Source organism: Topomyia yanbarensis, chromosome 3 (genome assembly GCF_030247195.1).
Source record: "Topomyia yanbarensis strain Yona2022 chromosome 3, ASM3024719v1, whole genome shotgun sequence".
Lineage (NCBI taxonomy): Eukaryota > Metazoa > Arthropoda > Insecta > Diptera > Culicidae > Topomyia > Topomyia yanbarensis.
The window spans coordinates 203,198,160-203,270,248 of NC_080672.1; the positions used below are offsets into that span (position 1 = coordinate 203,198,160).

At 37.9% G+C, this 72,089-nt stretch overlaps 3 protein-coding genes and 1 pseudogene across 3 annotated transcripts; 1 reads left to right on the top strand and 3 right to left on the bottom strand.

The window, feature by feature from the left end:
* The first annotated feature begins 20,801 nt into the window (after positions 1-20,801).
* Positions 20,802-27,233, top strand: LOC131687565 (uncharacterized; annotated as a pseudogene).
* A 167-nt stretch (positions 27,234-27,400) lies between these two features.
* Positions 27,401-28,333, bottom strand: LOC131687566 (uncharacterized). Its single transcript, XM_058971655.1, has one exon. It carries the CDS (start codon positions 28,259-28,261, stop codon positions 27,401-27,403), a length of 861 nt encoding a protein of 286 aa, XP_058827638.1. The 5' UTR covers positions 28,262-28,333.
* Positions 28,334-30,697: 2,364 nt separating this feature from the next.
* Positions 30,698-33,124, bottom strand: LOC131687567 (uncharacterized). Its single transcript, XM_058971656.1, has one exon. The coding sequence runs from the start codon at positions 33,122-33,124 to the stop codon at positions 30,698-30,700; it is 2,427 nt and encodes an 808-aa protein (XP_058827639.1).
* Positions 33,125-34,713: 1,589 nt separating this feature from the next.
* LOC131687568 (uncharacterized) lies at positions 34,714-35,487 on the bottom strand. Its single transcript, XM_058971657.1, has one exon. The coding sequence runs from the start codon at positions 35,485-35,487 to the stop codon at positions 34,714-34,716; it is 774 nt and encodes a 257-aa protein (XP_058827640.1).
* Positions 35,488-72,089: the final 36,602 nt, after the last annotated feature.

A 72,089-nucleotide genomic window follows, 5' to 3' on the forward strand; every position in this document is an offset into this window, starting at 1 on the left:
CCCCCTCCCCCATCGTAGCATTTCGTCACAAAACTCTAAATACACCCCCCCCCCCTGATAATTACGTAGCTTGACGGTAACCCTACCCCTCCGCTTGTCCCCGTAAAAAAATAAAAAATAATAAACAAACGATGTCAGTTAGATGAAACTCGTAAAATTATCGTGACATCAGGTCAACCCCTATTCCCTTTAAAAAGCATGACATGACCCCCTACTCCCCTGTCGTCACACATCATCACAAATTACAAAACTCCCCCCTCCCCCATATAATGCTACGTCATTTATGGATGGTCCCTAATAGCAAGTTATATTCAATATATTTGTGAAAATGTCTATTACATTCTTTTTACACTTTGCACATATTTACAAGGGCACGAGTGCCACGAACCTGATGAGCCACATGTTGACGTCCTTGGAACAAAAAATATAATATTTAAGTGGATAAATCAGCATGAATTAAATGTTGTCTTCGTATAACATATTTTGGAATGCAGTGGGAGGGGAAAGGGATTATACCTGTAAAAGAGGATGTGAGAGAGGCCTAGTTGGTGAAAATGAATTCAGTCATCACCGAATCCGATGTGACTTTATTTCGGTTTAAATTCCTATGAAACCGTAGTAACTCCGGTATCAAAAGTCAGATCTCAATGAAATTCAATAGCAGTCAATGGGTGTATTGTATTTATCATTTGAAATCAAGTTTGTAAAAATCAGTTAAGAATTTGCTGAGAAATAGGTGTGATATTATCATACGAACTTTGATAGTTAACCGAGAGTATCAAGAACCGTCTTAGGTGGCCAATATTTTTTTTTGTTTTGATTGTAAAGGTTTTAATCTTAGGGTCATTTGCCACTTTGTCGGGTTGGAGAAATCTCTTTAGGGAAATTTCTAACCCTATGTGCGGGGTTGGGAATTGAACCCAGGTGAGCTGGGTACAAGGCAATCGATTTAATTCCGTTTCAATATGTATTGCATCATTTGGACATCTTCATGTTGCAAGTTTATATAGGAATTTTCTATGTGGCTGCAGTCTTCAGCCCATAATTCCGGAACCGGAAGTAGGATCAACAAAAAATACAATAGCAGCTTGTGGGAGCGTTAGCACCGTTCATTTGAAACTAAGTTTGTGCAAATCGGTTCAGCCATCTCTGAGAAAATTGAGCGGCTTTATTTGATACACACATGCACCCAAAGACATTTTGCGGTCTCGACGATTTGAATCGAATAGTATGTGACACTTGGCTCTCTGGGACTCAAATGGCAGGTCGATTTTTGAAATGATTTCCTAATATGTATATAAGAAAGCCAAAAATCATTTATATTTCCAAACCAAACTAATTTCATATCTGTATTGCAGAGTAGATTTGTTTCGTAATGACGTATTTGATAGGTCGATTGATTTGAGATATCAACTAATGAAAGTAGTACGGTTCGTGAAATCTTTGTTCTGGTTGTAGCTTCGCCAAACGGTCGAGTGCTCATCATTTTAGTTTAGCTGTGTAAATATTGTTTCAAGAACATGGTAAGCGTGTTTGGTTATATTCAAGATGATGCTGTTCGAATAATACTTCTAACATTGATAGTAATAATTCAGCAAAAATTATTAGCTGACGATATATATTTTCGAAATCTGAACGGATCTGATTTTTTCAGATTTGGACGAATCTGAAAGCTGACAAGTCCATGCAAGTAATAAATAATGTTATAACTAGTGTATTAGGAAAAGATTGAAGAGTTAAAATAACTCATTTGCTCCTTTTATAAACTGGCTGTCTAGAAATGGACGAAAGCAAACAGAACAAAATCGAATAAGATTTTTAATTATTCGAGTTGTTTGAAACACCCAAAGAACATCAATTTGAAAGAACAATGTGAACAATGGACTAGTTCGCTATGGACGTGTGTGACAAAGATCTATTTTGCGGAAAGTGCAGTCGCAATGAGACGAGAAGGTATTTATGGAACATTGTTGTCATGTTGTTGTACCATTGCATTGTACGATTGATAGATTATAGTGAAGACCCGCTTTTATCAGCCCACGATTTTGTCAGCCTCAAATGAAAATTGATAGTTTGATGAGCTCTAGCAGACGAACCAAGTCGAATTCGAGTAAATTTGTTCTTGAGCATATTTTTCTTATCCAAGAGATCCTTAATATGAAAAAAAATCGAAATTTTAATTTTATTTTAAATTTTGCGCTGTCTGACCCTATTAAGCAAAATTGATACTAAATAATCGGAAAGGGTTATAAAGCTATATCTAGGGACTAAAGAAGAAAATTTTAAGAGCTTCGGTTTGTTAAAAAGAAAGAAAAATATTTGTCCCGATTTTGTCAATATCCCCGTTTTAACAGCCTAAAACTCACCAAAGGGCTGTTAAAAACGGATCTTCACTGTATTAGAATTGTCTAAAGTTGATGCAAGTTATTATGAAAATTCTGCTAGTTAACTTGAGTGCTTATGCTACAGAATTTTCGAAGTTAAAGGCTGATGAAGTACTATCGACACTAAGCTAACAAGGCATCAATACTTATAAATTTGCGCATAAGTAGCAGAAAGGCGTCTGGAGTACTAGGGCTCTAAATTTTCATAACTTTCCCTACCCAGTAATCTCTAGCTAATTAAATGTCGTTAAAATATAAAAAAGTGTTATACCTAAATCGAAAATACAGCTAAGAAATCAACCGAATTGAGGCTAGCCTAAACACACAATTAATAAAATCGTCGATTAAAACCAACAACGATACCGAGTTGATAGCTGAAAATCATAGTAAGAATAGTAAGAATGTCGATAGATTCTCTCATCTAATATAAAATTTGTAGTAAAAAAAGTTACAGTGCACTAAAGTACGGTGAAATCTAATCCGCAAGAACCGAATTGACGATAATGCAATCGGATAGTATATTAATATTCTCATTCGTATTCATTATCAACTATTGACAAAACTTATATCATAAAATGTGTGACGAAATCAATTTATTACTATAAGATGAATTGATCTGATCTTTTCGATATCAAATTTGAGCTGAGCGACTCCAAATTCACTTATAATATATGGCTATGGGACGAAATTCTCTAAAAATTTATATGGCGGACACGGTGTTCCTAAACCGTTATTGACAAAAAAGTGACCATAAATTTGTCATACGGCATTAGAAAGATACAGTATCCAAGCATCCTCTCAGTGAATTTCAAAATGATCCATCGAGAGATTCGGGAGAAATTGCGATTTGAAGTTTTATGACACGTTTCATAAGGGATCATCCATAAATGACGTAGCATTTTTTGAATGATTTTCAACACCCCCCTCCCCCATCGTAGCATTTCGTCACAAAACTCTAAATACCCCCCCCCCCCCCTGATAATTACGTAGCTTGACGGTAACCCTACCCCTCCGCTTGTCCCAGTAAAAAAATAAAAAATAATAAACAAACGATGTCAGTTAGATGAAACTCGTAAAATTGTCGTGACATCAGGTCAACCCCTATTCCCTTTAAAAAGCATGACATGACCCCCTACTCCCCTGTCGTCACACATCATCACAAATTACAAAACTCCCCCCTCCCCCATATAATGCTACGTCATTTATGGTTGGTCCCTTAGACAACTGTGAAATCCAGACCAATATATCAGTTACATATCAGGACCCCATTCCGACAATTTACTAAAAATCCTCATGATGTTTAAAACAACAGGTTATCAATGTACGGATCAGATAATTGTTATTGTAATATTGAATTAAATCAGTCAGCATCAATAAATTTTCAACTTCAATCAGATTTTTTTTGGATGTGGTGGGGGGGGGGGGGGGTTGTATGGCATTAAACCCCAAAACCTTCTCTAGGCTACGCCGTTGCTTGGAATTATTTATTTCGCTTTTCTTTTTCCGATATGTTTCAGATCAATCCGATGTTTAAAAGTTAGAAAAATTGCAGTCAGAAGGTTCGCACAAATGAACATTTTTACACTGATAAGTTATCAAGTTCCTTCCAGACAACTTGGAAGTGTTCGGTAATTATTTCTAGCGGTTGTAGATAGAAAAATGAAATACAAAATTTGTTTTATCGAAATAATGTTTGGCTTATTTCAATGGATTATTACTATATTGAACAATAAATAAGCGACAAAGAGTAATCCACAAACAACAAGCCATAACTTTTAAAGTATTCAAAATAGATACTTGAAGCCTTCAGTAAAGTTATTCGCAAAAGTAAGATCTACAAATTTGCTGAAGGCATCATTTCGATATAATCACTTCCAAGAAAATTTGTGAAAATATCTTACTCATAGGGTGATTAATCAGCAAAAGCACAATACCAAAAGAAAGGGCATATTGCCTCCATTAAATTCTCCGAAGACACTATTGACCTCAATTAAGCCGTTTTGGTGTTAATAATAGATTACATGTTTTTGGTCATATTTCTGGCAATGGGAAATGATAAAAACGTGTTTAATCCTTCTAACAGTGTGATGAGACATTTCTTATAACTCTTATCACTCTTCGGATATTATATCGTTTGAGAACATTTAGAACTTGATGCTTCGCGATGTTTTTGATAACACATACTCTATGGGATAGTAGCAGGACTCAGAGAATCGCTCAAATCAACATAGGACAACATCAGTGTTAGAAATCTCAAACCAAATCAATGGGAAAGCGAAAAATGGCCCATAAAATAGACATATCAACGAATTATTGTTAATGCTCTGTTAATAAAATATCTAAATTGTGGTGGGAAAACTGAATTTTCCTAAAGGGGTTATATATTGTACTGAGCCAGAAAAAATCGATTTTTTTTTAATCGATTTCATGTTTATACTTTACTCAAATTTCCAACGCGACTGAGAACTAGGAAATCAACGCTTTTTCTTGAAAAGGGCGATACTAGCAGTGATACCATTCAAAGAAAATCAACAGTGAATATTTGCAGACTTGGTTTTATTTCCTATTTAAGAACTATTGTGTTGTTTTACATTCTAGATTGCATGATTCAGTGATCGAAACCCAAAACTTCATAAAGTATTTGAAATTATTAAATTAAAATTAGTTTTTGCTATTGAAATTGACAAAATGATAGTATCGCCCCTTTGGCGATTGTTTACTTTTTCGGTCTCACCTATCAGCATTGAAGTATCGCGGGCGAAACTTTAAATAAACAAACAAAATTACAGTTTCGCCCGTTGTATTTTTTGCTGTAGTTTAAGAAAGCAATATCGTAGAATCCAAATTTTTAGGTTAATTTGTTGCGTTTCAAAGCCCTCATTCGCATGTATGAAAAAAGCCCTATGTTTACATTTGTAAGTATCGCCCTTTTCACAAAAAAAGCGTTGGAATGAAATCGCAGCTCCTGATATCACGCTATCTCTGAAGTGCATGCACGCATAGTTTCAAATTTTACTTCGACATCGACTTTTTCTAAAGGTAATATCCTTGATTTGAATTATTATCGCTAATCCTAATGCCAAAGAACAAATAAAAACCTCACGAAAACGAACCGTTTGGGAAAATCATCATCATTACTGGAATTTACATTTTCACGAGACTTTTCGATAACCTTCCGTCACTTGCGTTAATGCACTGGGTGCACAGTGCTCTGAATATCTAGCGAAATCGTCTTAGGGCACCAGCGGGTCTAATTCAGAGCTATCTGCGCAGCGAATTAAATCTGTAAAGAATACTAGCTTACTTCACCGCAAGCCATGAAAAATAGACTACGTTGTGAAGCGATGGTCACTATTTATTAAAAAATCACGGTTAAATAAAAAATTAAACTATTAAAAAATTTCAAATAGTTTATAATTTTCACAAACTTATTAGGAAAAATTGTTTAATAAGCTTTCGTAATATTGTGTAGAAAAAAAGCTGAAAATTTCAGTATTTTCTCTATCTGCAACATATAAGTATACCAATTAATTGGTATACTAATTGGAATAGGTTCGCCAAATTTTGGAAGAAGTCTATAAAATAACCCCTTGAAAGCTACCCAAAAATTGTTGTAGTTCGATGCAATAAAAAATCCCCAAAAATGAAATGTACCTATTAATTTGAAACACAGTGAATAATACATAGAATAAAGACCCATTTTTATCAGTCTTATGGCGTATTTTAGGCTGACAAAATGGGGACATTGACTAAATCGCGCAATTTTTTTTCTTTATAATAAACTGAAGCTGTTAAAACATTCTTCCCGTTTCTTGATGTAGTCTGATAACTATTTCTGATTATGATGAACTTTTTATTTTTGCATATTTCCATCTTCATGATAAGGAAAACATGCTCAAGAAAGGATTTACTCGAATTCAGTCTTGTTCGTCTGCTAGAGCCCATCAAACATATGTTCACATTTGGCTGATAAAATCGGGGTTTCAATGTATTATAATAGATACTCAGCATTCGAAAAAGTTTCTTGTGAACAAGTGTAGAACGACTTTGTTTCTACTTACTTGAAATCAGCGGCGTAGCCAGAAATTCGGTTTGGTGAAAATCGATCATACTGTCCAAACGGCATAATTCCGAAACCTAATTTTTGAAGTTTTAAAATTATGCAGAATTAATTTTTCAGAAAATAGTAACAGAGCTCGTGTCTTTAGCGAATTTGTTGAGACTTTATTGTAGTCATGAATATTGACCTGAGAAAATTCACCATAAATACTTCTTGGACGATATACTGTCAAAATTATTTTATCAAATGATACGCTGTTTAACTCATCGAAGATACTAAACCTCCGAAATTGGCGGTTTCAAAATGATGCTATCTTGACCTTAAATTACTATTTTTGAACATATGACCTATACATATAATTGGTCATACAACAAAAATCAAATGCTCATCAAAATCTATCAGGACCTGCTAGAATCGAATGGAAATCGTTATTTTTCATAAATTTCTCTCTACATTCGGAAAGTGTTATCCTCGTTATTAATCATATTACGTTTTCGTCTCAACTCGACGCATTCCCAAAATAAAAACCTGTTTTAATTCACCTAGTGGTGCAATTGTGCTTTTCTCATTTGTCCAGACTACGATTCCATGGCTGGTTATGTTCAATACAATGGTGGAAATGAATATTACATGTTCAGTACGATTTGCACATACACACAATGGATCGACAGCCACGATCTTGAGATACTATGTGATACTGAAACATCACTTGAAACCAGCGGCGGATCATGGAGAAAGATCCGGGAGGTCCGGGTCCTGCCGAAAATTTTCAACTTGTTAAGAAATTTTAAACTAGTTTTAATTTTAAAGTAGCAACCCCTCACTGCATACCTCCCTCGGGCCGGTATGATTGACGATTTTTAGAGTGATTGCATAACCTTTCTATATGATAAAGGCAAAAATGTACCAAAGTCCAAAGAAGTCAATTTTTGTCAAACATCCCAATGTTTCATGCATTTTAAAGTCATTTGGCATCAAAAATACAAATTTGATTTTGAAAATTTTTCATTTCAGTTTATATGGGAATTTGCAGTGTGATTGCACTCTTCAACTCGTAACTCCGGAACCGGAAGTCCAATCACTAAAAAATTCAATAGCAGCCGATGGGAAGGTTGTACCTTTCATTTGAAACTAACTTTGTGCAAATCGGTTCAGCCATCTCTGAGAAAGAGAGGTCACATTTTTTCCACATACACACATACATACACACACAGACATTTTCCGATCTCGACGAACTCAGTCGATTGGCATATGACACACGGATCTCCGGGTCGGGATTAGATTGACGAATTTTAGAGTGAATGAGAAAGGCAAAAACATTTTTAGCAAATGTTGAAAGTTATGCATTTTTTGGTGAGCAGTTCTATGTTTCATAGACATTAAATCAATTTTAACTTCGCCTCCTGTTAAATAAAGACCTTTATTACAGCACATCTCTACAAAATCGAGCTCAATTTGAAAAGAAATCTGAGGATTAACTCTGAAATTTTCTATTGGAATGTTTTCAGGCAGGAATTTGATATTGATGCTATTAGACAACTGTGAAATCAAGACCAATAGATCAGCTACATATCAGGACCCCATTCCGACAATTTATCAAAAGTACTCATGATGTTTACAACAACAGGTTATCAATCTACGGATCAGATAATTGTTATTGTAATATTGAATTAAATCAGTCTGCATCAATAAATTTTCAACTTCAATCCAATTTTTTTTTTGGGTGTGGGGGGAGGGGGGGGGGGGGGGGTTGTATGGTGTTAAACCCCAAAACCTGCTCTTGGCTACGCCATTGCTTGGAGTTATTTATTTCGCTTTTCATTTTCCGATATGTTTCAGATCGATCTGATGGTCATAAGTTAAAGAAATTGCAGTCAGAAGATTCGCACAAATGAACATTTTTGCACTGATAAGTTATCAAGTTCCTTCCAGACAACTTGGAAGTGTTCGGTGATTATTTCTAGCGGTTGTAGATAGAAAAATGAAATACAAAATTGGATTTATCGAAATAATGTTTGGCATTTTTCAATGGATTATTACTATATTGAACAATAAATAGGCGACAAAGAGTAATCCACAAACAACAAGCCATAACTTTTAAAGTATTCAAAATAGATATTTGAAGTCTTCAGTAAAGTTATTCGCAAAAGTAAGATCTACAAATTTGCTGAAGGCATCATTTCGATATAATCACTTTCAAGAAAATTTGTGAAAATATCTCACTCATAGGGGGATTAATCAGCAAAAGCACAATACCAAAAGAAAGGGCATATTACCTCCATTGAATTCTCCGAAGATACAATTGACCTAAAATAAGCCGTTTTGGCGTTAATAATAGATTACATGTTTTTGGTCATATGTCTGGCAATGGGAAATGATAAAAATCTTTCGTCCTCATTTAATGTTAAATATCTCTTTTGATAATAGTCCGATTTCAACAATCTATAGCTTGTTCGAAAGGTATTCGTTAAAGCTGTCTTAAAACATATAATTTGTTGATCTGTATTGTTAATTTCGGCAGATAATTCAAAAAAAATTGCAAAAACGCCATTTTTACGCATTCAAAAATTCATATCTTGGAAACCAAACATCAGAATCAAAAACAAATTAATAGCGTTCATACTGTTTTTTAGTTCTTTCATTTAAAATTGGTTTGGATAAGATCGGTTCAGCCATTGCTGAGAAACACGAATGAGAATTTGTCCGTTACATACACACACATACACACAGACACACACACAGACATTGTCCCAAATCGTCGAGCTGAGTCGATTGGTATATAAGACTCGGCCCTCCGGGCCTCGGAAAAAATCTTGAAAGTTTGAGCGAATTCTATACATTTCTTTTATAAGAAATGTAAAACGTTTCGTCCGCATTTAATGTTAAATATCTCTTTTGATAATAGTCCGATTTCAACAATCTATAGCTTGTTCGAAAGGTATTCGTTAAAGCTATTCAAAACATATAAAGTGTTAATCTATGTTGTCAATTTCGGCAGATAATTTAAAAAACTGCGAAAAGCGCCATTTTTACACATTCAAACATTCATATCTTGGAAACTAAACTTCAGAATCAAAAACAAATAAATAGCGTTCTTACTGTTTGATAGGTCTTTCATTTAAAATTGGTTTGGATAAGATCGGTTCAGCCATTGCTGAGAAACACGAATTAGAATTTGTCCATTACAAACACACACAGACATTGTCCCAAATCGTCGAGCTGAGTCGATTGGTATATAAGACTCGGCCCTCCGGGCCTCGGAAAAAATATTGAAAGTTTGAGCGAATTCTATACATTTCTTTTATAGGAAGTGTAAATATAAAAATATAAAAAAGATAAAATAGATAATGGTTCAAAACAAATAAAAAAAAAAATAAAACACTTATCAGATATGTTTTTGCTTTTTTTCTGAGTTGGATCTCTACAGCAAACGTGAGCAGCTTGTCCTGTCCTGTTGAGGATATGGATCCAAAAATTCCTCACTTTTTTTCAGATGTTTTCTTTTCTTCCTTTACTGGGAGTTTCGTTCCCTTCTTCTTTTACTGTCAGCTTCCTTTCTTCCTTTACTGCGAGCTTCCTTTACTTTCTTCCTTTACTGTTTTACTTCCTTTACTGTGAGCTTCGTTCACCACTTGGATATTCTGTCCTATTGGGTAACCGTACCGTTGATTCGCCTTTCTTCGATACTCTTCTCTCTTGAATGGCTGAGTTCAAATCCTGGAGTTCAGTAATCCAATCGTGGAAAGATAACTCTTCACACAGACTTGACACGGTCTCCGCAACTTTTCCCACTGAAAATATGGGAAAATTTTTATTGCGCTGCAGTTTTTTAAAAAATGTCACTTCCTTTTCCAAGGTTACTGCGATTAATGACACCTAGTGGTGCAATTGGTCGGTGTTAAGTCAGACCGGACTAAGTGACAAAATATTGATTTCGAGAAAAACGGGTTTAAAGTCTGAATCGCAGCATCCTCTACGTTATAATTGGAAATTATTTTTTGCAATAATTTTTGTTTATGGTTACGTACTTCAAATTTGGCAAAAGTCGAATGTAGCTGAAGAAATTCTTTATCCGGTGCTATCGTTATCTCATTTTTTGATGTTTTGCGACTTAGCCCGGTCTGACTTACAATTGTGCCTTTCTCATTTCTCCAAACTATGGCTCGGTGGATGATTATGTTCAATATAATTATGGAAATGCTTATTACATTCTTAATACACAATGGCTCACAAGCCACGAACTTGTCGAGCTACGTGTCGACGGTGAAATACTTGAAGCCTAAAAATATCATACTTAATTAATCTAATCAGCATTAGTTTAATGTTATCTTCTTGCTAATTTTGTCAGTGTTTTAAATGACATTGCAAAAACAATTTTTTTTTAATTCTCTTGTATTTTGACGAATGTCAAAGTAAGCTCAGATGGCAAATTTCACATCATTTGGACAATTTTAGACTCACGCCTACATCGCTCGAAATTTTTGAAATTAGTTCTATGGGAAAATAAGGAGGAAAAATATATTAAATGCTATGACTTTTAAAGTAGCAATCAGAAAATTACAATATATACCTGTTTTTAAAGGAAATGACCTTAGTATTTGAATAGATATATTTCTATTTCTAGAAAAATACGGAAAAGCGGGGTACTTGGCCCCAAAATCCCCAATTTTTAATAATTTTTCTGCTTCGTGGTGCAAATCATACATATTTTGCAGTTTTTCTAATGCGAAAAAATCTCAGAAATCGAACGGAACCCTTTTGACCTTTGTCCGAATACGAGCAGTTATAGGGCCTTTTATCATGCATATTAAATTTTAACATCTTCTCGTGCCTCTATTATTCTTCACTTAATTTTAATGAACTGTACCTTGATAAAATTCGGAAAATCCTTAGGGACAAAATAAAAATAGATTCGTTACCGGTAAAATTCAGAAACATCAAATTATCTGACATATATTTTATAATAAAATCACACATATTAACTCCATTTAACAAGAAAATTCTTATTCAATTTACTACTTTTAGTGCAAAGTACGCTAAGGGATCACATGAAAAAAGTTTCATTCATGGAAAAATAGGGAAAGTTGAGGTATTAGGACATTTGAAGAAAAAATGAGATTTGTGGAGTTAATGTATAAAAAATTATGTTTCTGAAGTTCAACGTAAACGAATCTATATTTGCTTTATTCCTAAAAATTTTCCACATCCAACAAGTTACATTTTATGAAAATTGATTGAAGAATAATAGAGATATATGCACGAGAAACTAATATGAATGACAAAAGGCAAATCATCACTGAGTAGAAAAATTACTAAAAATAGGGGATTTTGGGTCAAAATGACCCAGTTAAAAAATTATAAATAAATAATTGTTAATATTAGTTTTAGGTATAAGTCGTACAGAATTAAATTACCTTTAAGAGATAATAATGATTTTTGATTTCAGTTTACTACAAAAGCCCGCAGGCTCATAGTTTTTGGACGATGTTTCGCACACAGAGGTAGACGAAAATCTTTATTTTAATTTCAACTAGATATTGATTTTTACGAAGTCTTGATGACAAAAGAATTGCATAAAAAATTAAAATAATTCCTTATTTTTATCCAAAAGAATAAGACGACCCTCCTAAGAAAAATGTTTTAACTACTTTATCCAATAAAAAAAGAGAAAAAAAAACATATCCAAGCTTGAAAAAAAATCTATTTGTTCAAAATTTTATATTAAATATTATTATTATAATATTTATTTTATTAAATAAACAATACTGTTAGGTCATAATATACTTCATCCGTAAGCTTAGAAAAAAGTGCACATTTCTTGTCTTAAACTACTTTTTGTATCTTCTTTAGTTATTGCAGTACTGGCGATTGAAGTACGTAAATATTATGCTACTAAGTTATTAAATCATATTCATGCAAAGGTGATAAAATTTTCTTCTGATTAGTATCCTTATATCTCTTGGTAATGCAAATTAAGTAACCTTTTAAAATAGAAAAGATAAAAGTTAGTGTTTTCGTAAATTTGCTTAATAAAGTCATCTTTACCATTCGTATTATTTGCATAAAACTTTGAATATAAATATTTAGAGGAAAACTCGACAAAATACAGGCTTTTGCCGAATTCAAATGTTTATCTATACAGGGTGTTTGGTTCATGAGTAAGAATCTCTCGAGGGGTGATTTACTGTCATATTTGGAGTAAATAATCGTTCTACACATACCATCAAATCTCAACCGTTACAGAGTTATTGAACTTTTTGTGTAAAAAACTTGTTTATCTTAAAACACCTCTAACTCAAAAAGTATACCTCGTATTCCAAATCTTTTGGTGCCATTGGAAAGGTGAGAAAATTTTCTATTGAATAATGTTCTCATATCTTTCAGATAATTAGTTTTAATTACCGTTTAGTTGTAAAGTAGTTAAAAGTTAGTGTTTTTGATGAGGTTTTTGTTAATTTACTCAAAATAATGAATTATGACTATAGCAATATCTATTATCCAAAAGTTGGGTTTGAGGACGATTCATAATTTGTTCTTCAACATAATATTCCTATCTCTTCTCGTTTCCTTGTAATTTGACTTCTAAACTTTTCCTGTAATTGACTTGAAAGTTCTTAAACGACTCTAATTTAAAAAATATGCTTTATATTGCCATTATCAGGGCTTCATTGGAAAGCTGAGAAAATTTCCATTCGATGTATGTACAGATATCTTTTAGTTAAGTGTACTACATGGCTTTTTTACTAGTAAAATAACTCAAAATTTGCGTTTTTGGGTGATTTTTGTAATTATTCTAATTATTAATCAAATAAATTTATCGTCACTATTGTTCATTTGGTGCCCCTTAATATTCTCTATAACTTGTTATTTGACACTTTATCCCTATCGCTTTTCATTTCGCTGCAATTTAATAGTTAACACAGCATGGCCTTATCACAAATGCAGTGGGTTCGAAATCGTTGTTTTTGCATATGAAACGAGAAGATAAAAATGATTTTGCTTCGAAACTAAAAGAGATAATTGAATGGAGTCAAAGGGAAGAATTGTAGAACTTGTTGAGATGCATTAATTCCATGATAATAATGGTGAAGTTTATTATTTACTATTTCAAGAAAATAACGAAAATACTAATAATAACACTAACTTTAAACTAATTAACTTCTAAAAGAATACTAAATTCACTTAACTGAAAGGTATTAATACATTTTTCTCTGCAAAATTTTCCTGGCTTTCGAATAAAAATAAGAAAAGGTACAATAAGTGCCATACTTTTTCAATAAGAGCTAGTATTTATGAATATGAGATAAAAATATCCAAGTTTAATAACCCAAACACATGAAAACAAGACAAGATAAGTGTATCATGTCAAAGAACAAATTATACAACTTTTCAAGACTAACAATTTGAATTATTAAAATAGTGATGTTAACTATTAAGATTTTCGCGAAGTGAACGAAAAATCGATCAAAATTGTTAAATTTTAAGTAAATTACTGTGAAAAGATTACTTAACCTGATTAGCAGAAACATTTGAGGACATTTTTCAGTGGAAAATTTTCTCACCTATCCAATGGATCTAAAATATTTGAAATACAAAGCATATTTTTTGAGTTAGAGCTAGAGCTAGCAACTAAGTTTTTAACACAAAAGTTCAATAACTTAGTAACGGTTGAGATTTGATGGTATGTGTAGAACGATTTTTGCTCCAAATATGACAGTAAATCACCCCTTGAGAGATTCTTACTCATGAACCAAACACCCTGTATAAGTATATATCTTCTAAAGTATAAGTATTCTTCGAATTGTACAATAAAATAAAATGGTCTTTCCAAGCAGATTAAAATCCCAATATTTACTATACAGTTTTTGTTGGCTACTTTCGGCAAATTTAAGACTAAGATAAACGATGGCAATGAAATTGAAAGACAGATAGGTATTCTAGAGTGAATCAGTTTTAAACTTAGAACGGAAAACTAGGACTAAGCATGCTCATATGGACATGAGCGAAAGGAAAGGGGAAGAATCTTTTGCCTTTCGCTTGTAGGAGGTCGGCGTTCCACCCAAGCCTACCGCATGGTCGTTGATAGGACATAATTAATCATCCTGACGTCGGCGGTAGATTTGGGTGGAAAGCCCAACTCCTACCAGCAGAAGGCAAAAAATCCTTCTCTTTTCCTTTCGATGTGAGCTTGCTTAGTCCTAGTTTTCCGTTCTAGGTTTATAATTGATTCGCTCTAAAATACTTATCCGTCTTTCAATTTCATTGCTTTAGTTTCTATAAGTCTTAAATTTGCCGAAAATAACTAACAAATTCGATATAGTAGAGCTTTGCGGTAATTAAAACATAGTAACATCCCAACATTTAACTTCTTCGAATTTTTTTCGTTAGTTTTTCGCGTGCCTTAGAGAAAATAATCAAGTCCTGATTTTTTGAACTTTAAAAAATTAAACATTTTCCAAAATCCAATTTTTTTTATTTTCAAGAGTTCCAACGATCGTAATAAAAAACTAAACAAATTAATATGTGGGTTTTAAATTAAACTATCAAATAATAAGAATTACTTATAGGAAACGAAATTGGAAGTTAATACAATTAAATAACAAATCTAATCAAACGTACTGCAAACATAATTTACATTACAAATACCCTCCATTGAGTTATTCTTGCCAAGGTTCACCATACGTCATCTACACCAAAACCATAGGCAGCACTATAAAGTCGTCGTTGACACATTGTGGATCATACTGTTAAACACTTGTCTTCCGCTGTTATTTCTACACATCAACTCTACCAACTTACCCACGACATCTGGCACTTACCGTTAGCTCAAATTGATCTGCATTTATAATAATATTGTGAAATATATATTCGTATGAAAAGAAAGAGAAGAGGTTTTATGCCTATTGGAGAAACAAAGTAGATCAACTCCAAAGGGCTTTTCCCTACTCAAAAAAGCCTTATGTGTTTTATTTCGTCCGATTTTTATTGTTTCAGAAGTCATGCAGTAGCATAACACAGATAAGATATAATCAGCAAAGTTCACAGGTAAGATATAAGGTAATTGTTCCGAATCGCGGCTTTTTCGAAAAGAGGGTTAATTTATTTTGGAAATGGTTCTAAATGGCCTATTTTATAACAAGCAATGAACAAAATTCGGGGGGAAAGTTTTAAAGTAGTTTAAACTGGAAAAATAAGTTGTTCCCACTTACCTTTCTAACAATGGAATTGCTCATGAGAAAGTAACGTTAAGGGTGAAGGTAGTGTGATGCGGCTTTGCCGCATAGTCGAGTCCAAGGATTCGAAGCGGCGCAAAGCCGCTGAGAAACCGACGGACGAGGTGGTTTTGATCTTGCTATCGAAGGGTGCAATCAAACCTGTAATCCACTCGTTTGCCCGGTATACTCAAACATAGGGGCTATCCGTAGTTTAAGGCCGACTGAGCGGTAGCGAAGATAAACGATGGCAATGAAATTGAAAGACAGATAGGTATTCTAGAGTGAATCAGTTTTAAACTTAGAACGGAAAACTAGGACTAAGCATGCTCATATGGACATGAGCGAAAGGAAAGGGGAAGAATCTTTTGCCTTTCGCTTGTAGGAGGTCGGCGTTCCACCCAAGCCTACCGCATGGTCGTTGATAGGACATAATTAATCATCCTGACGTCGGCGGTAGATTTGGGTGGAAAGCCCAACTCCTACCAGCAGAAGGCAAAAAATCCTTCTCTTTTCCTTTCGATGTGAGCTTGCTTAGTCCTAGTTTTCCGTTCTAGGTTTATAATTGATTCGCTCTAAAATACTTATCCGTCTTTCAATTTCATTGCTTTAGTTTCTATAAGTCTTAAATTTGCCGAAAATAACTAACAAATTCGATATAGTAGAGCTTTGCGGTAATTAAAACATAGTAACATCCCAACATTTAACTTCTTCGAATTTTTTTCGTTAGTTTTTCGCGTGCCTTAGAGAAAATAATCAAGTCCTGATTTTTTGAACTTTAAAAAATTAAACATTTTCCAAAATCCAATTTTTTTTATTTTCAAGAGTTCCAACGATCGTAATAAAAAACTAAACAAATTAATATGTGGGTTTTAAATTAAACTATCAAATAATAAGAATTACTTATAGGAAACGAAATTGGAAGTTAATACAATTAAATAACAAATCTAATCAAACGTACTGCAAACATAATTTACATTACAAATACCCTCCATTGAGTTATTCTTGCCAAGGTTCACCATACGTCATCTACACCAAAACCATAGGCAGCACTATAAAGTCGTCGTTGACACATTGTGGATCATACTGTTAAACACTTGTCTTCCGCTGTTATTTCTACACATCAACTCTACCAACTTACCCACGACATCTGGCACTTACCGTTAGCTCAAATTGATCTGCATTTATAATAATATTGTGAAATATATATTCGTATGAAAAGAAAGAGAAGAGGTTTTATGCCTATTGGAGAAACAAAGTAGATCAACTCCAAAGGGCTTTTCCCTACTCAAAAAAGCCTTATGTGTTTTATTTCGTCCGATTTTTATTGTTTCAGAAGTCATGCAGTAGCATAACACAGATAAGATATAATCAGCAAAGTTCACAGGTAAGATATAAGGTAATTGTTCCGAATCGCGGCTTTTTCGAAAAGAGGGTTAATTTATTTTGGAAATGGTTCTAAATGGCCTATTTTATAACAAGCAATGAACAAAATTCGGGGGGAAAGTTTTAAAGTAGTTTAAACTGGAAAAATAAGTTGTTCCCACTTACCTTTCTAACAATGGAATTGCTCATGAGAAAGTAACGTTAAGGGTGAAGGTAGTGTGATGCGGCTTTGCCGCATAGTCGAGTCCAAGGATTCGAAGCGGCGCAAAGCCGCTGAGAAACCGACGGACGAGGTGGTTTTGATCTTGCTATCGAAGGGTGCAATCAAACCTGTAATCCACTCGTTTGCCCGGTATACTCAAACATAGGGGCTATCCGTAGTTTAAGGCCGACTGAGCGGTAGCGAAGTCGAACAGCATGACAAAAAGCGATGTGGCGTAGCCACATTAGGCATTAACAATGTTTTATTTAGTAACAATAGGATACCATTTATTTACAAAAATTAAATGTTGTTAAAGCCGAATGTGGCTGCGCCACATCGCTTTATTCAAGTGCTGTCCGACTTCGCTGCCGCTCAGTCGGACTTAAACTACGGATAGCCCCTATGTTTGAGTATACCGGGCAAACGAGTGGATTACAGGTTTGATTGCACCCTTCGATAGCAAGATCAAAACCACCTCGTCCGTCGGTTTCTCAGTGGCTTTGCGCCGCTTCGAATCCTTGGACTCGACTATGCGGCAAAGCCGCATCACACTACCTTCACCCTTAATGTCACTTTCTCATGAGCAATGCCATTGTTAGTAAGGTAAGTGGAACAACTTATTTTTCCAGTTTAAACTACTTTAAAGCTTTCCCCCCGAATTTTTTTATTGTTTGTTATAAAATAGGCCATTTAGAACCATTTTCAAAAGAAATTAACCCTCTTTTCGAAAAAGCCGCGATTCGGAACAATTACCAGATATAATCAGGAACATTCTGAATATGCAAAGTTCTTCTCACATATCTTAGGAACACCCTCTAAAAATACTACGATGGTATATTTTGATATGTTGAAAATATTTTCACAAATGTAATGTCCAATAATGCAGCCCTCCAAAAAATTTTGAATATGCAATGTTCTTCCCACATGTTCTAGGAATAATCAGTAAAAATTCTACGAAGGTATATTTTAATATTTTAAAAATATTTTCAAAAACGCAATGCGTAATCATGCAGGCCTACCAGAAAATTCTGAATATGCAAAATTCTTTCCACATGTCTTAGGAATACTTAGTAAAAATTCTACGATGGTATATTTCAATATTTTTAAAATATTTTCAAAAATGTAATGCGTAATCATGCAGACCTACCAGAAAATTCTGAATATGCAAAGCTCTTCCCACATATCCTAGGAACACCATCTAAAAATACTATGATGGCATATTTTAATATTTCAAAATTAATTTAAAAAAACGTAATGCGTAATCATGCACAAGGCTGGAAGAAGTCATTTCAAATGACATTTTTTTTTGCGAAAGTTCATGAAAAAACCAACGCGAACGGCACGCTCCAAGTTTTCCTAAAGCTGTTATGCATGTAAACGGACGAGAGAAAAGCAAATTCGTTCGAGCTGCTGAGCGTGCCTGTTACATGTTCGTGAAAGTTCGGTTATTTGGCTTGCTACCGTAGTTGGGTTTCGTTCGCTAGCAGTTGCGAATGTATGTGAGTGGTCCGTGTGTTTAACTTTCATCATCCGTTGCGTTGGAACTGTTGCAAATAAATTTCATAGCAGCGGTTCAAAATGAATGTAGTGAACGACATTCATGGCTTATATTTGCAAGATTGGAATGTGTGGCATTTCTTTTTTCGCTTGCTATAGGAAAGGATTGCAAGCAAAATATTAGCGGTCACATAGTATCGTTGAAAGGAAAGTTGTTGGCCATTGAAAATCTATAGTTTTGTATATTTACAATGCGTCAAAATGGAAATATTTTCAACTTTTTAGTAATGAGTTTTATATTGAAGGGGAAATTGTTGGCCGTTGAAAATCAATAGTTTTGTACATTTACAATGCGCAGGGGGGGGGGGTCCGCTGATGCCTCAAAATGGAAATGTTTTCAACTTTATGGTAATGAGTTTTATATTGAAGGGGAAATTGTTGGCCGTTGAAAATCAATAGTTTTGACATTTACAATACGCAGGGGGTCCGCTGATGCGTCAGAATGGAAATGTTTTCAACTTTTTGGTAATAAGTTTTAGCTTGAAGGGGAAATTGTTGGCCGTTGAAAATCAATAGTTTTGTACATTCACAATGCGCGGGGGTCCGCCGATGCGTGAAAATGGAAATGTTTTCAGCTTTTTGGTAATGAGTTTTATATTGAAGGAGAAGTTGTTGGCCATTCAAAATCAATAGTTTTGGACATTTACGATACACAGGGGGTCCGCCGATGCGCCAAAATTGATTGTTTTCAACCATTTGTTAATGAGTTTTATATTGAAGGAGAAGTTGTTGGCCGTTGAAAATCAATACTTTTGTACATTTACTATGCGCAGGGGGGGGGGTTCCGCCGATGCGTCAAAATGGAAATGTTTTTAAGTTTTAAGTAATGAGTTTTATATTGAAGGGGAAATTGTTGACCGTTGAAAATCAATAGTCTTGACATTTACAATGCGCAGGGGGTCCACCGATGCGTCAAAATGGAAATGTTTTCGTCTTTTTAGTAATGAGTTTTATATACCCTTCAGCGTCGTAGAGAAACTGCAAGAGCCTTATTCATCTCTGATCTTCTGTCAGGACGCATCGATTCCCCAGATTTACTAGAGCGAGTCAACATCCAAGCAAGGTCCAGAACGTTACGCGGAAACGTTCTTCTGAGAGTGTCGTTTCGACAAACTATTCAAACAGCTAATGCCGCTATCACGGGACTACAACGCCTCTTCAATCGTGTGTCGCACGTGTTCGACTTTCATTTGTCTCGGATATCTTTAAGAAAGCGATTCCTGCAGTTTTTAAATGTAATTAGTTTAAGTTTCCATCATTGGGGCCGAGTGCGGCCTGTTGATGCGTGCGATGAAATAAATAAAAAATAAAAAAATAAAAAAATGAGATATTGAAGGGGAATTCGTTGGCTGTTGAAAATCAATAGTTTTCTTTATTTACAATGCGCAGGGGAGTCCGCCGATGCGTGAAAATGGAAATGTTTTCAGCTTTTTGGTAATGAGTTTTATATTGAAAGAGAAATTGTTGGCCGTTGAAAATCAGTAGTTTTGTACATTTCCAATTCGCAGGGTAGTCCGCCGATGCGTCAAAATGGAAATGTTTTCAAGTTTTTAGTATTTTGCATCCTATCATAATGGCTCAAGATACCAGCAAATTGGATGACATATAGCAGATAGCGGACAATTGCGCAAAATTGTTTTGAAGTCACTTCACTAACACAGTATAAAATACTTGGGTGAACAGATTACAGATTGACTCTGATTCACTGAGTTATCCACTTCATCATACTGTATCATTGTTGAGTGACTCCACTGAAAATCTTTTTTTTTTGGAGCCCGTGATTTCCATTGCAGTTTACATTCAATTCACTAAGTTTTCGTTCGTTTCAGAAGTTTTATTGGCCAGAATGGATTCGCCGAGAATCCCAGAAGATGGTTTGGAAGAATACCTCGCAGAGGATGATGGGTTAATAAATTATGCGAACTATAATATTGAATCCCTCGATGGAATTTGTGATCTGTTGGATTTTGATCGTGAATCATCAACATCCAACTCTGCTGCTCAATCGCCAAAAAGGGTAAGTGAGAGTGTTGATCAAAGTTTACAAAACTGTTTATTTTGTAGGTGAAACGAAACCGAAATTTCCTCGCTGATATGCAGGATGTTTCCGCAAACATCAACGGTAAACAGTATAAGTTCCGTGCTGACATTTTTCTGAAGAATTTCAAAAACCAGAAATCCTACGAGTAGTGTGGAGCTATCAACGTTGATGGAGATTCAGTGGGTGACATTGTTTCGAAGATTTGGGACTGTTGCTCCAAGTTTTCCCATCGTGCTGAATGCCTTGTTTTGGAGAGTGTGACAGATTCTTGGTTTTCCAGGATAAATCGAGTAAATGAAATATTTCGCCATCAAAAGTTGACAGCAGCAATCTAGTCAATTGGTTATCACGAGAAATATTAGTTATCGTGTATAAATACTCTGAAAGCATAACAACACTGGAACGATGGCATCTTGTCGAAAATCAGCTCATCCGCCCTCTTGAGAAAGACCGATCAGGAGCCGAATCTATTGCATCAATCAATCAACTTTGCTTTTGTGAAAGTGAATATGGTAACTTGTGTGTACATAGTGCAGGAAGCAATCGCTTAAATTTGTGAGAAATACTTTGCTTTTCGTTGAAAACTTTGTGGGCGCTAATCGCTAATCGGAATATCATTCAGATAGGTATAGTGTGTAGTCATACAGACTATTATTGTTCTGTGATTTTCGGATTTCATTTCGCTGCATCGGCTGGCTTTGTACGTTTCCCAGCAGCGAGGTGACGCAGTGTTATATTTTTTTTGTTTTGTCCCGCTTCTCCAGCTGTTGTTTAATTTGCCTATAATGAGTGGCCTGTGTGCAAAGTGTACGGGCACGGTGAGTCTCGCCGAAGGTCTTGTACTATGCCTTTTTTGCGGCGATAAATACCATCAAAAATGTTCCGGGTTAACAAAGGCCATGGTAAATTGGGTGGCTGATAATGCAAGTCTTTGCTACAAATGTGCAAAATGTTTATCAACCCAGTCTTCTGGTGTGCGGGATGTCAGTTCGATAATCATTGAGTTGGATAAGAAAATGGAACAATTCGCTTCCATTTCTGAATCTCTCACTGATGCCCGAAAAAACATCGATGCACAGATAAACATCGCAGTAGGAAACGAAATAGAAAAACTGATCAGGTCTTTCAACAACTCTCTCGAGAGTAAATTGGCTGGCTTGGAAAACAGTGTTGCCAAAAAGTTGGAAGATTTTAAAAGTTGTTTTAATGAAAATGTTAAGCGTGAAATTGAATTAGTTGGAATGAACAGAAAGAGGAATTTTAGTAATACGAAGGTTCATTCTGAATCGGACGGGAATCCCAGTAGAAAACGAAAAATTTTGACGAATAAAGAAGATGAACCGATGTTAATTGAAATAGACGATGATGGAAATAATGACGAGGTTTTTGATAAAAATAGTAGAATTACTTATGCGAATGTTTTGTCGGGAGCTACAGGGACGAATAAAATTAGAACTAGAAGTCAAACGAAACGTAAGGCTCGCCCGGTCATTGTGATTAAACCAGTCGAGCCGTTGCAATCGAGTGACGACACGAGGAATGAATTAAAAAATAAATTAGATCCAAAGGTGCACAAAATTAGCAACTTTAAAAACGGTAAAGATGGCTCGATTATTGTGGAGTGTGCAACTCGGGATAATATTGAGTCGGTGAAAGAAAACATTGTAAGCAATCTGGGTGAAAAGTATAATGCTGTTATACCGATACCCGGTAAACCGAAGATAAAAATAATGGGGATGAGTGATCGATACTCTGAAGAAGTCTTCATTGACTTATTGAAGAGTCAGAATGAGGGTATTCCGTTTGAATATGTTAAAGTTGTTGCCAATTTCCAAAATCCACGCTTCAAATATAACAAAGTTGAAGTTGATAAGGACACTTATAGCAGCCTGATGTCAGCCCGTGCGGTAAACATTGGTTGGGATAGGTGTTCTGTTTTTGAGGCCTTTAACGTGCTGCGCTGCTTCAACTGTGGAGAATATGGTCATAAGAGCACGGGATGCGTGAATAAAGAAACATGCTCCAGATGTAATGGAGCACATAGAACATCTGAATGCTCGTCAACGGATTTTAAATGCGTTAATTGTATTAAAAAGAATAATGAACGTAAAATGAATTTGGACGTAAATCATGCGGCATTTAGTAAGCAGTGTTCAGTATATCGGAGACTGCTAGAATTGAAAAAAAGCAACGTTTGGTCAAGTGAATAGCAACTAACAAACGAGAGGTTGTCTGAAACATTGTATTTAAATATAGCTGGGTTATCTACAAACTTTGTCGCAATGCGACATCTTGTACAAAACAAACGTCCATTGTTGGTTTTAATATCAGAAACACATATTGTTGATGCTGATGCATTTGATCAGTATAGCATTCCGGGTTATAAAGTTGCTTTTTGCCTATCTCATTCCAGACATACCGGTGGAGTTGCTATTTACGCCAAAGAATCGATTAAATTCAACGTTCGGTTAAACGAAGCAGTTGATAATAATTGGTTCTTGGGTATATCAGTTGAAAGAGGCATGCAGATGGGAAATTTTGCAGTAGTATACCATTCTCCTAGTTCAAGCGATCGACGGTTTTTAGCAATTTTAGAAAACTGGTGGGAGAATTTCGTTGACTTAAGTAAACTTAATGTAATTTCGGGCGATTTCAATATTGATTGGCTCAATGATCAAAATTCGAATCAGTTGAAGCAGTTGGCAGAGTTTTTCAATGTCAAGCAAACGGTTAGTGAGTTTACAAGAATTTCCAGACACAGTAGAACATTGATAGATCACGTGTATTCCAATTTTGATGGGGTTCATTCGTATGTAGAGGCCGATTGTAAAATTTCAGACCATGAGACAATTTCAATTTTACTGGAGAATGAACCTAGCCGTGAAGAGGATAAAGTTAAAATCAAGTGCTGGAAAAGATATTCGAAACAAGCTATGTCTCAACTGGTTTCGAGAAGCATGTATTTTACGGAATTGAATGGAAATTTGGATAACAAGGCAGCTGTTCTAACTAACGTGTTAAAAGAGTGTACAAATAGTTTAGTTTCTCAAAAGTTTGTTAATTCAAATAACTCGAACAGCTGGTACTCTTTAGATCTTTTGCGCCTTAAACGTAAAAGGGATAAAAAGTACAAGAAATTTTGCAGAACTAATAGTGAACGTCTTTGGAATGGGTACACACACGCGCGAAATATTTATTCACGGGCCTTGAAGAAGACCAAATGTGAATATATTCAAAGGAAGATCGATCAACATCAAAACAACAGCAAAGAGTTATGGAAAATCCTAAAGAATTTAATTAAACCTAAACGTAGTTCCTCGCAGTCCATAACTTTTAACGGGATAGAAGAACAATCTGAAGAAATAATAGCTGAAAAATTGAACAGTTATTTCGTTAACAGTGTCCAACTGATCAATCAAAGTATTGAGCTGGTCAGTGAACCTGCGGAAATAACACAGCCGATTAATACTAACTGTAGATTTGACGGATTTCACCCAATCACTTTTGAACAATTGAAAGATATTTGTTTTTCTTTGGGAAAATCGGCTGGTATCGATAATGTCAATGCAAAAGTGATACAGGATTGCTTTCATGTCATCGGACACGATCTGCTGGATCTTGTAAATGAATCGCTACAAACTGGGCACGTGCCGACAGTTTGGAAGGAGTCACTTGTGATTCCTATTCCCAAAGTTACTGGGACGGATAAAGCCGAAGAGTACCGCCCCATTAACATGTTGCACACATTGGAGAAAATTTTAGAACTTGTTGTTAAGGGCCAGCTGATGAGTTATTTGAATAATAATAATTTGCTAATTCCGGAGCAATCGGGATACCGAGAGGGACACTCTTGCGAAACCGCTTTGAATCTAGTGTTAGCAAAATGGAAAGAGAAAATCGAGGTTAAAGAGACTATATTTGCTGTATTTTTGGATCTGAAACGCGCTTTTGAGACAATTTCGAGACCTTTACTTTTGAAAATTTTAGAGCGATTTGGTATCGGAGGGATAGCACATAAGTGGTTTGAAAACTATCTATGTGATAGAACTCAGAAAACTAGTTTTAACGATTTTGTATCTAGTCCTCTCGACAATCCTCTTGGAGTGCCGCAAGGTAGTGTCTTGGGTCCTATTTTATTTATTATGTATATAAATGACATTAGGCGAGTTTTACGATTCTGTGACTTAAATTTGTTTGCTGACGACACTGTTCTGTTCATTGCAGCTAAGGATATAGATGAAGCCGTGGCGCATTTGAACGAAGATTTGCATTCCCTTGCTCGTTGGTTAAAATTTAAACAATTAAAGTTAAATGTTGCTAAAACTAAATATATGATTATCTCTTCGGCTAATACTAGGCCTGACGTTAACGTTGAAATAAATGGTGAGACTATTGATCGCGTTAGTGAATTAAAATATCTTGGAATAATCATTGATGATAAGTTAACCTTTAAGTCTCACATCGACAATGTCATCAAAAAGATTGCTAAAAAGTATGGTATATTGTGTCGTCTGAAAAATGATTTAACAATTAGTAGTAAAATTTTATTATATAAATCTATTGTTTCACCACATATTGACTTCTGCCCGTCCATTTTGTTTCTTGCCAATCAAACACAAATATTGAGGTTACAGCGATTGCAAAATAGAATCATGCGATTAATTTTAAAATGTAACAGATACACTTCCTCTAGTTTCATGCTAAGCGCATTACAATGGCTCTCTGTGAAGCAAAGAATTTATTACTTAACAATGGTGTTCATTTTTAAAATTATTAATGGAATGCTACCTCGATATTTGTGTGATCGAATTGAAAGAGGAAGTGATGTGCATAGGTACAACACTAGAAACGCGTCTGATGCAAGAACACCTAACTTTTTATTTAGTAGATCACAGAACTCCTTGTTGTACAAAGGAATAAGTTTTTTCAATTCGATGCCTAGACATATTAAACGTGCGGCAACATTAGCGGAGTTCAAAACACTATGTATTTCACACGTAAAATCTGCTTTGTAGACAGATTTTTTGAATTTTTATATTTTGGAGTTATTTGAATAACTATGTAATACCACGAAGATTGTATTTTTTTTTCTCTTCTATTTGCATTTAGTCACACTAAGTTATTATATTCGCTATGATGATGATGGATTTTTGTTAATTGTTTATTATAGTTTTTAAAAATAATGAGATGTCTACAGAAGTCTGAGCCACGCGCGCGATAAACAGATAGAGACTAACTTGAAATCGAACATGGTGACCAGTACTAAGAGCTCATCGGGTTGAATTGAAGCTTTTAGACTTTTGTTGTGATCAGGGTCTGATTTGAAGATGGAGTTGCTTTGCTGGCTTTGCTCGACAATAGAGTTAATCTCGGTTATTGCTGCCATAGCGGCAATAACGGAGTTGGTTCGTTGAGTGGGGGGCTTGGTGATTTCTTCTGATAAAACAAGATATCGGGTTCAATTCCTGATCAATCCAGGGTATTCCCGGAAAGGAATATCCCTGGATTGCCTTGGGTTAGTGGTACGCAACTTTCAATAAAGGGGCCTGATGTGGATGATATAACTCGATTAGACTCTGCACTGCCACTAGGCTCGTCACTTCTCACCTTAGCAGGTGGTAGTACCGATGTCTTGGTCAGGCGGGAGGAGTCTTACAGAGAATTATCAGAAATGGAAGCTATTGGGTTCAATTCCCGATTCTATCAAGTATCTTCCCGGAATGGAAATTTTCTTGATGGACCCTGGTTGTTGATGGAATATTGGAAATATATCTGGTTACGTTCTTTTGAAGGAAAGGCTATGTCTGTAAATTGAACCAGTCCGTTTTTTTTGTTAACTGGTCTTGTCATGATTTAAAATATTAATTATCTTCTAGATAACTCGTTCAGCTCACACCTTTGTGGGGGTATGAGGTGGGACCATCATCATCATCATCATCAACTTAAAGAGGAGCTCAAAAATGGATGGTACCTTTCTGGGGACGATGTAAATTGGGGATGCTGGGCGAGTTGGATTTCGAGCAAACCTTTTGATCAACGCGACGATTTGAAAAATCAAGCACCACCAGAGCACCTTATAAATCTCTTTAGCAGTGTCCCCGTCCATAGTGATACACTTTTGGAAAAGGCAAGGCTTGATCTTCAGGTAGCTGACACAGTAAACGGTGCATATCGTAACATTCTTCGAGAGCTGAAAAATGACCACCAACAACTTGCTAGCGTGGCAAAAATAATGGGGGAACGGATTTCGATGCTGGAGACAAAGCAGAAGGAGTATGACGAGATACTGCGAGCTATGAAGAGCACTGTAGCAGTGAGAGAAACTAAATTCTCAGTTGAATTAGCTCGTTGTGTCACCGATTGCTTAGATGTGGACCACGAAGAGTTTTAGCTGCGGATACAGTTTTGAGCGGAATATCCAATGAGCTTCTAAATTGAGCCGAAATGCTAAGTTTGTTTTTATTTAATAACTGATAAAATACATTGAATTGAAGTGTATCAGAAATCATTGAATATAGAAATACACCATAGTTTTATTTTTAATTTTGTGATCATTACTCATACCTTGAATCCAAATTGTTTCATATCTTGACAAAGACCCCGGCTTGGATCAAATTGTCCTCCATGCAAATATCCACACTTAGCAAAGATTTTAGAGCAATCATAGTATTTAAAATGCTGAAGAGCTGCTGCAATCACAGCAGTTAGGTTATATCGATTGTTTTCAACGTAAACACGTTTCAAATATTTTTCAAATATTTTAAAAAACTTTTCCCTGGTGAACGTTCCTTCTGTCGAATATGTTTCCAGCACTCCATCATATCCTAAGAAACTTAGCATTGAACATAGCGGTCTACGAACGAATTCACCTCTGTATATCAACTTATCTCCAACCGGTGCATAACCTTTATTGCGGAGCATTCCGCGGTTGTCAAATGACACTTCGTCTAGAAATAATAGACAATGAATATCCCATGACACGATAGCCATGTCTGACACAAATCTGTAAATGTCCATCATTCGCAATTGAATTGCTCGCCGTTCTAGCACTTTCCAGGACATACCTTCAGCATGTAAGATCCTGCTTATAGACGAAGTGCTGATGGTTTGGTAAAATTTTCGCTCATATTCAGATTTAGCTTCATCCAAGTAAATGATTGGGCAACTTTCATACAGGTTCACTAGCCATCTCCGCTGCTCTGGTTTGAATCGTAGATAAACTATTGCCCTTTCCTTGCGGCTGAAAAACGCATGTTCCTCATATTTTCTAATCCAATTTGAAATCGTCGTCCGGTGTTTGGAATAGATTTTAGAAAGGATATCTTTTCGAACTCCAAGATAATAATAATCATACAGACAGTGATAAACAGTATTCGCTGATGCATGCTGATGCCGAACTTTTCGCAGGATGTCTACCATACCTTCTCAAAGTTTAAAATATTCACTCTAGTCGAAGATGCTTTTGATTATTAAAAATTGATTTTAGGTACTAAGCAGAGCAACAAATTCATAAATATAATCTCTTATTTATTCGTTAGTACAATAAACAAATAATTTATGTAAACAAAACCCAAAGAAATCAAAAATAAATATTGACGTTTCATTCTCTTCGCAGTCTCCCGCGATCTCTGGTTGCGCGTTTCCACTGTCACTAGATGAGAATTAATAATAAGCGCGACAATAATGAGTTTTATATTGAAGGGGAAACTGTTGACCGTTGAAAATTAATAGTTTTGACATTTACATTGCGAGGGGGGGGGGGTCCGCTGATGCGTCAAAATGGGAATGTTTTCAACTTTTGGTAATGAGTTTTAGATTGAAGGGGAAATTGTTGGCCGTTGAAAATCAATAGTTTTGACATTTACAATGCGCAGGGGGGTCAGCCGATTCGTGAAAATGGAAATGTTTTCAACTTTTTAGTAATGAGTTTTATATTGAAGGGGAATTCGTTGGCCGTTGAAAATGAATAGAAGTTGTTGGCCGTTAAAAATCAATAGTTTTGGATATTTACAATGCACACGGGCAACCGCCAATGTGACATAATGGAAAAAAATTTATGCGGTAGTAGCGTAATCCGGTTACAGAATGATGGTATTGCAAGAAAAAATTTTCGTTATTTTTCTCCTTTAATCAGGAAAATAAATTGTTTCATTAATAATTTTGTGACACACAAGAAACAATTAAACGAACAAAAATATTTTTTTTTCATAATCCACCATTACATTTTGGCATATTTCCATAGTGGAAATCTCAAAAGGAATTGTTTTCGATCATTTTTACCGCTATCTTGCAGTATTTTAGTCGCATAATAGCGAAAACTCAGTTTGTTTACATTAGCGATTTAGGCCAGTGTTGCCACAATTAAATCTGCACCGGGAGTTGAAAAATCTTTTCTTTCTGTACTCTTCTATCGAAAAAAGGACTGGATTCTGTGCCCAAACAATAACGAGGTTGTTAAAATTTTCCATTCGGGTAAATCAAACCAGATATTCTGACTCGGTTGCTTTATTTGAGCTGGAATTCCGCAAGAACCCAGTAAACTAAAAGGCGGCGTCGTAACTTGCCGTTCACTGTAAAAGTAGTGTGGGAAAGCAATTAGAATTCCAGATGAGTATGACTGGATAATGTCAATATCAGCTCCACCTCAAATTCTTGCTGCCACTTTGTTTGCCAACCAAAGGTGGCCAACAGAGTGGCGGCGAGAAGCTGAGATGGGGTTGGAAATATCAATAAGATGCGAGAAACCGGCTTGCAGGAATTCAAATGGAGTACGTCAGAGTAAACGTATGTACTCCGAGAAGATTCGCTCAGCTTTTATTAGACATCATCCCTTTGATTTGCTGGAAGCATGTTTCTCGCATATTGCATTATAATGTCAGCTTCAGTTCAAGCTCAATCAGTACCAGCTCCACTTCAGATTCTTGCCATCACTGCTGCCTAACTCAACTTTTACTGGGATGCATCGCAGGGTTAAATTATTTTACCTTGCAGTCATGTAAAAAAGCTGTACCAATCTGTAATTTAAAAAAAAAATCTGTAATCTGTACCCTAATAAAAAAATTATACACAAGTTTTAACCCATATAGTCCAACGATTCCACATATTGTATGGATGATACCCTGAACAGGTCGTTAAGCTTGTATAAGCACTTCACCACTCTTCTTACTTTCTGGATCTTTTAGAAAACTTTGCCGTTATTTTCACCTGCTCGATCAGGACTTTCTTCCTGTTGTGTACACTGCACTTCCACTTTGAGACCGCGAGCGACTTGATCGATTTACGGGACTTAGGATTTCGCGAAATAAAAACTCGTAAGATTTGTATGACCGACACCAGCGATTGCTTTTTACTATCTCAATTTATTGTATGCTTTGTTTACATTCCTCGTCTATATGTGTTATGCTATAGCTGTTTGACAGCTGTAATGTGGTTGCAGAATCCATTTCTGCTTTATGCTCGCACAGTGGTTTTAGAGTGCGAATTTTACGGTAAGTATTTTACATTGTGTTTCTTATTCTAGGATTAGTTCATTTGTTCTTAGGGCTAGGTCATATTTACAGGTATGTATGTACATTGCATAAAATTTCATTTTCATTTCAGGTTCAATGTTGGGGATTAAGTATGAGTATTGAACATTCCGGCCGCCAATGAAATTTTAAGGAATTCAACGGGCATTAGCGGCGGAAGTTCGAGCTTCTTGCGATGACTGACGTTCAACGGGATATGGAGATCTGGATTCATCTAGGATTCTTACAGCTTCCAGGATGATTTTCGAGGTGCGTCGGGTCCGACTGCAGGATACTGTCCGGAAGTGGTGTGCTGTAAAGGAGGAACATCTGTACGCGAACTGTTGGTTTAACAAATTAGGATGGGGTACTTAACTCGAGTCAAGTCCCAGCCGGGGGTTCTAGGAACCCACACGGCGAGGTTTGGTTCTTTACAGGTGAACCACGAACCGCTCGATACCCCCGAGCTTGGGCCAGGATCTCGTCTGGCGACTAATTTCCCCGAGTAGGGGCCGGGAGCTCGTCCGGCGGCTCTGTACCCTGAGCAAGGGCCGGGATCTCGTCCGGCGGCTCTGTTCCCTGAGCAAGGGCCGGGATCTCGTCTGGCGGCCCGGTTCCCTGAGCAAGGGCCTTCATTTGGCGTTGTTGACGTAGGGCTGCTAGTTGGTGCGGGACTCTGTGCTACGATGGGTGGCGCTACTTCAACTGGAAGTAAGCAGAGCTTCAGGATGGCGCGTTGAACGATGCCGAAGGTCGACTTCACGGTGGCGACACGAACAAGGCCGTCAGGGCCGGGATGAACGCTGAGCATGCATCCCGGGGGCCATTTCAACGGCGGTGCTCTCTCATCTTTGAGAGCGACGATGGAACCAACGGCTAGATTGTCCATGGCTTCTGTGCAGCGGTAGCGATTTTGCAGGGTGGCCAGATACTCCTTGTGCCAACGACTCCAGAAGTGCTGAGTTAGCTGTTGTACTCGTTCCCATCGAGACAACCTGGATTCAGGAACTTCACGGCAATCTGGATCAGGTACCGCATTCAACGGACGACCAATCAGGAAATGTCCTGGAGTCAGAGCAAGCTCATCGGATGGATTGTCCGGCAACGGCGTGATTGAGCGAGAGTTTAGCATTGACTCGACCTGAATCAATGCGGTTTGCAGCTCGGATTCGGTTAGGTGAGCATTTCCGAGGATTTTGCGAAGCAGGGTCTTCACGGATTTCACGCAGGCTTCCCAGATTCCACCGAATGTGGGAGAGCGAGGTGGGATGAAGTGGAACTGTATTCCGTTGTCTGCGCATTCGTTTGCTACGGCATCTTGGTGAACTTGAGTTCGGAAAAGCCTTCGCAGTTCTTCCAGTTCTCGCTGTGCTCCAACAAAGTTCGTGGCGTTATCGCAGTAGATATGCGCAGGCTTTCCTCTACGGCCGACGAATCTTCGCAGGCTCGCAATGAATGTGCCAGTGGTCAGATCCGACACAAGGTCCAAGTGCACGGCTTTGGTAGCCATACATACGTATACGGTGATGTAGGCTTTGAAGAATAGCGATCTCTTATTTCGGAGTGACGTTCTCACGTACATTGGCCCAGCCAAGTCAACGCCAACATTCTGAAACGGGTACGCCTGGTTGACCCGAACAGATGGCAGATCCCCCATCAGCTGCTGCAACGGCTTGGGTTTGGCACGTGCGCATACCATGCAGCCGTGAACAATGTTGCGAACCAAGTTCCGTCCGCCGAGGGGCCAAAATCTTTGGCGCAACGAGAATAGTAGTAAGCTGGGACCGGCATGGAGCATCTTATGGTGTTCTCTCGTGGCGATCATGTCGGTGAGACGATGTTTGGGGAGGACGATCGGGTGTCTTCCGTCGACAGGTATTGCAGCATTGTGAAGCCGGCCGCCGACACGAATAATGCCGTCTACGAGTGTCGGGTGCAGATACCGTAGCTTGGATTTACGGTTTACTTTTCCGACGGTTTCAAGTTGGCGTATCTCGTTGGCAAAGTACTGCTGTTGTATGCGACGGACCAGATTAAGCAGAGTGCGATCAATGTCAAGAGCCGTCAACGGGTCGACAAGAATTGGTTGGTGATTCTTCCGGTGAAGGCAGTTAGCGGCGAAACGCCGAAGAAGTGTGTCGATCCGAAGTAGCTGACGTAGATTGGAATAGCGATCGACGATATCTGCCGGTTCTACGCTCACGACCGGAAGGGCAATAGTCTGTCGGACGTCCGGTTGGTCTGAGTTTGAGGTCGCTACGACGACGTACTTCGCTGGCCAAGGGGCGAATATTGGTTTTAGCCACTGCGGTCCGTTCCACCACAGTGCACTAGCGAGGAGTTCATCGAGGTCCATTCCTCGAGAAACGAGATCGGCGGGATTGTCTTCGGATGGGACGTGATTCCAAACGGCGTGAGACGTCAGCTCTTGGATTTCAGCCACTCGGTTGGCTACGAACGTCTTCCATGTCGATGGAGTTGCGGATATCCAGTTAAAGACGATAAAAGAATCGGTCCACAGATATGTGGTAGCGGTTATGTCGATGCTGTCCTGAACTTGTTTAAGAACTCTGGACAGGAGTTGAGCTGCGCATAGCTCGAGGCGTGGAATGGTTTGAGTCCCCATCGGAGCGACCTTGGACTTAGAAATCACCAGACGAACTGTACAAGGGCCCTCGGCGGGTATTGACCGGAGATAGATGCATGCGCCATATGCAGACTCTGAAGCATCGCTGAACCCGTGAATCTCCAAGCGGTCGTAACCCGGACGTAACATATGGCGAAAAACTCGAAGGTGGGCAAGTGCTGAAAGCTTCTGGAGAAATTCCTGCCATTAGTGAGCGAATCCGTTAGCCACGGGTGTGTCCCAGTCGAGATTGAGTTTCCAAAGACTCTGCAGCATGATTTTCGCCTTTGCAATGGTCGGTCCAATCAAACCTAAGGGGTTGAAAAGACTGCTGATCTGAGAGAGGATCGTTCGTTTGTTCAGAACCGTGCATTCTTTCCAATTCGGCGTCTTGAACGAAAGAAAATCGGTCGACGATTCCCAGCGGAGGCCAAGTGCAGTCACGGAGGACTCGTGGTCCAAATCGAGTAGTGTTTTCGTCTCGGAGCTCCAACGGAATGGTATCAAGAATAGCTTGACAATTAGAAGACCATTGTCGGAGAGGAAGTCCTGCGCAAGCGAGCATTGCAATGAGCTGGTTGCAGGTAACGGCGAGAGATTCAGCATCGTCAGAACCGGACAGCAAATTGTGGACGTAGAAGTCGTGGCGGACAGCGGGTTCCGCCAGCGGAAAATGTTGCCCTTCATCATCGGCGAGCTTCTGCAGCACCCTAGTTGCCAAAAATGGAGCACTGCTTGTGCCGTATGTAACGGTGCGGAGCTGGTAGCTGTTCAGTGGAGCATCGGGATCGTCGCGCCAGAATCGGTTGACCAATTCATCGATTGTGCAGGGATTACTGAACTGGCACTTGCGTGGATCGCTGTGATCGTGGTTTTGCAATAAACACTCTCCGGAGACGACCCAACCGAACTCTGTATTCTGCAGAATCGGTAACTCTTCCCCGAGCGTATCCTGCTGTATCGAAGAATTTGGAAGAAATGGGCGGCACCCAGAATCATGTTGATGTCGCCAGTAACAGCGAATGTTGGATCTGCAAGCTCCACGTGCTTTGGAATCGGCCAGTGGCGGGCTTCTACCGTCGACTGGGGCAGCTTGACGGTAATGGAAGGCAGAACGAGCATGGAGCATTGTACGGAGAAGGGAGTGACTCGAGAGAAGATGGTTATCGTGGCCTGGTATTCAACCAGCGTTGTAGTGTTTCCGATTCCGCTTATCGGGATAGCATGCGGCAATCGGATGCGAGGAAGCTGCAGTCGTTCGCAAAGAGCCCCAGAAACAAAGTTGCGTTGGGAAGCATAGTCCAGCAAGCAACGAGCAGTGACGATGCGACCTCTACCGTTACGGATGTTCACTAGCGCAGTCGGAAGGAAAATGGTTCCAGGAATCACTTCACCAGTATGTGATACGAGGGCAGTCTGAGAACTCACGGAAGGCGCATGAATGTGGGATAAGTTTGCGATTGAGGTAGAGGTAGACGGTTGCTGGATGGGAGCTTGCGAAACAGACTGGGGTGACAGTGAGTTTGGAGCATGCAGCGCAGATGCTGCGGTGAGAATCGGCTGGAGGGCAACACAGCAAGTTGATCCGGTGGCTTGACCAGAAGCGGGATTGTCGTCAGAGGGCTCAGTATGAAGAAGCGTGTGGTGCTTCTTGGTACATGTACGGCATCTTGACCCAGAACAGTTCCGGGCATAATGGGAACTCGATCTCAAACAGTTAATGCAAAGGTTTTTCTGTCTTACCAGATCGATCCGTTGGCGAAGGTTGAGTTTCCGAAATTCCGGACGGCTGTACAGGTAGTGACTCTCACCGCACTTGTCGCACGGCTTCGGCTTGCTGGCTTGGATGTCGGATTTGGCTTGCTGCGAGGAGGAGCGGTGTTCGAAGTGGCTGAAGAAACTGCTTGCAAAACTCGAGCGTAGTTCTGGAGGAAGTTTACCATCGTCACGTATGATGGCATTGAAGTTGACGCACCAGTGCTTGTGTCCTCTGATGTGCCGGCGGTTTCTCCCAGAACCGAAGCGATGTTGTCAGCATCGAGTTTGCTACAGTGGTTCTCCCATTCCCGGAGCGTACAAGGATCGAGGCGTATAGATAGCTGGTAAACCAGGATAGAGCTCCATCGGTCTGCTGGTTCACCCAAGCTCTTCAGAACGGAGATCTGCTGCTCGAAGCGATCGATCAGCGCAAGCAGATCTTCAGCTGATTCCTTGCGCATCGCTGGAGTGTCGAAAAGCGTCCGAATGTGACACTTGATTAACTGCCGGTTGTTCTCAAAACGCAGCCGCAACGTTCGCCAAGCGTCCTTGTAGCCCTGCTCGCTTATTTTGATAGGGTCGAGAATGCGCGTTGCCTCTCCTTGAACGAGGCCCTTCAGATAGTGTATCTTCTTGACCGCACTGATGTCGCTCCGGGAACCTATTGCGGATTCAAACGAATCGCGAAAAGCACACCAGTCTTCCAACTTACCGCTAAACTTGGGTAGGTTAAGCTCTGGAAGCCTGATGTTCATTGGTCTCGATGGTGCGGGTTGGCAGAAGGGGGAGAACGTGAAGGACCGAAGAGCATAATAGCGACCGTCAAACAACTGCCGTTCCTTTTTCAGGTCGATCGGTGGAAAACACCTCCAATTTCACCACCGTCCGGTGAAACTCGTCGTAAAATTTCTCCAACTTTTCCGCCCACGCTTCTACTTGGTCCGCAAACTTACTGTCCTTGTCGAACTCCTTCGCAGAATACTCCAACAAAGCCATTGAATCGACAATATTCTGCTTCGTCTGCTCCAACTCACTGAATTTTCTCTCGTCGGCCATTTTCTTCTTCGGTAGCGCCGTATTCCCGTTCACTCACGCACTCTTCAACCTCCAAGAATCAAAAATGCACCCGAGCAGTCAATTTGCCAAATAAAAATTTCACCGCGAAATTTTACAACTTTTTCGAAAATCTCTCTTCAGAAATATTTGCGTTCCAGCACGGCGCGCACCGTTCAGGCAGTAGGTAAACAATGCACACTACCCACGCTATCGTCAGCTGGCTGTGTTTCGCACGCACTAGTCGTTGTGACGATGTAAATATTCTGCGATGGTGGATTCTTGGAGGGAACACTATGCGGTTTTGTTTGCACTACCGCGTAAAATGGCTAGTTTGCCGCTTGGGGACGCTACCGAAAATCACTTTTCGCGCACTTTTTCTGGCTTTACCCGTCTTCAGCGGGGCCGTTCTTCGCGATTTTTTCGCCTATTCTGGGCAATATATAATCACTTTTGCCTATTCTGGGCAGTTTTCTGTTCACTTTTTGCCTCTTCTGGGCAGCTTTTGTTCACTTTTTGCCTATTTTGGGCAGTTTTCTGTTCACCCGCGGGCACTTTTTCTTCAGATCCGGCTCGAAGGACCAAATTTACTTTCTGGATCTTTTAGAAAACTTTGCCGTTATTTTCACCTGCTCGATCAGGACTTTCCTCCTATTGTGTACACTGCACTTCCACTTTGAGAACGCGAGCGACTTGATCGATTTACGGGACTTAGGATTTCGCGAAATAAAAACTCGTAAGATTTGTATGACCGACACCAGCGATTGCTTTTTACTATCTCAATTTATTGTATGCTTTGTTTACATTCCTCGTCTATATGTGTTATGCTATAGCTGTTTGACAGCTGTAATGTGGTTGCAGAATCCATTTCTGCTTTATGCTCGCACAGTGGTTTTAGAGTGCGAATTTTACGGTAAGTATTTTACATTGTGTTTCTTATTCTAGGATTAGTTCATTTGTTCTTAGGGCTAGGTCATATTTACAGGTATGTATGTACATTGCATAAAATTTCATTTTCATTTCAGGTTCAATGTTGTGGATTAAATGTGAGTATTGAACAAGGCTCTTGGATCATTATATGTTTATTACCGTATAGAATCTGTGCCAAAAATGCTTCAGAAATCTGTACCTTTCTAGATAAATTTGTACTTGCGGCATCACTGATTTAAGCCCTCATGAAAGATCTATGTCGAAGTGAGAATTGCGTATCAAAAGAAAAATGAAAAAATAGAAGAAAAAAAAGAAACTGATTGTTAGCAGTTTGATGGGCTCTAGCAGATAAACCAAGCTGATTTCGAGTAAATCCTTTCTTGAGCATATTTCTGTTTTCTTAGCGATCCGAAAAGAGTTAAGCGGCTGTACCTAGGGACAAAAGAAGAATATTATAAGAGCATCGGTTGATTAAAAAGAAAGAAAATTATATTTCCCGATTTTGTCAATGTCACCGTTTTATCAGCCTAAAATTCACCTATGGGCTGATAAAATCAGGTCTTCACTTTATTACCATTATAAATCATAAAATGGTGGAAACTCGTCAACCGTTATACAGACATGAAAAAAACTGGTGAAAGTAGCTACTACTGAGACATTTCTTATAATTCTTATCACTCTCTTCGGATATTATATCGTTTGAGAACATTTAAAACTTGATGCTTCGCGATGTTTTTGATAACACATATTACACGGGATAGTGGCAGGACTCAGAGAATCGCTCAAATCAGCATAGGACAACATCAGTGCTAGAAATCTCAAACCAAATTAATGGGAAAGCGAAAAAATGGCCCATAAAATAGACATACCAACGAATTATTGTAATTGCTCTGTTAATAAAATATCTAAATTGTGGTGGGAAAACTGAATTATATATATTATATATAAAGGGGTTAAATATTGTACTGAGCCAAAAAAATCGATTTTTTTTAATCGATTTGAAGTTTATACTTTACTCAAATTTCCAGCGCGACTGAGAACTAAGAAATCAACGCTTTTTCTTGAAAAGGCCGATACTAGCAGTGATACCATTCAAAGAAAATCAACAGTGAATATTTCCAGACTTAATTTTATTTCCTATTTAAGAACTATTGTATTTTTTACATCCTAGATTGCATGATTCAGTGATCGAAACCCAAAACTTCATAAAGTATTTGAAATTATTAAATTAAAATTTGTTTTTGCTATTGAAATTGACAAAATGATAGTATCGCCCCTTTGGCGATTGTTTACTTTTTCGGTTCCACCTATCAGCATTGAAGTATCGCCCTTACGTTTTTTTTACAATAACTACCGTTCTACACCACCGATTTCGTCCGTGTTTTTTCAATAGAGATCATTGTTACTATTTACAGCTGGTATCAGCTTGATAATCCTAAAAAAATACGAAAATAAAGGTTCGCCTCTAAACTGCTAGCAAAAAAAGTATCGCCCTGTTTGTTTGCATGGAGCGTGGAGGGCGAAACTTTAAATAAACATACAAAAATACAGTTTCGCCCGTTGTATTTTTTGCTGTAGTTTAAAAAATCAATATCGTAGAATCCAAATTTTTAGGTTAATTTGTTGCGTTTCAAAGCCGTCATTCGCATATATGAAAAAAGCCCTATGTTTACATTTGTAAGTATCGCCCTTTTCACAAAAAAGCGTTGAAATGAAATCGCAGCTCCTGATATCACGCTCTCTCTTTGAAGTGCATGCGTGCATAGTTCCAAATTTTACTTCGACATCGACTTTTTCTAAAGGTGACTTCCCAGTAGTATCCTTGATTTGAATTATTATCGCTAATCCTAATGCCAAAGAACAAATATAAACCTCTCGAAAACGAACCGCTTGGGAAAATCATCATCATTACTATAATTTTCATTTTCACGGAACTTTTCGATAACTATCCGTCACTTGCGTTAATGCACTGGGTGCACAGCGCTCTGAAAATCTAGCGAAATCGTCTTAGGGCACCAGCGGGTCTAATTCAGAGCTATCTGCGCGGCGAGTTAAATCTGTAAAGAATACTAAAAATTAATTTCTATTCCATAATTTTCAGTTCAGCAATTCGAGAGATCGTGTTCACCGCAAGCCATGAAAAATAGACTACGTTGTGAAGCGATGGTCACTATTTATTAAAAAAATCACGGTTAAATAAAAAATAAAACTATTAAAAAATTTCAAATAGTTTATAATTTTCACAAACTTATTAGGAAAAATTGTTTAATAAGCTTTCGTAATATTGTGTAGAAAAAAAGCTGAAAATTTCAGTATGTTCTCTATCTGCAACATATAAGTATACCAATTAATTGGTATACTAATTGGAATAGGTTCGCCAAATTTTGGAAGAAGTCTATAAAATAACCCCTTGAAAGCTACCCAAAAATTGTTGTAGTTCGATGCAATAAAAAATCCCCAAAAATGAAATGTACCTATTAATTTGAAACACAGTGAATAATACATAGAATAAAGACCCATTTTTATCAGTCTTATGGCGTATTTTAGGCTGACAAAATGGGGACATTGACTAAATCGCGCAATTTTTTTTCTTTATAATAAACTGAAGCTGTTAAAACATTCTTCCCGTTTCTTGATGTAGTCTGATAACTATTTCTGATTATGATGAACTTTTTATTTTTGCATATTTCCATCTTCATGATAAGGAAAACATGCTCAAGAAAGGATTTACTCGAATTCAGTCTTGTTCGTCTGCTAGAGCCCATCAAACATATGTTCACATTTGGCTGATAAAATCGGGGTTTCAATGTATTATAATAGATACTCAGCATTCGAAAAAGTTTCTTGTGAACAAGTGTAGAACGACTTTGTTTCTACTTACTTGAAATCAGCGGCGTAGCCAGAAATTCGGTTTGGTGAAAATCGATCATACTGTCCAAACGGCATAATTCCGAAACCTAATTTTTGAAGTTTTAAAATTATGCAGAATTAATTTTTCAGAAAATAGTAACAGAGCTCGTGTCTTTAGCGAATTTGTTGAGACTTTATTGTAGTCATGAATATTAACCTGAGAAAATTCACCATAAATACTTCTTGGACGATATACTGTCAAAATTATTTTATCAAATGATACGCTGTTTAACTCATCGAAGATACTAAACCTCCGAAATTGGCGGTTTCAAAATGATGCTATCTTGACCTTAAATTACTATTTTTGAACATATGACCTATACATATAATTGGTCATACAACAAAAATCAAATGCTCATCAAAATCTATCAGGACCTGCTAGAATCGAATGGAAATCGTTATTTTTCATAAATTTCTCTCTACATTCGGAAAGTGTTATCCTCGTTATTAATCATATTACGTTTTCGTCTCAACTCGACGCATTCCCAAAATAAAAACCTGTTTTAATTCACCTAGTGGTGCAATTGTGCTTTTCTCATTTGTCCAGACTACGATTCCATGGCTGGTTATGTTCAATACAATGGTGGAAATGAATATTACATGTTCAGTACGATTTGCACATACACACAATGGATCGACAGCCACGATCTTGAGATACTATGTGATACTGAAACATCACTTGAAACCAGCGGCGGATCATGGAGAAAGATCCGGGAGGTCCGGGTCCTGCCGAAAATTTTCAACTTGTTAAGAAATTTTAAACTAGTTTTAATTTTAAAGTAGCAACCCCTCACTGCATACTCCCTCCGGGCCGGTATGATTGACGATTTTTAGAATGTTTGCATAACCTTTCTATATGAGAAAGGCAAAAATGTACCAAAGTCCAAAAAAATCAATTTTTGTCAAACATTATTTTTTCGAGTTTACATAAAATCTCAATGTTTCATGCATTTTAAAGTCATTTGGCATCAAAAATACAAATTTGATTTTGAAAATTTTTCATTTCAGTTTATATGGGAATTTGCTGTGTGATTGCACTCTTCAACTCGTAACTCCGGAACCGGAAGTCCAATCAATAAAAAAATCAATAGCAGCCGATGGGAAGGTTGTACCTTTCATTTGAGACTAACTTTGTGCAAATCGGTCCAGCCATCTCTGAGAAACATTTTTTTCCACATACACACATACACACACACACAGACATTTTCCGATCACGACGAACTCAGTTGATTGGCATATGACACTCGGCTCTCTGGGTCGGGATTAGATTGACGAATTTTAGAGTGAATGAGAAAGGCAAAAACATTTTTAGGAAATGTTGAAAGTTATGCATTTTTTTGGTGAGCAGTTCTATGTTTCATAGACATTAAATCAATTTTAACTTCGCTTCCTATTAAATAAAGACCCTTATTACAGTACATTTCTACAAAAACGAGCTCAATTTGAAAATAAATCTGAGGATTATGACTGATTACAGAACTCTTCCTTCTCTTGGCTACGCCGTTGCTTCGAGTTATTTATTTCGCTTTTCATTTTCCGATATGTTTCAGATCGATCCGATGGTTATAAGTTAGAAAAATTGCAGTCAGAAGATTCGCACAAATGAATATTTTTGTACTGATAAGTTATCAAGTTCCTTCCTGACAACTTGGAAGTGTTCGGTGATTACTTCTAGCGGTTGTAGATAGAAAAATGAAATACAAAATTCGATTCATCGAAATATTGTTTGGCTTATTTCAATGGATTATTACTATATTGAACAATAAATAGGCGACAAACAGTAATCAACAAACAACAAGCCATAACTTTTAAAGTATTCAAAATAGATATTTGAAGTCTTCAGTAAAGTTATTCGCAAAAGTAAGAGCTACAAATTTGCTAAAGGCATTATTTCGATATAATCACTTCCACAAAAATTTGTGAAAATATCTTACTCATAGGGTGATTAATCAGCAAAAGCACAATACCAAAAGAAAGGGCATATTGCCTCCATTAAATTCCCCGAAGATACTATTGACCTAAAATAAGCCGTTTTGGCGTTGATAATAGATTACATGTTTTTGGTCATATTTCTGGCAATGGGAAATGATAAAAATCTTTCGTCCGCATTTAATTATAAATATCTCTTATGATAATAGTCCGATTTCAACAAACTATAGCTTGTTCGAAAGGTATTTGTTAAAGCTGTCTAAAAACATATAAATTGTTAATCTATATTGTCAATTTCGGCAGGTAATTTAAAAAACTGCAAAAAATGCCATTTTTACGCCTTCAAACATTCATATCTTGGAAACTAAACATCAGAATCAAAAACAAATTAATAGCGTTCATACTGTTTTTTAGTTCTTTCATTTAAAATTAGTTTGGATAAGATCGATTCAGCCATTGATGAGAAACACGAATGAGAGTTTGTCCGTTACATACACACACAGACACACACACACACATACACACACACAGACATTGTCCCAATTCGTCGAGCTGAGTCGATTGGTATATAAGACTCGGCCCTCCGGGCCTCGGAAAAAATCCTGAAAGTATGAGCGAAATCTATACATTTCTTTTATAAGAAATGTAAAACGTATTGCAATTGAAACATGTCATGTATTGTTGAACAAATTACATTACTGTAATTAAAACTAATCGATAAAAGTCATATTGCGGAAACTGTTCGAAAAAATACATCACAGATCGTAAAATAAGCATAATATATTTTACGGTGCAGGGAAAAACATATTTCTGCTAAACCTTCTTCAAATATCCTTTTCATCCGCTTTCTTCGCGTAATTGCAATTTGCAAGTCAGTAAACAGTGCAGGCGGCAAAGCTTGTTGTTTCGCATAATTTAACTATTATTACTTAACTATTGATTTTCAATGGCCAACTATTTCCTCTTCAATATAAAACTCATTACTAAAAAGTTGAAAACATCTCCATTTTGACGCATCGGCGAACCCCCATGCGCATTGTAAATAAAGAAAACATTTTTTTCAACGGTCAACAATTCCACTTTCAATATAAAACTCATTACAAAAAAGTTCCGTTATTTTATTTTCACGCATCGGCGGACTCCCCTGCGCATTGTAAATGTACAAAACTATTGATTTTCAATAGCCAACAACTTCTCCAAAAACAACTTCTCCAAAAACTTATTCAAAAATTCATTTGGCGCATCGGCTGTGTATTGTAAATGTCCAAAACTATTGATTTTGAATGGCCAACAACTTCTCCTTCAATATAAAACTCATTACCAACAAGTTGAAATAAAAACCATGTTGGCGTGCCGGAAGACCTCCTGCGCATCGTAAATGTACAAAACTATTGATTTTGAATGGCCAACAACTTCCCCTTCAATACAAAACTCATTACCAAAAAGTTGAAAATATTTCCATTTTGACGCATCGGCGGACCCCCCTGCGCATTGTAAATGTCAAAACAATTAATTTTCAGCGGCCGAAAATTAACCCTTCAATATAAAACTCTTTACTAAAAAGTTGAAAATAGTTCCAGTTTGACACATCGGCAGACCCCCTATTGTTTTTGAAGGCCAACAACTTCTCCTTCAATATAAAACTTATTACCACAAGGTTGAAAAAAATCAATTTTGGCGCATCGGCGGACCCCCTGTGTATTGTAAATGTCCAAAACTATTGATTTTGAATGGCGAACAACTTCTTCAATATAAATTCATTACCAACAAGTTGAAAAAAAACCATTTTGGCTCATCGGCAATCCCCCTGCGCATTGTAAATGTACAAAACTATTGATTTTCAACGGCCAACAATTTCCCCTTCAATATTCTGGTTGCAGTTGAAAATCGAACTTCGAACTTGCGCCTTTTGTTTTTTTGTGTACATGTTAGAGAATCAACTTGCCCATCATCTATACCAGATGCGCTTTAGTTGGGCAAGAGCTAAACAGGAGAAAAATCGAAAGGCGCTAGTTCACTATTTCGATTTTCAACTGCAACCAGAATATAAAACTCATTACAAAAAGGTGGAAATAATTCCATTTTGACACATCGGCGGACCCCCTGCATATTGTAAATGTAGAAAACTATTGATTTTCAACGGACAACTTCTCCTTCAACATAAAACTCATTACAGAAAAGTTGAAAACATTTCCGTTTTCACGCATCGGCGGACTCCTCTGCGCATTGTAAATGTACAAAACTATTGATTTTCAACGGCCAACAATTTCCCCTTCAATATAAAACTCATTACTAAAAACTTGAAAATATTTCCATTTTGACGCATCAGCGCATTGTAAATATACAAAACTATAGATTTTCAATGGCCAACAACTTTCCTTTCAACGATACTATGTGACTGCTAATATTTTGCTTGCAATCCTTTCCTATAGCAAGCGAAAAAAGAAATGCCGCACATTTCAATCTTGCAAATATAAGCCATGAACGTCGTTCACTACATTCATTTTGAACCGCTGCTATGAAATTTATTTGCAACAGTTCCAACGCAACGGATGATGAAAGTTAAACACACGGGCCATTCACATACATTCGCAACTGCTAGCGAACGAAACCCAACTACGGCAGCAAGCCAAATAACCGAACTTTCACGAACATGTAACAGGCACGCTCAGCAGCATGAACGTTTTTGCTTTTCTCTCGTCCGTTTACATGCATATCCAGTTAAGCTCAGCCGGAAATGAACCAGAATTCTGGCTGGTTCCAGTTCGTATTCCGGCTCCAGTGACACAACCGATTCTAGTTAGAATCGGTTGTGTCACTGGAGCCCGTGGACGAACTGGAACCAACCAGAATTCCAGCTCATTTCCGGCTGAACTTTACTGGGTAACAGCTTTAGGTAAACTTGGAGCGTGCCGGTCGCGTTGGTTTTTTCCCGAATTTTCGCATTAAAATGAAATTCGAAATGACTTCTTCCAGCCTTGGAGGCGGGAAACAAAACTGATGTGTGGCGGCATTCACGCGCATAAACCATGAAATTCGTCTATGACTTTCCTGCTCGGGCAGCAGCGTGAAAGTTTGTAAGCTTATGACGTTCATAACGAATGTCACGTTTCCAGCCCTGCATGCAGGCCACCAGAAAATTCTAAATATGCAAACACAGAGAACAAACATCCATGATCGAATAAAAATATTTGAAAAACGTGTGAAAACATTTGAATTAATATACGATAAACACTAGCGCCGCCAAACCAACCTATCCCAACAATCCGTCAAATACATTCCGAAACCGGTTCGAAATCCTGAATGGATTCAGTGTGGAATCTTGCTCTAAGAAAACAACCGATTCCGACTCTATCGGTTCATGCATTTGAGCTGGAATTCATACTGGAAGTCCGAACCGGTTCCGCACTAGTTTGACTGGATAGAGGAATAATCGCTGTTAATTCAGTCGAACTCAGCCACAAAAAACATGACGATAGTATCGCTCCTGGTTTGGATATCCCAACTACCTTCGAAACAGTTAGAGATTTTTACACAAGTTGAATGCTGAAGATGGACGTCTGTTCTCTGTGATGCAAAGTTCTTTCCACATGTCCTAGGAATACTCAGTAATTATAACTCTCATGCAACATTCGATTGAAATTTGATATATTAAAATTATTCATGTTTTTGCACGTTAAAAAGTCGGAAATCTGTGCCCGGAGCGACTAGCAGCTGTTGCTTGAAAGCATGTTCTTACGTGATGTATTCATTGCCCTACCATGGCTGCTGGAAGGTAGAATGCGCTAGCAACTGGCATGCAAGTTGAATTTTCTTGTACTTGCTAGCGCAAATAAAATTTTGCTGCAAAAACCGATTTAATCCATCTAGCAGTGAGATGGAACATTTCTTACACATATCACTGTTGGATCATTCATTAGTTTGCAGAACTCATGTGAAGTAGGCATCCAACTGGAGATGGGATGAAAACAGGTTCTAGCCCTGCACGAATAATGTATCGAATAAACTAAATAAATGATAGAAAATCATTAAAACGAACGAAATAAAAATAAAGAAAAAAAAAAGAAATAAAAATAAAGAAAGAAAGAGCCCGTACGATATTAAGCCTGTTTTAATGACCCTGCCACTTCTAGTTTTCCGATCTGTTTACTTCACATCCTTGCTCTAGTACTATGGCCCTAATTTTCATAACTTTCCTTACCCAGTAATCTCTAGCTAATTGAATGTTGTTAAAATGTAAAAAATAAAATTAAAGATATGAACAAAATGAATCAAATGAATCATATGAATCAAATGAATCAAATAAATCAAATGAATCAAATTAATCAAATTAATCAAAATAATCAAATTAATCAAATCAATCAAATTAATCAAATGAATCAAATGAATGAAATGAATCAAATGAATCAAATGAATCAAATGAATCAAATGAATCAAATGAATCAAATGAATCAAATGAATCAAATGAATCAAATGAATCAAATGAATCAAATGAATCAAATGAATCAAATGAATCAAATGAATCAAATGAATCAAATGAATCGAATCAATCAAATGAATCAAGCGAATCAAATGAATCAAATGAATCAAATGAAACAAATAAATCAAATGAATAAAATGAATCGATTTAATTTAATGAATGCAGTGAATACAATGGAGATCAAATGAATGTAATGGATCAAATGAGTAAAAAGAATGGAATGAACAAAAAAAAATAAAATGTATAAAAAATAAATGAAATGAATAAATAAAACAAACGAATCAAATAAACAAAATGAGCTGAATTGATAAAATGTATAAAAAAAATGAGCAGAATAAAATGCATTGATTGAAATGAAAAATGAAATGATGTTGAAAGGTTATAAATTAATAAAAAAAATATAATGTGTCAAATAAATTATTTGAATGAAATGAATAAAACTGAAAAAATACTCAGATTAATAATATGAAGAAAAAATGTATGAACTGGAAAAAATAAATAGAATGCATTGAATGAAAACAGTGAATAAAATAAGTTAAATGCATTCATTTAATGAATGAGTAAAATGCTCGAAAAGTATAAACTGGTCAGAGTGAATCCAAATGATGAAATGAATAAAGTAGATAAAATGAACGCAGAGCAACAAAATGAATAAATAGATGCTGAATGAAATAATTAATTAAAATGCAATGATCATTTAAAGTTAAAGTTAGAAAAAAAATTGAAAATAGATAACCCTATCTTGAATTTGAGAACCATTGCATCAGAAAGTTATGAAATGTTTTTGAAAATCTTATCTTCTGAGAAAATGCTAATTAATATACAATGGGCTTTCTAGGGCTTCCATCCCTTTTTTGTTTTAGTTTATTCTTTTTCACGCTTCTTTACTTGACGGCGTCGTTTTAAGATTATCTAGTGTTTTTACATTATTGATGGATTTTATTTAGTTATCAGGAACCTGGAACGTTCAATTTGCTTTGGAATTCAAAGTTTACTATTTGGTCACATAATCCCGAAAAAAAAATTGCGCTGAATAGAATTTGCTGGTCCAGCAATTTAACGCGCAATTGAATATAGTAAAGTGAGACAAGGTCACATGTGCTTTCAAGCCTCTTGAACAGAGAGCGAAAGAGGAAGAATGCGATTCATAAAAGAGACAAGTGGATATTTCAAAGTTTTCATTTGCATTAAAATAAATAGTGTGAATTGTCTAGGCTATGTCGATAGCATAAAAGGCGTGCATTCAATTGATTTCAATGCAGTCTCTTTCCAGTCATCCTCATAGCTTGCATATTGTTTCGTTCGGATTTCTCGTGCAGGAAATATGGTAAAATAAGTACTATACAAACCAATACTGTGAATCAACTACTGTCCAATGCATACACTCTGATTGTAATCCTCGCTAATTGACTTGTACAATATGGGAAACTCGAACGAAACGTGTGCTGAATTAACCAATGCCTCACTACTAATTGTGACTGCCATTGAAACATCAATTGAAGTGTACTCAGTATAGAGCAGATATGGACGACGATAAGCTAGAAGACACATTGTACTTGCATCCCCCATCGAGAGTGGGGACATTGGGAGACTTCTTTTCCCGGATCGCTATTTTTCATGAAAGTACATACCAATACAATACCAATATGTGCATTTTCAATAATTTCATCACGAAAAAGGTGTTCTTAGTTTTCACATGACATACTTGAGCATATGTTTCATTCAAAATTCAATAGAGATACGAAAAGTTGAAATATCCCCAAGTAACCATAAGCATTAAGCCATTGCAATATATTGGCTATACATTTGCACTAATGTTGCATTGAAACTCCATTACAACATTAACAACGCAATAAAGTTCTACATTAGCATCAATAATGCATAACTGCACAGCCGACATATAGCATTATCGCCTGCTCTATATGCGTATATAAAGCTGATATAACGCGTACATGCTTCAAGGATCTTTAAAGCATGTAAGCTTTACAAGTGCATTTAATGCCATTATAGAGCAAATATAAAGCTGATATAATGCTATTGTAATACTGTGGGTTTATTTGTTATGCAACTCTTCTTGAAGATTATATTCGGCATATTTCATTTCAATCGAACATGTGCAATATAGTCTAAGATGCAAACGCAGCGCACTTACCGTGAAGACCGGGCAAGGTACCTCAGTTCGAGACTTACTAAAGGTAATTTTCGTAAACATTCATATCATGTGAGAACAAAAACCCATTAAGGATATTCATTAGAATGCGTTAGAACAGAGTCAAGTCATTTTATTTCAAAATTTTTCCTTTTTGTTCATCATACTGAAAGGAAACATAAGAAATGGTTTTAAAACCATGGCGGACAACGACAGCCAACTGAACCTTTCAATAGCATTAGTAGTGCCAATATAAGGCTTTCAAATTTGACATTTGTACGCTGGTGCTATATAATAGCATTAGTACTGCAGAAACGAGCTGTCAATCTCTGCACAATAACAGCACTATATTTCGCCTTTTCTGGCATAATACCAGCATTATATAAGTATTTAGGGCTTCACGGCCTTTTAGGGCAGCTTTATATGTGGATCTAAAGCAGATATTAGGCTAATGTTTATTGGTTACTTGGGTCGCACGTGGAATGTCTCTTTTGAAAATTTTTATCGTCAAACATCCATATTACCCAGTTAAGCCACATATTTTTCTGAGAAAGCCATGAATTCCCTTAACCCTCTAGTACCCATTTTTTTGGCTTGAAAAAACTTTTGGAGGTGGGCTTCGTGATGAGAAAAACGAAAATAATGTTGAAAATTCTTGAAAGTAATGTAATTTTCATTAAAGCCTTAAAATAAGTAGGCCGCCTAGAGGCGGTGTTGGGCACCTGGGCGAATAAAAACTTTTTTTTCTTCTAGTTACTTCAACATAAGCGAATACAGATGGTTGCTTATATTTTGGACTCCATCAGAACGCAAAATACCTAAACTGTAATGAGTAATTCTCTAGTGCTTTGGTTGTTTAATTATTGACTTCTAATTTAGAGTAGAGGAGTCCTAGGTCTGCTGGCGATGGTTTCATTTATCATGTTTTGTGTTTTTAATTCAAGAAGATCGTGTAAAAGTGTATGTGTTGCATAAAAGAGCGGACTGTTGGCTGCATTACAGAATTTTTAATATGTGACGCAGAAATCTCGCCAATTTACGACTATACGCACAATGATGCAACCTGGCCACTTTTGATGATAAAGTATGGATCGCGTTAGATGTTTTTTGAATAAAACTGCAAATCAATCGATACTTGTTATTATTTTTCAGCCTCAATGCTTCCGCATTTTAATTTTGGCGCACACTTTGTATTCAAAAGCTCACAGTGGTGTTGTGAAAGCGGTATAGGACGTGTTTTGTTGGTGGAAAAACAGTCCGCGTGTTTTATAGTTGTTGATAGGTATTTTTTCAGTGGAAAAAGTGCTCGATAATTGCATTTTGTTAATTGTGTGTTGTGTGGAATAATAACAAGTCCTGAGAGGCTGTGATAAATGGCAGAAAATTGTGACAAAACTCACTTATCGGTTGGTCTTTCGATGACGCGTTGAAAAAAAGTGTGCAATCGTTTTAGAGTTGCAGTGTAGGACCCGGAGCTGAAAGATTTGGGGGAAAACGTGTGAAGAGTCAGGCGTACCCAAAAAAATGAGATGCTCCTCGAGCTTAAGAAGAATACTACGACTAGTAACTCTGCCTTGCAGGAGATTATAACTAAATCAATGGGTGGAAAGGCAGAAGTTAAAGTCTTAAGCCCGGAGATGGTAATTGTGTGCAAGGACCTCGACGAAATAACAACGGAAGACGAGCTGAGCGGTGCTATGAAGCAGCAGTGCAAACTGGGCGAGGTGCACATGACGATCCGGTTAAGGAAAGGATACGGAGGAACGCAGACAGCGATGATTCGTTTATCGGTAAACGCTGCAGACAAGGCGCTGGAGGTAGGTAAAGTTACAGTTGGATGGTCGAGATGCCTACTGAGAGCCGCCCCACGAGTAAATAAACAAGTGGAGAAATGCATCAAATATTTAGGCTTTGGACATTTAGCAGGGGCTTGCAAAGGCCCGGACAGATCCGGGATGTGCTGGAAATGCGGAGAGACGGGCCATCTTGCAACTGCACGACTGCACGCAGAGGCCGAAGTGCTTGCTTTGCACCCCAGCGGAAGCAAACGACCATCAGACGGGTGGCTTTAAATGTCCAGCCTACAAGAAGGCGACTGCGGGCCAACGGTGATGGAGGTGACCTAGATAAACCTGAATCACTGTGATACCGCACAGCAACTGTTGTGGCAGTCTACGACAGAAACTATGTGCGATGTCGCTTTGATCGCAGAGCCTTATCAAGTCCCCCCTAATAACGGTAACTGGGTGGCGGATAGATCAGGAACCGCTGTGATACAAGTAATGGGAATATTCCCCATCCACGAAGTGGTAGAACGTTCAGGGTGTCGTGATAGCCAAAATCAACGGCATCTTCGTATGTAGCTGCTACGCTCCCCCAAGGTGGACAGTAGAGCAGTTCAGCCTAATGCTGGAGCAGTTAACCGAGCAGTTGATCGATCGGAAGCCGGTAGTCATTGGTGGTGACTTCAACGCCAGGGCTGTGGAATGGGGCAGTAGAGTAACCAACACAAGAGGGTGTATCCTGCAGGAAGCTCTGGCGAAGTTAGACGTACGATTGTGCAATGAAGGCTCTGCTAGCACATTTCGGAGAGACGGGAGGGAGTCTATCATCGACGTCACATTCTGTAGTCCCTCATTGACGGCGAACATGAATTGGTGAGTATGCGAAACGTATACGCATAGTGACCACCAGGAGATTCGCTACCGTATCGGCCAACGGAACCCCGCGGCAGTACAGAGAAGGGTGACCGGCGAACGAAAGTGGAAGACGAAAGCCTTCAACAAAGACCTCTTTGTTGAGGCACTTCGGCCGAACGGCGGGACCGAGAACGTGGATGCGGCTGACCTAAAAAGAAGGATTGTGGCGGCTTGTGACGCCACAATGCCGCGAAAACTGGAACCATGCAACAAACGGCGTCCAGCTTACTGGTGGAACGAGACGCTTAGTACGTTACGCGCTGTTTGTCTCAGAGCCAGAAGGCGGGCCCAAAGAGCAAGGTCGGAACCAGATAGAGAAGAGCGTAAGACTGCGTTTCGAGAAGCTAGGGCCGCTTTAAAACGGGAGATCAGACTTAGCAAGTCAGAGTACCACAAGGAGCTATGCCGAGAAGTAGACGCCAATCCCTGGGGTGACGCATACCGAGTCATGATGGGGAAAATGAAGGGTCCGACGACGCCAGCCGAAATGTGTCCGAGCAAGCTGAAGATAATCGTCGAGGGTCTTTTCCCGAAGCTCGATCCAACCATATGGCCACCGACACCGTACGGCGAAGAAGGAACAAGCACGGATCGGCAAGTGACTAACGACGAGCTAGCAGAAGCATCGAAGCCCCTAAAATCAAAGAAAGCCCCTGGTCCGGATGGAATACCAAACGTGGTACTGAAAGCTGCGATCCTGGCATATCCGGACATGTTCAGGATAGTGATGCAGAAGTGCCTAAATGAAGGCAACTTCCCCGAAATGTGGAAGGTCCAGAAGCTGGTGTTGCTGCCGAAGCCAGGGAAGCCACCTGGTGACCCGACCTCGTACAGGCCCATATGCCTGCTGGATATATTAGGAAAACTCCTGGAAATGATCATTCTTAACAGGTTGACGAAATTCACGAAAGGTGAGCGCGAACTGTCCAAGATGCAGTTCGGTTTCCGCAAAGGAGCATCGACAGTGGATGCAATTCGGATAGTGCTCGAGAGTGCTGAGAAGTCATCTAAACAGAAGCGAAGAGGAGATCGATACTGCGCTGTGGTCACGATAGATGTGAAAAACGCGTTCAACAGTGCCAGCTGGGAAGCCATCGCTGCAGCGCTGCATAGAATGAGGGTTCCCGACTATCTATGCCAGATCCTGAAGAGCTACTTTCAGAGCAGAGTGCTGCTGTACGAGACGAGCGAAGGACAGAAGTCACTGCGTGTCACAGCGGGCGTCCCTCAGAGCTCCATTCTCGGTCCAACCCTTTGGAACGGGATGTACGATGGGGTTTTAACGCTGCAGCTGCCTAGGAAAGTGAAAATCGTAGGTTTCGCGGACGACGTGTCACTAACGGTGATGGGTGAGACACTCGAAGAAGTGGAGGTGTCGGTGATGGAGACAATAGACGCGATCGAGAGCTGGATGAACAGGGTAAAGCTGCAAATAGCTCACCACAAGACGGAGGTGTTGTTGGTCAGCAACTGCAGATCGGTTCAACGGATGCAGATCGACGTCGGAGGGCACGTGATTGCATCGAAACGTGCATTGAAGCAATTGGGAGTTATAATCGACGACCGGTTGAGCTTCAGCAACCACGTTGATTACGCCTGTGAAAAGTCGGCGAAGGCAACGAACGCAATAGCGAGAATCATGCCAAACGTCGGCGTTCCGAGAAGCAGCACGAGACGTCTGCTATCTACTGTTTCGTCATCGATACTCCGATATGGGGTTCCTGCCTAGAGTGCTGCGCTGAAAACCAAGCGGAACCGTGAAAAGCTAAACAGGACATTCCGACTGATGGCCGTACGAGTCGCGAGTGCCTACAGAACAATATCGTATGCGTTATCGCCGGGATGATCCCCATCTGCATTACCCTGGCGGAGGACGTGGAATGCTATCAGCGGAGAAATGCACGTAACGCTAGGAGACTGGTTCGAGCGGACTCGTTGGCGAAATGGCAACAGGAGTGGGACGACTCGGAGAAAGGAAGGTGGACCCACCGACTCATCCCAAATGTATCGGCCTGGGTATATAGGAAGCATGGAGAGGTGAACTTCCATTTGGCGCAGTTTTTGTCCGGACACGGATGCTTCCGGAAGTACTTGCATCGGTTTGGACATGCTTCGTCACCCTTTTGCCCGGAGTGTGCGACTGTGCAGGAGACACCGGAACACGTGGTCTTCGAATGCCCTAGATTCAAAGAAGTTCGTAGGGGTATACCTGGTGTGACAGTGGACAATATCATCAAAGAGATGTGCCGTGACGAACATACCTGGGACGCTGTCAACAGAGTGGTCTCGAGCATACTCTCCGAGCTGCAGAGGATATGGCGAAGAGACCAGCAAGAAGCCGCAAATCGGGTCTCAAGAGAAAAATTCCGCCGCCGGGGAACTCTCCAACTGTGTAGACTAGGTCCACCGCCGGGGACCAGTTGAGTAGTCCGTGAAGCAGCACCGAGTTGGGTCGTCGGGGCGACTGGGAACCGGACGTCAAGCTTCACCGGAATCGCTGAACCGACCTCGACATCCTACCGGGTAGCTCGTGAGTAGGCTAGATCCACCGCCGGAGATTATACCGAGTAGACCACGTCGCAGAGCTAGCAGTGGGTCGTTGGGGCGCTGGTGAACCGGAAGCTACGCTCCAACCGGAATCGCCGGATAGACCTCAGCACCTACTGTATGGCCCGTTGAGTAGGCTAGATCCACCGCCGGGGACTAGATCGAGTAGATCGGGACGACGCGGAGAGCTAAATGGCTCACAAAAACGAACATCGGAATCAGGAGAAATCTACCGCTCGGTTGCAGGAGAATAGGCTAGATCCATTGTTGGTGACTAAACTGAGTAGTTCGCGAACAAGTGAGGGCGGGAGCTGAATGGCTCATCGGGAAAGTAGAGCGAAACGGAACGAGAGGAAGCCAAAGGGCTCAAGAAATTGTGGTGCTAAAACAAAAGAAGAATCGGTATCGGGATAGCCTCCTTCGTCGGGGAACTCTCCGTCGGCGTAAGCTAGATCCACCGCCGGGGACTAGACTGAGTAGACCGCGACGAAATACCACCAGTCGCAGGTCGTCGGGCATCAGCGAACCGGACGCCCTGCTCCACCGGAATCGCCGAACTGACCTCGACATTTGGTTGGTTGGCTCGGTTTCGGGAGAACTTCTCTCGCCGGGTAATTCTCCGTCGGAATAGGCTAGGTCCATCGTCGGGGACTAGACTGAGTAGTTCGCGAACAAGTCTGGTGCTCAATGAGTAAACGGCGCTGAATGGTGCGAGAAGGGAGTTGCGGTGCTAACTGGCACAAGGGAGCCGAAGGGCTCGGTGAATTAGACAGTCTGAAGTTTGCCGCCCAGACTGTTCTCGTAGGGGAAGAGTACTAAGCCTCGACTCACAGCCAGCTTTCCAACTGCCATGCAGAACTTGCCAGTCTGTGTGGATGGTAGAGAATTGGTGGTGTGTAGAGGAGTGGGGTTGTAACCCTGCGGAAGAAACGAACTAGTAAGTAGTTGAATTAGAGTGTGTGCTATGCACATAAAAACCCCTCCCCGAAGTAATGCCGTAAGGTAGTGCCGGGGAGGAATCAGGTTCTGGGTAAGAGCAGTGGTTTTTAGCGGGTCGGGTAGTGGCAGCCCAAACCCGTTCCCTGAGACATTGGGATTTTTCCTCACTCAGGGTTTTCCTGAAATTTTTTTACTGCTCTCTAAAAAAAGAGTTGCAGTGTGAGTGAGATCCCAAGGTGTTTATTCTACCTACAAGTTGTTCATGTGAGCAACGAAAACATACGGTGAAACTGACAAGGACTGGATTATTTACCCAGGTGAGCGGGTTCTAATACAGCAAATATTTTATTTTATCTAGATCGTTATTGAAATATCAGACATTCCATTATAGAGTACCGAGTATTAAATTATAGCAATTCCTCAAAATTATCTCTTGAAATTGTTGCCAATCAGATTTTTTTATGATCGACTCTGATTAATTGATGTTTATACAGCGTACATGGATGTAACGTACATGGGTGTGTTCTTCTACGGTATGGCAGTGTGCGATTACCGCATGGTTGTCTTCTACTACCATAGGCACCACAAAGTTTCGTCTCGCCCATGCATACATGGCTTGAGTAGAATATTTGCATGAATGAGACGAGGATATATCGATATGCCATTACTTTGTTGTTTACGTTTGGAGCGAGCGAGGAAATACAATCGCCAGACACAAAACACTAAACTGGACGTTTCTCGCATTTTTGTACTACAGCTATCCCCCAGGCCCTGTTTGCCTCCCAATTCGCCGTGTAGAAGTTTTTTTTGCCTCCCAATTTGAGGGGAAGTCGGGCGATTCATCAGCATGTTCCGTCAGGATGAGTTGAATACATTTCTCACACGTGCCGTACGTCAAAACGATCCGTGCCGTTGATGTTGTGCGTAGATGCCTCCATTTAACTGCATGTAACTAATCTTGACGTTCTGTACCGGTGACGGAAGCCTGATGTGTCGTGCGAATTGTACTTTATGTCGACTTCGTCAGCGTGCACAGCCTAATACCAATCCAGCTAGATAAATCTATTGTCTGGTCCTAAACGGGGAGCTGGGCTTAAGTAGTGGTGGCGTGTTTGTCTGTTTGCTTTTATTTTCAGTTGCGTGTGTTGAGCATGCTGGATCTGTCTGAGGTGCCAGTAATGTAATTACTGAGCAGTAATGTGTAGTTAAATGTTATATTATACATTGTATTTAATAATATCCGTTTTATCAATCTTTATTTTATTTCATTAATTACATTTTACATAATATTCATCATATAACAATTCCTCGATTATACTTGTTATTTTATTACACAATGTATAATTATATTCATTTTATAGTTTGATTTCAGCAATATTGTCATGTTACATACAATACTGCCATATGTTATTTAATTGCTTGGCTGTAAGGACTCTTATCAGGCCAGAACAAAATGTTAATTATATTGGTCATGTTTATTTTATTTATGATATTAACTATTATATTAAATGCTGTACATTTCCTTCGTTTGACTTTGCTTATAATATTTATAATACTATTTGTTATAAATTTTTAGCAATCCCGATGTTCGCATTTAGGCGCATGTAGTAATTTCATTATATTCATAATTTTATTATATTTTTACATAAATATATCATTTATACTATGTTATTATACAACAGATAAAAATGGCGGCTGATACACTATTATATGCATTATTTTCATCCCAAATATTGTATTATATTACACTGATCACATAGTTCATAGTTAACGTTCTTATCGGACAAGCGGAAATAAGATTGACGCACCCTTCTCACCATCAGGCAGTGCCTTAATAATTACTGAAAATAGCGTTGTACAAGAGTTTGGATCTTATCATTGGAAGGAGATTCTCTGCCCCTTCGGATTGCACATAAATTAATCTGTTTATGGATCCGAACCTTCTTGGCCAAGAAGGTTCGGATCCATAAACAGATTAATTTATGTGCAATCCGAAGGGGCAGAGAATCTCCTTCCAATGATAAGATCCAAACTGGCGATAATGTGGAGGTCATTTGATAATGCAATGCTGTCTTTGCTGGTAGAAGCATCTGCAGCCACCGGAGTTTTCCATGCACTGATGGTGGGTTCTATATCATCATCATCACCTATGCATTGTTTCGCATATTTCGTTCTTTTATGTTCATGGTCATATTCGTGATAATTACTTTACTATTTACCATACATTTATTAGATTCGTGTATCTATAATTCTGAAATACTTTTCCCATTATTCATATCCATTATTCTAACCTTACTTATTATAGCAATTATTTATAACGATTCAAATATTGGTTATATAATAGATCATACTTATTATATTTATTGTGGTTTTCTCCACTTTAATTGATACATTCTGTTATATGAAATTCACAAAATTTTACTATATTCATTCTGTCATAATCTTCGTTGCAACCAACATGTCCACTTTATGTTTTGTAATCATTATAATAATTATATTTATTCAATTGTTATTTTCATTATTTTAATGACATTGTATTTATTAAAGGTTTTGTAAATTTCTCTTTTTTAACTAGGTATGTACGAAATATTCATTATTTTTTCTTGTTATTGAGTTATACGTTTACTATATGTACTATATTACATCATATATACTAAATTTAATGCGCTAAATGCACCATATATCATTGAATACTGGGAGGGTCTGGGAGCACCAGGGTACCATATGAATTGATGACTGGACGAAGGAACGTGGATAGCCAGCCTAAGTCACTTGAAGAAAACTTGTTTTCTTCAGAAGGTCTGATATGAGTGTGAAGCACCCTTCTCAAAACAAAGCATTAGGTGGGTAAAGCAGGTATAGCGAAGTTTTTTATCCTTTGACTGGAGTATTATTGTTGGAAGGAATTCTTACTTTCCTGCGGGTGTTTCTGCTTACGGACCCGCTCAACCTTTTTGATTTCCCTTCATTAACAGCAATAATGTGATGGTTTCACGATAAATTATTTTGAGGCTACCGTAAGTCTACCCGCATACACTGGAAAAACCTTAAGCTGATGGTGGCTTCATATCACATCACATCACATCACACTTTGTATTCAAAAGCTAATTCTTCAGATGGAATCCCGAAGCAACCAAACAAACAAAAAAAAATTTGCTTGTGATTACGTATGTTACATATACGGCCAAGGAAAGTTCTTTTCGCGAATCTAATTAAAAAATCTAGTCATTCGTGGAATAGCTTTGAACTCGCCCTAGATAACAAAAATGCTGAAATTGAAAAACTTTGCCTAGGGTAATGAGCCTTTTTTTGCTCTAACCATGTAAAACCGTTGTTTAGAGCGGCGTTAGCCATCTTTGTTCAACGTATTGGTTCAAATGGCGATTTTTGATATCATAATGGTTCATAAGAAAAAAGCAAAGATATTGGTGCCAATTCATACGTATTGTATCAATTGTATTCCGAGTAATTAATGAAATGGTGAGGCACCCTTCCTAATACGACTCAAGTAGGCTCTTCACTCTAATACGCTCGAAAACTCAATATCACTTACAACGTGTACGAAACAGAATTTAATGCAACATAAACACATTGGAGAATGGATTAAACAGTACTTGAAGTGCAGAACTAAGGACAGCGCCATATATCTAATACAAAAGGAGAAAGAAAAATTCAACCATCTAGCTCCAGGCTCCTCTAAATACTATTAAATGATAAGAATATTCATATTCTAACAGCAACATTCACCCAAAGTTTTTAAAACATACTTATTTTCAGCTAAAATTGTACATAATGCTAGTTTCGGTACGATAAGTAATCACTAAAGACTGAAAAAAAAATTCGCCGGGCAAAGTATTTTACCAAAAAAACTAAACTTCCGAATTATTCCACTAAACCAATTCACATCTACAGTGAAATGCTAGTAACAGCTACTAATCATTACCTCCTCACAACGCGTGTGAGGACATCACAAACTCCTCTTGAATCATTATGAGGTGTAGCCCACTCTCCTCCACGGAGCAAACATCCCATGCGTGATAAAATATTTGTCTGCATCATTCCGTTGAGCAAGAGAGAAACTCTTTCATTTTTCGGGTCATCACACACAACGGTAGAGATGCTCCCGCTGCATCATTCTTTTCTACCTCAACCTGAGGGAGGGATATTAGTCCTCATAGTGTGTTGAAGTGTTTGTAACAAGTCTGGTAACAGGCTACTCAAAAATATTTTTTTTAGTTATTGAAATTTCGAAAAATAGGTAAAATTTGTTTAATGAAGATTACCACTAAACACAAAATATTTTTTTTCGCGTTTTTTTTTCGAATTATCAACTTTGAGCTTCAATTGCCTTTGGCAGAAAGCTACGAATATTCAAATAATATGTGTGTATGAAAGGTGTGAGCGTTGGAAAGAAATGCTATTGCGGATGACAACATACAATCATGTTCTAGTAGTTTTATTTAGATTTTTGTATAGACCGCCTAGAGGCGGTGTTGGGAACTAGAGGGTCAATTGTAGTCTATATACAAGCTTTGAATAGAACGGAATTAAATTTGAGTTGATGTAGTTTGCGATGGTGACCTGTCTACCCATAGTGTAACGTTTCGAAGGGATACCTCTTTCATCTTGAGGGTGTGAACATTTGAAAATAGTTATAGTTTTCCCATAATGCAAATATTTCGTAAATTTTCTCAGAATTACAAATATTTTATTTGCCATGTAGAATGTATTATTAAGCTTGTTTCCGTGAGTCTCTTCTACACTTAAATGCAAAAAAAAAAATAATAGGGTAACAGCAGACAAAAAATAGTTTTGTTTTCTCAAACCTTACATAGCATACATGAAATTAGCTTGAATATTTATAAAGATTAGTAGAGGATCTTATCACACAACTTAAAAATGGAAAGAGAAATAGCAAGATAGATGTGAGCCGTGACAGTTGCCACGAACACGAAGAGAGAGAGAGAGAGAGAGAGAGAAAGAGAGAGAGAGTGAGATAGAGATGGGTAGTGCATGTGAGGAATGCAAATGATGGTTCATGCCGAGACCTTATTTTTATAGGTATATTGTGCGATATATTGATTCCTGACATCCTTATTATAAATAATGTTAGTAGTAACTTTTGCGCCATAACCAATATAACCTAAATCTTGCAAAGAGCAAAATTTTCTCTAGAGTTTTGGGTTTCAAAAATTATATGAGAAATCATTTATCTCACTGCTAGGTGAATTACTTGATAATCTGTTTATTAATATATCATCCAACATTTACTTCACGATTAAATGCAACGCCTAATCCAAAGGATAAATACATGAACTCTAGAAAAAAATTTGCTATTAACACATTATTTTATTTTTGAAGTGAACTTACATATTGATTTTTGAGAAACAGTTCAGTTATTATAGAAATAATTCACAATATGTTCACGTAGATGTGTTTTCATAGCCTGATATTAAAAATCGGTTTAGTTTTGCACCAAAAACACTAGTAAAGCAATACTCAGTATGAAACGGTCTCCTTTTTAATTGGTGAAAATTTGGTAATCGAAGAATAAAAACACAAAATGTTTAATATCTCCGTCGCTCGTTAACGGATTTTGACAATATATAGCTGGTTCGAAAGGTATTTTTACAAGGTATCTAATCATGCTTAGGCTGTGGAACAACATTGCTTTGTTCGAAAGTTATTTACTAAAAACCTGTAATGTTTTGACAAAATGACCCATATCTCAGAAAGTAAACAACATATCGAAAAACAAAAACAATAGTGTCAAATGGCAACGTTAGGCTTTTCGTTTGAAACTAGTTTCATTAAGATCGGTTCAGCCATTGCTGAGATAATTACATGACATTTTGTACATACATACATACAGACATACAGACATTGTCTCAATTTGTCGAGCTGAGTCGATTGGGATATGAGACTCGGCCCTCCGGGCCTCCGAAAAAGTTTACAAAGTTTGAGCGAATCCTAAACATTTCTTTTGTAAGAAATGTAAAAAGCCACTCTTTTGGGAAAAAAATGCTATCACATTTAACCGCGTTAAAAAGATGCACTTTACAGTTGGTTAAGTTATTCGGCAAATAGTTTAAAAAAACAAAATAGGGCCAAGAATTGATCCTTGTGGCACTCCCGAGTGAATAGGTAGATACTCGGAATATTTATTATTAAACACTGCCTGATGCCTTTCCGTTAAATATTGTGCGTGCTTATCCAAAGGAGACTCGACGATTATTTTTCGTCGCAGCAAGACTCGTAGCGCTATTGTCGCGCTTATAATTGAAATCTCACATTGCGCGCGTCTGAAAGGCACCTAAAATATATCTGCAGTTGCTCCGAAACCCGTTTTTAGTGGAGTCACTAGACAATGAGACAGTCGAACATAAGCGAACTATAGAAGTGATAGGCAGTCTGTATTGTGATTGTGGGTAAAGGGTATCCCGCATATTTGATGACCATTCCTGTAAGATAACCGCAATGGTATTTGAACCTTAAAAACCATTCCCTGAAGTTTCCTCTTATCATTAACGAAACAATAAACCAACGCTACCGGCAATCATTTATGGTCAGCGCCACTTGTACCATTTGCCGAATAGGTCGTTAAGTAACGTTACCATTCAAAAATGCCGATTTCCTCGAACAAATTTTAGGCTATATTATAAGGGGAATGGTGATCTTATAATCCATTTTTGCGGTACTACATTATTATTGGATATAACAAGGTACATTAAACATTCTACCATAAACATTTCTTCGCCATGCTGTGCGATTAGTATAATTTTACACTATACACAATTCATTTAATGATTTTTTTTTACAATATGACAAATCGTGACGCAAAACAAACATGGTACCATACCACAAATCGTTTCGATCATTTGGTGTATTGTGACCACAGATAACCATTTCTCGAATAGTACAGTTATAGTTTTTGAGTGACACTATGCCATGGGCAAAATGTGATGAGTGTGTATAATAAACTACTTTATCGACACTATCAAATGCGGCAGATGTAAAAAGAACTTTATAAGTGTTTTTTTTTCTGATTCACCCAAGAGCCTCTTCCCCCTCCCCCCTCATCAGTTCGAATAATGTTTTTTATTCTATCGATTTATGTTAATCTGTGATTTGATTGCATGCCGTCCTCCATGTTCGGTTGTTGACATCTTATGGTGGTGGTACTGCCGCTTTTACCAATTGAGCTATTTCTGTAATCTTGTGGAACGTATTTTGGTCTTCATAATAATCTAGCCACAATCGACTTCATGAAGAGGGTAAATCGACATGTCATATACTAATAAACGGTTGATGATTACAAATGACCATGATTGTACGAGCTGAATAATTACGGAGCATACCGTATATGGTTGGAACTTCAACTCAAATTTTCCCTTAATTTTCCTTGAATTGGTTTAAGAGGAGGTTTGCGAGCCTTTCGGTGATGGTGAGGCGTGTGTTTGATACAATACATTCATATATAATATATAAACCGTTGAATCTGGTTGGTTAGGCAAAACGAGAATCTGGATGATGCATCCGTTATTAGAATTGACCATCTCTCCTCGTCTTGACAGGTGTAGCAACTTCCAGCAGCTGTGTACTTACGTTGTTAAAAAGACTCGTGAAGTATACGAAAAATGTAATACATTTACATTGATCCACTTAAGAAAAAGGTATAAACTCGGGTATTAGAGGAGGATTTGAAATTCTTGAGTTGCTAGGACTGCAATACATGGTGTTAGCCCTTCTTTAGAAGTCCATCCTAAATTCGTGAAGCTTCTTCCTACTAACAGAACTTCTTAAACGGCAGTGTTACGATGTGATATATTTATATGATTTATAAACAAATTGTTGCTATAGATGAAATGTGAATTAATCTAATCGACCTTCGCTGAGCAAAACATTATTGACAGCCTTGTGGATTCATTTCACCTTTTACAGAAAGGTTTGAAGCTTTATATTTTGTCCAAAAACGAAGCCTGTATGCCAAAAATTAAATTTGGAATTTCTTTTATCCAACCTAAATAATCTGATTTCCACTTGGTAAGAAATAATAATAATGTATTAAAGCACTTTATCCGTGGATAAATTATTATTTTTCCCCAATAAATATGTGCAATAAACAAATATTTATTATTTCATTTTAACAACACATTCAATTCAATATGCAGCGCAAATTCGTTAGTTGGGTCACTAATCATGCTTAGGCTGTGGGGTTTCTAATCATGCTTAGGCTGTGGAACAACATTGCTTTGTTCGAAAGTTATTTACTAAAAACCTGTAATGTTTTGACAAAATGACCCATGTCTCAGAAAGTAAACAACCTATCGAAAAACAAAAACAATAGTGTCAAATGGCAACGTTAGGCTTTTCATTTGAAACTAGTTTTATTAAGATCGGTTCAGCCATTGTTGAGATAATTACATGACATTTTGTACATACATACATACACACATACAGACATTGTCTCAATTTGTCGAGCTGAGTCGATTGGGATATGAGACTCGGCCCTCCGGGCCTCCGAAAAAGTTTACAAAGTTTGAGCGAATCCTATACATTTCTTTTGTAAGAAATGTAAAAAGCCACCCTTTTGGGAAAAAATTGCTATCACATTTAACCGCGTTAAAAAGATGCACTTTACAGTTGGTTAAGTTATTCGGCAAATAGTTTAAAAAAACAAAATAGGGCCAAGAATTGATCCTTGTGGCACTCCCGAGTGAATAGGTAGATACTCGGAATATTCTTTATTATTAAACACTGCCTGATGCCTTTCCGTTAAATATTGTGCGTGCTTATCCAAAGGAGACTCGACGATTATTTTTCGTCGCAGCAAGACTCGTAGCGCTATTGTCGCGCTTATAATAAAATCTAACATTGCGCGCGTCTGAAAGGCACCTAAAATATATCTGCAGTTGCTCCGAAACCCGTTTTAGTGGAGTCACTAGACAATGAGACAGTCGAACATAAGCGAACTATAGAAGTGATAGGCAGTCTGTATTGTGATTGTGGGTAAAGGGTATCCCGCATATTTGGTGACCATTCCTGTAAGATAACCGCAATGGTATTTGAACCTTAAAAACCATTCCCTGAAGTTTCCTCTTATCATTAACGAAACAATAAACCAACGCTACCGGCAATCATATTGACTATTCCATTTATGGTCAGCGCCACTTGTACCATTTGCCGAATAGGTCGTTAAGTAACGTTACCATTCAAAAATGCCGATTTGCTCGAACAAATTTTACCAACCCTATTTTCATATTTTTTCAGTGCACCATATAAATAACACCTTTTGTGCATTATATTTATGTAAGTAAATGGTATGATTTTCCTTAAAAAACTGCGACACGTATAAACGATCTAAATAGTCAATGGACAAACATGGATTCACGCTTGAAGTCGGGTAGAAAATCCATTTATGACCGCGTACCACATCCAAACCGTTATAAATTTCGATTCCGTCAATGAAATATTTTCAAACTTGCATGGGATATACTTGATTACTATATTTTTCGAATGCCATGTACTAAATAAGTAGACAAAAATAATTTGTTTGTAGAGATAGGACCAAACCCGTGGGTGTTTGCTGGTAGCCTCATGAAACGTCTCATGAAACTTCAAATTGCAATTTCTCTCGAATCCCTCGATGGATCATTTTGAAATTCACTAAGAAGATGCTTGGATACTGCATCTTTCGAATGCCGTATGGCAAATTTATGGTAATTTTTTTGTTAATAACGGTTTTAGGAACACCGTGATATAATATGTGTCGATCATATGCAAAATTTGTAGTGCTGCAAGCGTCCAAAGTTTAAAAAAGTGAATTTTTGATAATTTTTAAAAGTTACTCATTTTTAATTGATTTTTTTACAGAAGAACAAATCTTTTTTCAGACCTTTTAGAATCTAAGATGACAGATAATATGTTTACGTTAATTTTAAGCCTAGTATCACTAACATCGGATGAAAAATGTTGCTATGGCACATTGAGCGAAATGGAAATTTTATGATTTTAGCAGTCCCTGCCCTGGTGCGGCGGTTTAGGGGGTGTAGCACTGGTCTCATAAGCCAGTCATCAAATATTCGAGTCCCTATCGGGATTCAGTGGGATTGTAGCACTAGCCACGTAATGTTCTGTGAACTGAGAATAGGCTGCGAACCCTGTTGAAGCAGAAGGCGAAAATTCCATTAATTTGTTAAATATGTACTCACCACAGACAAAACAAAACTTTTCCAACGAATATTCCCACATATCCAAAACCATTCAAATGCCGCAAGATGGATGGATGCAAGCTCGAGAAGACAGTAGCCAACACAAACAATAACTATCAAGAATAGAAGATTATTTCAGCCGAAAATATGATTGCTCAAAAAATAAAAAGTTACAGTTTTCACTCAGTGCTTCATACCATCTACATTTTCCATCAGATTTTTGTGACCATTGGCTTAAAATTCATGTAAAAAGATTATTTATCTCATTAGATTTAAAAAAAATTCTTCTGTCCTTGATTTATTATAAAAAATTAACTAGAAATATGCATTTTTTTAAAAAACGGTCGAACATTAGACTTTTTTTTTACTTTGGTCGATTGTAATCATAATAAATGTACATTTGATCTACACATAATATACATTTTCGGAAAGGGCATACCAATATCTTACGCACTTTTTCGATTGGATCCTATTTGAACGAGGTATTGACAATTCAATATTAATTCGTCAAAAGGGCGAAAGTGTTTTTTGTAAACAAACTTGTTTCGCTCATTAGTCTGCTGCAGAGTGGAATTTCATGAAAAATATGCGTTAATGTAAATTTTTACCCTTCGTAGAAGTGATTCCAGAGCTTAAAAAAATTGACATCGCTGCATGAATTTGAAAGAAAACGAAATTCAATTCATGACCGCTGCGATGAATGAATTTTTTGGTTCGTTTCCATCGTCATTCGTTCTCCCAACGCAGCGCTTTCAGGTACGGACATGTTCGGTTTCAGAAGCAAAGTGAATTTTCTTTCTATGCTGGCTCTGAGAGGGATTGTCGATCAAAAGTGCAACAGATATAGATTACACAGTTCTCTTATGCTCGAAAATGTACAAGATGCTAACTTCTGCCTTCAAACTGTCGACATAATAACAAATGAATGCTTTGGTTTGTGAATGAATTTATGTTTCCTTTGCACTCAAGTATTCGATTCTGTGTGTGTGTGTGTTAACCTTCCTATCTCCCACTAGCTGGTAGTGATTTACAGAAAAAAGATGTTTGCATGTATTTAAACATTCATGCAAATAACTTGGTTCACGGATTTAGGAAGGTGTTAGCTCAATTGACTTTCCGATGACCCATTTCGTGTACAGTGCCAGACATGTTCCGAGGTCATTATTCCATCAACTAGCCCCGCCTTACTGTAATGTTTGTATCAATTGGATTGTAACATTTCAGTAAAACTTTCGATTCCATTTAAGCAGGAAATCGACGCGTATTTAGTATATTGGTTCAATTTGTATATATATAACATACCACATGTGTACTAGAAAACTTACCATTTTTGCAGTTTTCTACCTTTATTCCTATCTCCCATTTATGTCTCCTTTGACTCTCATCCACATTTCTTGAATTCCTGCTTATTTAAGAAAGAAAAGAGGAAATAATAAAAAAGAACCGATAGACTCCGTATTTTCCTCAGCGCTTCCGTTTCTTTTAGTCTGGTGTCACTGCCTGTTGGACTTGTGTAAGTTGTTCCATTGGAGATCTCCAAGGAGCTGTAATTGGAGGAAGATCTGACTTCTATCCATAAGTATCAGTTTTTCACATTAATAGATTATATGTGTGCACTACAAAACAATCCCGCGTATAATGCAACCATTTGTTCTTTGTTTATTATTGACGGAAAAATAATGCGTTTTTGTCCTATTCCCTACTGTAGGAAAATGTTTATGCAAGATCAAATAAGTGAACTAATTATTTGCTTATCAACTACTTCTAGTGTTCTTTGAATCGGTAAGTAGTTTTGCGGTAAAATTTCTTGGGAATTAGCACTAAGCTTATTTTAATGGATTCCACATTTGTTAAGCCCAAACTGTAAACAAAAGGACCAGCACCTGTCAAATTTGTGAGGTTAAGGCATTTCATACAATGGTCAATGATCCAATCCACATGCACATTGAGAAATAAAAATACGCATAGCCAGCACACCCTCCATCCCTGTCTCCCTCAATGAGGTATATACAGGTGTGGCAGAACACACGGTTTGCTAGTGTTGGCAACCAAAACTATGTAAATAATCCAGAAGCACAACGGGTCGACGTCATAGCGGTCACATGATTCAATGGGAGCGGAACGACCGGTATGACGAAAGCAAGTCGATTTATACTGTGATCACTCAAACCACTCATGTAAGATTCATCTTACGAATAACAAAGTGCAAACTTCGCCAGACCTGTATATACGACATTGCGTCTTCCTCACTCCGCTGTGACTTCTGTACACTTTCTAGCATGTACTTCTAAGCATTCAATGCGTGGCTAGACCGAATATGTCCGATGCACAAAATTCACAGCAGAAGAAACGAGAGGCAGACATAAAAGTATGCTATCGATACATAAAGTTCTCACGCACAAACACGCGTGCGCAATAACACACTCACTCACACACTTTTATTTAGTATACGTCTATGTCCACAATTTTGCCACTGTGTTGGCTTCATAGATGCCAAGTAATTCTCGACAAACACACGACTACGGCCCAAAAGCCAACCGTCAAAACTCTCCCCGAAAGGAAACCCCGGACAAACAGTTACTGGCCAAAAACAGTTCATAACAGTTAATGAAAGAGAAAACTTTTCTCTTTCGTTTACTACCAAGATCTGTGATTGGCGAATAACGGTTTGTCCGGAATTCTCTCTCAAAGAGAATTCCGACAGCCGGCCCTCAAGCCGCAATCACATGTTTATCGAGAATTTAAGAATTTGTCTAACAACGTATTCCAATGTCTGCACTGCATTGAAATTCTCACCCAAGGCCCTATTAGATTTTACACCACCCTAACATAACCTCATCGAATGAGCTTCGTTCGACAACTTTCGGTGGTCCACTCACGATGGAACAATTGCACCAAGTAAACCATACTGAGATTAGCATATATGTACTCATACTCAAGTGCCAATCCTTATGCCTGGCACATACAGAAAAAGCTTTCTGCTTACACTTATGCGTAATCTACACTACCGGGCCACCGGTAGCACACTTTTACCATCGGCTATCCAAAGGCTATTGAAAAAAAATCTATAAAATAATTAAAAAACGAAACCACCTGAGTTTCCTGTCGCCATCGTCGAGATTGCCACTGCGTTTGAGATACCATCATCACGTCCTGTTACTACCACAGTTATGCACTCCGCATGTAAGCGGACTCTTTGCTTTGTGCTGTCAATATCACATGTAGCATTCCACACTCCGAAGCGCACCCTCACATGCATGCTGTATTACTGCTGTCCTTTCGTATGCACTGTCTCGAACTCAAAGTGAAGCACCTAGCCACTAGCGTTTATGATGCACAGTTCTTCGGTGCATAAAAACACAAACAACAGCAACCACCAAAAAAACTAAGCACCTCGCCCATCTCTCTTTAGTCTCCCATCGGAAAACCGTCATAATCGATAAAAGCTTCGGTTGGGGTCTTTTGCACTGTCATCATATTTGAATCGATCACGCAGGGTTTGTCTGGATGTGGTCTACACTACGCCCTGATTTAATTCTGAGCCTTCTGAAAAACACACAAGTAACGAAAAGAGCAGCCAAAACTAATTTTACACCAACACAGACGTAAAACACGACGCCGGAACCAGACGCAGGAAAACGGTATCTTCCACAATTACGGAAACGGACCGTGTCCGGACTTCACTCGCTATACGTTACACGGACGCGACCCGAACACTTGGAACAGGTACGGACACCGGAAACACGGAACGAACCAGTGAAAACCCAAAAAACTGCGTAGCCGAAAAATGCTACCTATAGTCTCGAGCAGTGTTACCAGCACTTTTTCTCTGCGCTCAAGCATTCGATTCTGCATGAAATTTCAGTCAGTTGGAAAGTGAATGAATTAGAGAGGCGTTGAATCTGAATGTCGGTTTCGGTAAATGCAAGCAGAAATAGGTAACTGATTTTGAAATTTCGTAACACTGGCTGATTCGTTTATTCGTCATTCACTTCATAGCTTCCTCGTGCAGTTCGTTCGGTCGCTCAATGCGTAGCAAGGCAAGAACGTATGGATAAGGCATTCGGATGAACACGGATTGGCCGTCGGCTTCATTCGTGTGTGAATATCAACAGCAACTTGAATATAACAGCGAAGAACGATATGGGACGAATGCAGCTGATTCGTATTCAGCGTGCTTCTTTGCGATGAAGATTCTAAGCAACATTGTCCTCAGGAGAACATTTTGAATTTAACGTGTTATAGAAACATTAAAAAGCTGTGTTAAACTAGGATGTTTGATTCATATTGAAAAAAATCTATCCCGAAAAGACAAACCGTGGTTAGTTCCAAGTGGCCAATTTGAAAGAATGTTTAAGGAGGACGAGAGAGTGTTATTCCCTATGACCAAATTCTTCCACGCTATGTCATACTTATTTGGCATTCTAATGCGTTCCATTATATATCTTTGAAATCACTTAGAACTCTGTTCTGAAATTGTTGATTTAGCCTTAGATAGTTTACACTAGTTTACAAATTTTGGTGTGATTGCATCAAGTTAAGAGAAAAGGTGTTTTCTAAGTCAATTTCTGGTCGCTGAACACGAAAATCATATTCATTTTCTTTTTCGAAGAACCGTTTTTGAGATTTTTTGAAAAACGTGTTTTTAGGCACTTTTTGCAGTTATTGGTCAATATCTCAGGAACATATCTTACGATTAACACAATCGACTCACCATTCGAAAGGTATTGATGTGTCTATTCCCAAAATGATAACATGTTTGGATTAAATATCAATAATATAGGTTAAGAGCAACCAAAGTCAATAAAGCAATATTTGGTAAAATTACTCATTTTTAGTTGATTTTTCATAAAAAAAATAATTTGGCAAAAAAATCTTTTGAAATCTTATGTGACAGACAAACTTCTCACGTGAATTTTAAGCCTAAGATCAGGAAAATCCGATAAAAAAAAGTGATGTTATTAGGTACCGAGTGAAAATTGTTCTGTTTTTCACATATCTCTTTTAGTCTTAAATAAGATTACACTAGTTTACATGAAAAATGAAGTTGTATGATGAAGTGTTTTCTAGATTAATTTTGGGTCGAACACGAAAATTATACTCAATTTCTCTTTCTAAGAAGTTCGAGTTTAAAAAAAATTCTTTTGTTTCATTTTTGGTTTTGCTCTGTTTTTTATTACAGAAAAATGATTTTTCATGTTTTCAGAATCTTATGTGACAGATTTTAACAATTTTAAGGTAATCGCGATAAGCTAAAAAGAAAGTTGTTTTCTAAGTTAATTTTGGATCGCTGAATACGAAAACAAAGTCCACTTTTTTTAAAAAAAAAAGCATTTTCAAGATTTCTTCGAAAAAGGTGTTTTGGGAACTATTTTAGTTAATTCCATATTAAATTTGCAAAAGGGCGAAAAAGATTTGTAAACAAACTTTTATTTTGATGGTTTCTCTTAATTTACTATAATTTCGAAGCAGAAAACAATTGAAATTACTTCTACGAAGGGTAAAAATTTACATTAACGCATATTTTTCATGAAATTCCACTCTGCAGCAGACTAATGAGCGAAACAAGTTTGTTTACAAAAAACACTTTCGCCCTTTTGACGAATTAATATTGAATTGTCAATACCTCGTTCAAATAGGATCCAATCGAAAAAGTGCGTAAGATATTGGTATGCCCTTTCCGAAAATGTATATTATGTGTAGATCAAATGTACATTTATTATGATTACAATCGACCAAAGTAAAAAAAAGTCTAATGTTCGACCGTTTTTTTAAAAAAAAATGCATATTTCTAGTTAATTTTTTATAATAAATCAAGGACAGAAGATTTTTTTTTAAATCTATTGAGATAAATAATCTTTTTACATGAATTTTAAGCCAATGGTCACAAAAATCTGATGGAAAATGTAGATGGTATGAAGCACTGAGTGAAAACTGTAACTTTTTATTTTTTGAGCAATCATATTTTCGGCTGAAATAATCTTCTATTCTTGATAGTTATTGTTTGTGTTGGCTACTGTCTTCTCGAGCTTGCATCCATCCATCTTGCGGCATTTGAATGGTTTTGGATATGTGGGAATATTTGTTGGAAAAGTTTTGTTTTGTCTGTGGTGAGTACATATTTAACAAATTAATGGAATTTTCGCCTTCTGCTTCAACAGGGTTCGCAGCCTATTCTCAGTTCACAGAACATTACGTGGCTAGTGCTACAATCCCACTGAATCCCGATAGGGACTCGAATATTTGATGACTGGCTTATGAGACCAGTGCTACACCCCCTAAACCGCCGCACCAGGGCAGGGACTGCTAAAATCATAAAATTTCCATTTCGCTCAATGTGCCATAGCAACATTTTTCATCCGATTTTAGTGATATTAGGCTTAAAATTAACGTAAACATATTATCTGTCATCTTAGATTCTAAAAGGTCTGAAAAAAGATTTGTTCTTCTGTAAAAAAAATCAATTAAAAATGAGTAACTTTTAAAAATGGTCAAAAATGTACTTTTTTTAAGCTTTGGACGCTTGCAGCACTTCAAATTTTACATATGATCGACACATATTATATCACGGTGTTCCTAAAACCGTTATTAACAAAAAATGACCATAAATTTGTCATACGGCATTCGAAAGATGCAGTATCCAAGCATCTTCTTAGTGAATTTCAAAATGATCCATCGAGGGATTCGAGAGAAATTGCAATTTGAAGTTTCATGAGACGTTTCATGAGGCTACCAGCAAACACCCACGGGTTTGGTCCTATCTCTACAAACAAATTATTTTTTGTCTACTTATTTAGTACATGGCATTCGAAAATATAGTAATCAAGTATATCCCCTGCAAGTTTGAAAATATTTCATTGACGGAATCGAAATTTATAACGGTTTGGATATGGTACGCGGTCATAGATGGATTTTCTACCCGACTTCAAGCGTGAATCCATGTTTGTCCATTGACTATTTAGATCGTTTATACGTGTCGCGGTTTTTTAAGGAAAACCATACCATTTACTTACATAAATATAATGCACAAAAGGTGTTATTTATATGGTGCACTGAAAAAAATATGAAAATAGGGTTGTCTACCAAACGTTAAATATAATGAATGAATGAATAAATGAGATGTTTTTTGAAAAGGGCCAATAAGCATGCTGTCAAAATTCACTTTGAGGGGAAATTCCGGACAAACCATTAGCCGCAGACTATAAATCTTAGCAGTAGACGGAAGAGAAAACTTTTTTCTTCCATGCAATATTAACATCCGTTCTCGGAGAGTTACGGTTTGGCCGCAATTTTCTCTCAAAGTGAATTTTGACAGCATGCTTATTGGCCGTTTACAAAAAACACGCGTGAAATGAATAAAAGTTGGAATGTTTACTTCAAAAGGCCATATCTCAATGGTTTGTTGACCGATTCTAATTATTTTTTCATTATTGAACAGGTAAACGTTTCATTGTTAATTTACATTAAGAAGAATATAAAACAGTCATCTACATCAATAAATAGGCGATAT

Bases quoted from the DNA above. Each gene is read 5' to 3' on its own strand.
- LOC131687566 (XM_058971655.1), bottom strand. From the start codon at position 28,261: ATGGTAGACATCCTGCGAAAAGTTCGGCATCAGCATGCATCAGCGAAT.
- LOC131687567 (XM_058971656.1), bottom strand. From the start codon at position 33,124: ATGTTACGTCCGGGTTACGACCGCTTGGAGATTCACGGGTTCAGCGAT.
- LOC131687568 (XM_058971657.1), bottom strand. From the start codon at position 35,487: ATGAACATCAGGCTTCCAGAGCTTAACCTACCCAAGTTTAGCGGTAAG.